This window comes from Nicotiana tomentosiformis, chromosome 4 (genome assembly GCF_000390325.3).
Source record: "Nicotiana tomentosiformis chromosome 4, ASM39032v3, whole genome shotgun sequence".
NCBI lineage: Eukaryota > Viridiplantae > Streptophyta > Magnoliopsida > Solanales > Solanaceae > Nicotiana > Nicotiana tomentosiformis.
This window is the reverse complement of record NC_090815.1, coordinates 134795770-134867858: the sequence shown is the minus strand read 5'-3', so window position 1 is coordinate 134867858 and position 72089 is coordinate 134795770. Positions and strand designations below refer to the sequence as shown.

General features: G+C 36.3%; 3 protein-coding genes across 7 annotated transcripts; 2 read left to right on the top strand and 1 right to left on the bottom strand.

Moving 5' to 3' along the window:
* Nucleotides 1-21035: 21035 nt before the first annotated feature.
* Nucleotides 21036-25770, top strand: LOC104091855 (enoyl-CoA hydratase 2, peroxisomal-like). 3 transcript variants are annotated; one of them, XM_070200292.1, is made up of 11 exons: nucleotides 21036-21188; nucleotides 21271-21293; nucleotides 21607-21712; nucleotides 22159-22229; nucleotides 22400-22472; nucleotides 23050-23089; nucleotides 23463-23535; nucleotides 23613-23763; nucleotides 23983-24053; nucleotides 25168-25341; nucleotides 25440-25770. In XM_070200292.1, the coding sequence occupies exons 1-11, from the start codon at nucleotides 21126-21128 to the stop codon at nucleotides 25441-25443; spliced, it is 849 nt and encodes a 282-aa protein (XP_070056393.1). In that variant the 5' UTR covers nucleotides 21036-21125; the 3' UTR covers nucleotides 25444-25770. The 3 variants fall into 3 exon arrangements, with proteins under 3 accessions (XP_070056393.1, XP_009595591.1, XP_009595590.1); XM_009597295.4 differs by having other exon boundaries at nucleotides 21037-21188; nucleotides 25427-25770; XM_009597296.4 differs by lacking the exons at nucleotides 22159-22229; nucleotides 22400-22472 and having other exon boundaries at nucleotides 25427-25770.
* A 6631-nt stretch (nucleotides 25771-32401) lies between these two features.
* On the top strand, nucleotides 32402-44034 carry LOC104091856 (uncharacterized). Of its 2 annotated transcripts, none has more exons than XM_009597299.4 (15): nucleotides 32402-32644; nucleotides 37581-37972; nucleotides 38201-38321; nucleotides 38571-38685; nucleotides 39494-39648; nucleotides 39820-39891; nucleotides 40688-40756; nucleotides 40854-40934; nucleotides 41015-41134; nucleotides 41250-41324; nucleotides 41454-41534; nucleotides 41882-41955; nucleotides 42040-42100; nucleotides 43100-43155; nucleotides 43732-44034. In XM_009597299.4, exons 1-15 carry the CDS (start codon nucleotides 32507-32509, stop codon nucleotides 43814-43816), a joined length of 1695 nt encoding a protein of 564 aa, XP_009595594.1. In that variant the 5' UTR covers nucleotides 32402-32506; the 3' UTR covers nucleotides 43817-44034. The 2 variants fall into 2 exon arrangements, with proteins under 2 accessions (XP_009595594.1, XP_009595593.1); XM_009597298.4 differs by having other exon boundaries at nucleotides 32403-32644; nucleotides 39485-39648.
* A 7765-nt stretch (nucleotides 44035-51799) lies between these two features.
* On the bottom strand, nucleotides 51800-58603 carry LOC104091857 (uncharacterized). Of its 2 annotated transcripts, XM_009597300.4 has the most exons (12): nucleotides 58231-58599; nucleotides 57540-57759; nucleotides 57019-57219; nucleotides 56842-56912; nucleotides 56352-56514; nucleotides 54786-55379; nucleotides 53801-54181; nucleotides 53260-53335; nucleotides 53107-53170; nucleotides 52626-52761; nucleotides 52263-52376; nucleotides 51800-52176 (listed from the first exon to the last, which is right to left on the bottom strand). In XM_009597300.4, exons 1-12 carry the CDS (start codon nucleotides 58341-58343, stop codon nucleotides 52111-52113), a joined length of 2199 nt encoding a protein of 732 aa, XP_009595595.1. In that variant the 5' UTR covers nucleotides 58344-58599; the 3' UTR covers nucleotides 51800-52110. The 2 variants fall into 2 exon arrangements, 1 of the variants encoding a protein (XP_009595595.1); XR_685293.4 differs by lacking the exons at nucleotides 51800-52176; nucleotides 52263-52376 and adding an exon at nucleotides 52909-52999 and having other exon boundaries at nucleotides 52627-52761; nucleotides 58231-58603.
* Nucleotides 58604-72089: the final 13486 nt, after the last annotated feature.

The window sequence follows — 72089 nt, the reverse complement described above, 5'->3', positions numbered from 1 at the left end:
TTTCAATAAGTCTATTGCGGCGTGCAATCCGATCCCCCAATATGGACTTTTAATAAGTCTATTGCGGCGTGCAATCCGATCCCCCAATATGAACTTTTTTAAAGTCTATTGTGGCGTGCAATCCGATCCCCCAATATGAACTTTTTTAAAGTCTATTGTGGCGTGCAATCCAATCCCCCAATATGGATTTTTTAATAAGTCTATAGCGGCGTGCAATCCGATCCCCCAATATGAACTTTTTAATAAGTCTATTGCGGAGTGCAATCCAATATTTTTAATAAGTCTATTGCGGCGTGCAATCCAATATATATATATATATATATACTTTCATTTCCGTTGCGGCGTGCAATCCGTTCCCCCAATATAACTTTAAACAACTTATAAATGTAATAAAAATTACTCCAATAAATACCACGTCCAATGAGAAAATATTAAGCATCAAGGTACACAATAAATATAATTTATTTATGAACAAACAATGGCAATTAACAATTAATTGTGAAAATCGTGGAGAAAATAGGTAATTTAATATTTAGTATGCTAAATGTCAAATAACAATTAAGACACATAAATCAACTATTATGTAACAATTATTGCACGAATTCAAGAATTAATATTTGACAAAGAATAGGAGAGAAACAATTATTATAATAATTAATTCGTGTATTAAAACAAATTTAGGATTTTCAAATAATTATGCAAACAATTAATTTGACGACGTATAGACACTCGTCACCTCGCCTATACATCAGTCACATGCATTTCACATAATAAATCATTTAAGGGTTCTATTTCCTCAAGTCAAGGTTAACCACGACACTTACCTCGCTTTGCAAATTCCAATCAATTACTCGACCACAGCTTTTCTTTTAAATTTTTCTTCAAAAGCTTCAAATCTATTCACAAACAATTCGATATACTCAATATGAATCATAGGAATTAATTCCATATGAATTTATAAATTTTTCGGATAAAAATCCAAAATTCATTTAAATATTTGACAGTGGGACCCACGTCTCAAATCCCAGAAAAACTCGCGAAATCCGAACACTCGTTCCGCTACGAGTTCAACCATACAAACATTATCCAATTCCGATATCAAATGGACCTTCAAATCTTAAATTTTCGTTTTTGGAAGATTTTATAAAAATCTGATTTTTCTTCCATAAATTCACGGATTCATGATGTAAATGAGTATGGAATCATGAAATATAATCAATATAGGATAAGAAACACTTGCCCCAATTTTTCCCGTGAAAATCGCCCAAGAACTCGCCTTACCCGAGCTCAAAATGACCAAAATGAATAAAAATCTCGGACTCTTCGATTTATACACTGCCCAGGCATTTCCGCACTTGTGCTGCCTCGGTTCGCACTTGCAAGCTCGCATTTGCGAGAAAAATCTTGCATCTGCGAAATGGGGCTGCCAGGCGAGGCCTCGCATCTGCGGAGGAAAAATGCGCACCTGCGCTGCCTTCCGCTTCTGCGATCGTTGAGTCCACTTCTACGGACGCGCGGATGCGTGCAAGTTTCCGCAACTGCGGAATTTTGCCCAGCTTGCCCAGTCCTCTTCTGCGATGGAAGGCTCGCTTCTGCGAGCTTGCACCTGCGGTCCAAAATCCGCAGGTGCGATTACACCAGAAGGCCAAATATCAGATTTTTCCTTAAGTCCAATTCTTGTTCCGATTTCGATTCGAATCACACTCGGGGTACTCGGGACCCCGTTCGAATATATCAACAAGTCCCATAACATAATAAGGACTTACTCGGGGTCTAATATCACGTCAAACAACGCTGAAATTATAATTCACACCCCGATTCGAACTTTTGAGTTTTAAACTTTTCAATTTGTAAATCTCGTGCCAAAACATATTAAATGAATCCGGAATGACTTCAAATTTGGCACACATGTCCTAAATGACATAACAGAGCTATTCCAATTTTCATAATCGGATTCCGGCTTCGATATCAAAAAGTCAATCCCGTGGTCAAACTTGAAAATCTTTAGCCTTTAAATTACTAGTTTCCGTTAAATGGTCAAAACTTGAGCTAGGGATCTCCAAATTAAATTTCGGGCATACGCCCATGTCCCAAATCACGATACGGACCTATTGGAACTGTCAAAATATTATCCGGATCCGTTTGCTCAAAATATTGACCAAAGTCAACTCAGTTGAGTTTTAAGGCTCTATTTCACATCTTAATCTATTTTTCACATAAAAACTTTCCGAAAAATTTAACGAACTGTGCACGTAAGTCGAGGAGTGATATATAGTACTTTTTGAGGTCATACAACACAGAATTAATTTTTAGATTTAAAGATGACATTTTGGGTCATAACATTCTCCACTCCTAAAACAAATGTTCGTCCTCGAACGAAGTTAGAAAAAAGTACCCGAGTTGGTGAATAAGTGTGGATATTTACTCCGCATGTCCGAATCGGACTCACATGTAGATGCCTCTACCGGCTGACCTCTCCATTGCACTCGAACTGAGGGATAACTCTTAGACCTCAACTGCCGGACCTGCCGGGCTAGAATAGCCACCGGCTCCTCCTCATAGGTCAAATCTTTGTCCAATTGGACTGAGCTGAAATCTAACACATGGGACGGATCGCCATGATATTTTCGGAGCATAGACACATGGAACACTGGATGAACCACTGATAAACTAGGTGGTAATGCAAGCCTGTAGGCTACTTCACCCACCCTTTCAGGAATTTCAAAGGGTCTGATATACCTAGGGCACAACTTGCCCTACTTTCCGAACCTCATTACACCTTTCATAGGTAAAACCCGAAGCAATATTCTTTCTCCAAGCATGAATGCAATATCACGAACTTTACGATTGGCATAACTCTTTTGCCTAGACTGAGCTGTGCGAAGTCGATCCTGAATAATCTTGACCTTATCCAAGGCATCCTGTACCAAATCGGTACCCAACAACCGAGCCTCTCCCGGTTCAAACCAGCCAACTGGCGAACGACATCGCCTTCCATATAATGCCTCGTATGGAGCCATCTGAATGTTTGAATGGTAGCTATTATTATAAGCAAACACCGCAAATGGCAAGAACTGATCCCAAGAACCTTCAAAGTCTATAACACGAGCGCGAAGCGTATCTTCCAATATCTGAATGGTGCGCTCTGACTGTCCGTCTATCTGTGGATGAAATATTATACTCAACTCAACCCGCGTGCCTAACTCACAATGTACAGCCCCCCAGAAGTGTGAGGTAAACTGTGTACCTCGATCTGAAATAATAGACACGGGCACACCGTGAAGGCGGACAATCTCACGAATGTAAATTTCATCTAATCTTTCTGAAGAATAGGTAACTGCCACTGGAATGAAATGTGATGACTTGGTCAACCTGTCCACAATGACCCAAACTGCGTCAAATTTTCTCTGAGTCCGTGGGAGTCCAACAACAAAATCCATAGTGATACGCTCCCATTTCCACTCAGGAATTTCTAACGTTTGAACCAAACCACCAGGTCTCTAATACTCGTACTTAACTTGTTGACAATTCAGACACCTAGCTACATATGCAACTATATCCTTTTTCATTCTCCTCCACCAATAATGTTGTCGCAATTCTTGATACATTTTGGCGGTACCTGGATGAATAAAATACCTGGAACTGCGTGTCACTTCAAGAATTAATTCACAAAGTCCGTCAACATTAGGCACACAAATACGACCATGCATTCGCAGAACTCCATCTTTCCCTACAACAACTTGTTTGGCATCACTGTGCCGTACCGTGTCCTTAAGGACAAGTAAATGAGGATCATCATACTGCCGCTCTCTGATGCGCTCATATAAAGAAGACCGATCGACTGTGCAAGCTAGAACCCGACTGGGTTCTGAAATATCTAACCTCACGAACTGATTAGCCAAGGTCTGAACACCTGCAGCTAACGGCCTCTCACCAACCAGAATATACGCAAGACTACCCATACTCATAGCCTTTCTACTCAAAGCATCGGCCACCGCATTGGCCTTTCTGGGATGATACAAAATGGTGATATCATAGTCTTTCAACAATTCCAACCATCTTCTATGCCTCAAATTAAGATCTTTTTGTTTGAACAGATACTGAAGGCTATGATGATCAGTAAATACCTCACACGAGACACCGTAGAGGTAATGCCTCCAAATCTTTAGCTCGTGAACAATGACTGCCAATTCTAAGCCATGAACAGGATAATTCTTCCCGTGAACTTTCAACTGCCGCGACGCATATGCAATCACCCTACCATCTTGCATTAATACTGCACCAAGCCCAATGTGAGATGCATCATAATATACTGTATACGATCCTGGACCTGTGGGTAATACCAACACTGGTGACGTAGTCAAAGCGGTCTTGAGCTTCTGAAAGCTCAACTCGCACTCGTCTGACCATCTGAATGGGACACCTTTTTGGGTCAGTCTGGTCAATGGGCTTGCTATAGATGAAAACCCTTCCCCGAATCAACGATAATAACCTTTCAAACCCATGTAACCCCGGCATGGCTAGGGTCACTGTCTTGGCATGACAATCCAATATAGCATGATAAGGTGACAACCAATCCATACCCAAGATGACATCAAAATCTACCATATCAAGAAGTAGAAGATCCACACTAGTCTCAAGTTTATCAATAGTAACCACACACGAATGATAGACATGATCTACTATAACAGAGTCTCCCACCAGTGTAGATACACATACAGAAGCACTCAGAGAATTACAAGGCACAACCAAATATTAAGCAAAATAGGAGGACACATAGGAATAAGTAGATCCTGGATCAAATAGGACTGAAGCATCTCTATGGCAAACTGGAATAATACATGTGATCACAACATCAGATGACTCGGCCTCAGGCCTAACTGAAAAGCATAAAATCAAGGCCGGGCCCCACCACTCTGAACTGCGTCTCTAGGACGGCCTCTAACTGGTTGGCCTCTACCTCTAACGGTCTGACCTCCACCTCTAAAGGCCTGACTTCAACATCTAATGGCCTGACCTCCACCTCTAGTTGCCTGACCCCTACCTCTAGCTGGCTGAGCAGGCGGTGAAGCAACCGGTGCGGGTATGATGGCATGAGAATCCTGCCAAGATCTATTACTCGCCAACCTAGAGCAATACCTCCTGATGTGACCAATGTTCCCACACTCATAACACACATCCTGATGACGTGGATGCTGGAGCTGAAGCTGACCCGAATGGGCCAGATAACCGCTGTAGTGACTCTAGAGTGGTGGTGCACTGATAGGAGCTGAATGTGCACTAAGTGTTGGTTGCCCAGAGTAAGTCATAATAGGACCGTGACTCCCTTAAGCACATGGATATGCATGAAGTGTTAAATGAAACGGTCTGGGAGGATGACCCCTACCAAAATTACCCCTGCCTCCAAGCGAGGCACCACTAAAACCACCAAACTGACGAGGCCTCTTATCAGACCTCTTCCCTCTCTCCTGTGCAACAACCATCTCGATCCTCCTCACGACATTAGCAGTTGCCTAAAAAGAAATCTCGCTTCCGGTCTCCTTGACCATCTGAAGCCTGATAGGGTGAGTGAGTCCCTCAATAAACCTCCCCTCTCTCTCTCCCTCAGTAGGTAGTAAAAGGAGAATATGACAGGCCAAATCGACAAAACGGGACTCATACTGAGTAACAGTCATACTACCCTGCTGTAGATGCTCAAATTGCTTGCAGTAATCCTCTCTTAGTGTGATAGGAAGAAACTTCTCCACAAATAACTTAGAGAACTGCTCTCAGGTAAGTGCAGGCGATCCAACTGGTCTGGCTAATGTATAATCTCTCCACCACCTCTTGGCGAAACCCGTCATCTGAAATACAACAAAATCAACCCCATTGGTCTCTACTATACCCATGTTCCGTAGCACCTCATGGCAATGGTCAAGATAATCCTGTGGGTCCTTAGGAGGTGTACTACTGAAGTGAACTGGAAAGAGCTTAGTAAACTTATCCAGTCTCAATAAGGCCTCAAAAGACATGGCGGTCCTATCACCGGTCTGTGCCGCAACAACTGGCTGAACTACCCCAACTGGTGGGGCTACTGGAGCCTGATTCTGGGGAGCCATCTGCTCCGAAGCGGGAGTAGTGGGAGTTTGTGCTCCTCCCCCATCCTGTGAGATGGCTGGTGCCACTGGAAATGTACCATTCTGGGCCACACCCTCCATAAGACTCACCAAACGGACTAGAGCGTCCTGAAGTACTGGAGTAGCTATGAATCCTTCCAGAACCTGAACTGGTCCAACTGGTACATTCTGAACTGGAACCTCCTCGTCAAGCTCTATCTGAGGCTCCACTGCTGGGGCTGCTGCTCGGGCTCTAGGATGAGCTCTTCCCCTGCCTCTGCCTCGGCCTCTAACACGACCTCGGCCTCGACCTCTACCCCTGACCATAGTTGCCACCGGGGGTTCTGGTCCTTGTCCATCGGTAGATGTATTACGTGCTCTCACCATCTGCGAGAGAATAAGAGTAGAATGGTTCAATCATCGATGATAGAAGTGCTATTGTTCCTAAACTTCATAGCCTCTGAAATATAAGTACAGACGTCTCTGTACCGATCCTTCAGACTCTACTAAGCTTTCTCGTGACTCGTGAGACCTATGTAACCTAGTGCTCTGATACCAACTGTCACGACCCAAAATTCCCACCTTCGGGACCGTGATAGCGCCTAACATTTCACTTGCTAGGCAAGCCAACGTTAGAATAATATTATCCATTTTAAAAATAAAAAAAAATTATTAATAACAAAGAATTAAATGTGAAAGTAAAGTCTGAAATATAGTGAAAAATCCATAAAATAATGGTGTCTAAATACCATCCCAGAATTGGTGTCACAAGTGCACGAGCTTCTAGAATAATACAAATAAAGGTCTGAATAAAATAAAGCTGTTTGAAAATAAATACACAGCTAAAATAAGATAGACGGGGATTTCAGAACTGCAGACGTTATGCAGTTATACCTCAAGTCTCCTCTGTATAGCTGAAATCCGAGCAAGTCTATGATACGTCGTTGGGACCAACTCCAAAATATGCACAAGAAGTGCAGAGTGTAGTATCAGTATAACCAACCCTGTGTACTGGTAAGTGCTGAGCCTAACCTCGACGAAGTAGTGACGAGGCTAAAGCAGGTCACTTACAATAACATGTACGCAATAATAGTAATAACAACAATAATAGAAATTAATCAGGTAACTCATTTTAATAGTTTGAAACCAACTCAGCCGTCATAACCAATTATTAATTCAACCAATTTCCATTGCAGCGTGCAAACCGCTCCCACAATATATTCATTTTCAATCCTCCAATATATTTATTTTAATCAAGTATATATATAGACTTTTCAATAAGTCTGTTGCGGCGTGCAATCCGATCCCCCAATATGGACTTTTAATAAGTCTGTTGCGGCGTGCAATCCGATCCCCCAATATAGACTTTTTAATAAGTCTATTGCGGCGTGCAATCCGATCCCCCATTATATATATATATATATATATATATATATATATATATATATATATATATATATATATATATATATATATATATATATATACTTTTATTTCTGTTGCGGCGTGCAACCCGTTCTCCCAATATAACTTTAAATAACTCATAAATATAATAAAAAATACTCCAATAAATACCACGTCCAATGAGAAACTATTAAGCATCAAGGTACACAATAAATATAATTTATTTATGAACAAACAATGGCAACTAACAATTAATTGTAAAAAGCGTGGAGAAAATATGCAGTTTAATATTTAGTATGCTAAATGTCAAATAACAATTAAGACACATAAATCAACTATCATGTAACAATTATTGCAGGAATACAAGAATTAATATTTGATAAAGAATAGGAGAGAAACAATTATTATAACAATTAATTCATGTATTAAAACAAATTTAGGATTTTCAAATAATTATGCAAATAATTAATTTGACGATGTATAGACACTCGTCACCTCGCTTATACGTCATTCACATGCATTTCACATAACAAATAATTTAAGGGTTCTATTCCCTCAAGTCAAGGTTAACCACGACATTTAACTCGTTTTGCAAATTCCAATCAATTACTCGACCACAGCTTTTCCTTTTAAATTTTTCTCCAAAAGCTTCAAATCTATTCACAAACAATTCGATATACTCAATACGAATCATATGAATTAATTCCATATGAATTTACAAATTTTTCGGATAACAATCTAAAATTCATTTAAATATTCGACAGTGTGGACCACGTCTCAAATCCCAGAAAAACTCATGAAATTCGAACACTCGTTCCGCTACGAGTTCAAACCATACAAAACTTATCCAATTCCGATGTCAAATGGACCTTCAAATCTTAAATTTTCGTTTTTGGAAGATTTTATAAAAATCTATTTTTTCTTCCATAAATTCACGAATTCATGATGTAAATGAGTATGGAATCATGAAATATAATCAATATAGGATAAGGAACACTTACCCCAATTTTTCCCGGGAAAATCGCCAAAGAATTCGCCTTACCCGAGCTCAAAATGACCAAAATAAGTAAAAATCTCGGACTCTTTGATTTATACACTGCCCAGGCATTTCCGCACCTGCGGTGCCTGGGTTTGCACTTGCAAGCTCACATTTGCGAGAGAAATCTCGCATCTGCAAAATGGGGCTGCCAGGCGAGGCCTCGCATCTCCGGAGGAAAAATGCGCACCTGCGCTGCCTTCCGCTTCTGCGATCGTTGAGACCGCTTCTGCGGACGCGCGGGTGCGTGCATGTTTCCGCACCTGCGGACGTTTGCCCAGCTTGCCCAGGCCGCTTCTGCGATGGAAGGCTTGCTTATGCGAGCTCGCATCTGCGGTCCAAAATCCGCATGTGCGATTACACCAGAAGGCCAAATATTAGATTTTTCCTTAAGTCCAATTCTTGTTCCGATTTAGATTCGAATCACACTCGGGGTACTCGGGACCCCGTCCGAATATACCAACAAGTCCCGTAATATAATACGGACTTACTCGGGGTCTAATATCATGTCAAACAATGCTGAAATTATAATTCACACCCGATTCGAACTTTTGAGTTTTAAACTTTTTAATTTTCAAATCTCGTGCCAAAACATATTAAATGAATCTGGAATAACTTCAAATTTGGCACATAAGTCCTAAATGACATAACAAAGTTATTCCAATTTTCAGAATCGGATTCCGGCTCCAATATCAAAAAGTCAATCCCGTGGTCAAACTTGGAAATCTTTAGCCTTTAAATTACTAGTTTTCGTTAAATGGTCATAACTTGAGTTAGGGACCTCCAAATCACGATACGAACCTACCGGAACTGTCAAAATACTGATCCGGATTCGGTTGCTCAAAATATTGACCAAAGTCAACTCAGTTGAGTTTTAAGGTTCTATTTCATATCTTAATCCATTTTTCACATAAAAACTTTTCGAAAAATTTTACGGACTGTGCACGCAAGTCGAGAAGTGATAAATAGTGATTTTCAAGGTCATAGAGCACCGAATTAATTTTTAAATTTAAAGATGACATTTTGGGTCATCACAATATAATACCTCGCAGAAAGAAAACATAAATTTACAACTTTAAGAAAAATCACAACAATAATCAAAGGCAAATGCAGCAATAAAGAAATATCAACAAGGGCACTCCCGAGGTACCACCTCGTAGTCCCAAATTATAAATAAATTCACAATATCTCATTTTCTTATATCACCGCGGGAGCCTTCACATTTAATTTTAAAGAAAATATTTGTTTTCCCGAAATAGCATCCCTCGTTTTAGCTACCCTTATCACACCGCATGACTTCTAGTAGTTCCCTTACTAGTCACGCGCATCAAGCCACCCTTATCTCACCGTATGCGTTTCAACACCCAGACCTTATACCACCGCATGCGTATCAATATCACAATATATCACAATTTGCACCTCAAGTGCCCAAATATTTCCACTTGTCAAAATAAATCAACAATAATATTTTCCACAATAAAGAGCTCACGGCTCACGCCAAAAATAAATCAACAACAATATTTTCCATAATAAGGAGCTCACGGCTCAATCATAATGAGTACGGAAATCTCACAAATATCCAACAAAAATAATATTTCACAAATTTAACACCTTGTCTAAATATCAAATTTTGAAATGTAAAATACTTCATTTTTAATAATATTTAAATTAAGAAATCTATCCTTCAAATAATGCACAGAACAAAAGGAACAGAGTTTCAACTAAACAAGTAAAACACTTAGTAGGAACAGGTCAGGCAAATTTAAAATACGAAAATATATTAATGATGATGAATATAACAAAATAAAATAATTTAAAGACATAATCTTTCACATTTAACCCATGTACACACTCATCACCTCGTGTACATGACTCTCAACACATTACAATTATCACATCAATACAAATCCTAGGGGAAATTTCCCCCATACAAGGTTAGACAAGTCACTTACCTCAAACCACGCTCAATCAGTCAAGTAGTATGTCTTTTTCTCAATTTTCTGACTCCGATCGGCTCGAATCTAATCATAATTAATTCGATTCAATCAATACAAATTATAGGAATAAATTTCATAAGAAAATATAAATTTTCTAACAAAATCCGAAATTTAACTCAAAAATTGCATGTGGGTCCCACGTCTCGAAACCCGACAAAAGTTACAAAATTCGAATGCCCATTCAACCACGAATCCAACCATACTATTTTTACTAAAATCTGACATCAAGTCGACCCTCAAATCTTCAAATTAAACCTAAAGGATTTTCTAAATCTTCCTACTTAATTCACCAATTAAATGTTAAAAACAACCATGGATTCGGGTAATTTGACCAATATTGAGTTAAGAACACGTACCCCGTTGTTTTCCTTGAAAATCTCCCAAAAACCACCTTTTTCCGAGCTCCAAATCGGTAAAAATGAAATGTGGGACAAAGTCTCATTTTCAGAACTTAAACATTCTACCTAGTGATTTCTTCTATGCAATCGCGGACCAACTCACGCGATCGCGAAGCACAAATTTCCATTGCCCAAAAATAACTCTACGCGATCGCAAAAAATTCCACGCAATCACGAAGCACAGTCTCCGCAAGCCTACGCGATCGCGAACCTTCTCACGCGATCGCGAAGCATTAAGCGTGTGACCCAGCTCCTCCCTCCGTTCCTCTTTGCGAACGCGGCCTAGCCCACGCGTTCGCGATGCATTGTTCTCAAGCTACGCGATCGTGGTTCCCTACACGCGATCGCATAGAGTAAAATCTCCACTGCCCACTTAATCCTACGCGATCGCGGACCTTCTCACGCGATCGCGTAGAAGAAAACCAAACCTGAGCACCAGAAAATTTCAGCAAAATACCAAGTCCAAAAATTGATCCGTTAACCATCCGAAATTCACCCGAGGCCCCGAGTACCTCAACCAAATACACCAACAAGTGCTAAAACATCATACGAACTTAATCGAAGCCTCAAATCATATCAAACAACGCTAAAATCATGAATCATACTCCAATTCAAGCTTAATGAAACTTAGAAATTCCAACTTCTACATTCGATGCCGAAACCTATTAAATTAAGTCCGATTGACCTCAAATTTTGCACACAAGTCATAAATGACATAAAATACCTATTCAAATTTCCAGAATCGGATTTCAACCCCGATATCAAAAAGTCAACTCCACGGTCAAACTTCCAAACTTAAATTTCTATCTATGCCATTTCAAGCCTAATTTAACTACGGGCCTCCAAAAAAAATTTCGGACATGCTCCTAAGTCCAAAATCATCATACGAAGCTATTGGAATTATCAAAATTCTATTTTGGGGTCGTTTACACATAGGTCGACATCCAGCCAACTTTTTCAACTTAAGTTTTAAACTTTGGAACTAAGTGTTCCAATTCATTCCAAAAATCTCACCGGACCTGAACCAATTACCCCGGTAAGTCACGTAATAGTTATAAAGTACAAAATAAGCAGTAAATGGTAAAACAAGGCTACAACTTTTAAAACGATTGGCCGGGTCGTTAGAGGAACTCAAAGGAGTCTAAGAATATGAGCAATTATAAGAGATAAAATGCTACCCTGGTAGTAGAATAAAGGTGTAATGGTGATAGATAAGAGGATGACATTTAGGCTTTTGAATGAGTAATAATTTTAAGAAAGGGGATTTCATGAATTGCATGGGATTAGAATACCCATATAAGATGAATCACGCCAGGATGCTATGAAATACGGTTATTGAAGTATAGTATCACCCCTAGGTGGATCAGGAAAATCACTTCAAATATTCCCTGATGAGACGTGAGCTCTAGTGACAATGTATTACGTAAGATGTCTCAAGTTATCAGTGGTAGATATAGATCAACATTAAGGTGAATCAACAATAGATGAATAAAAATTCCAAAGTATAAGAGGAGGTTATGATGCCATTCTTTAGATGAACAGTAATAAGGAAGCATTAAAGGACTTAGATTTATACATATAGGATAAGTAGTGAGAGAGTAACCTCGAGTTGGGTAGCAGACCTTGGCAATAATAAACCGAAGTAAGTGTTATAGTACGGTATGACCTACCTAGATGCACTAAATCTATAAGGACATATAATCAAGGCTATGAAACAAAATATAGCAATAGTGGTACATTCAACAAAGTACCAAGCGAAGAACTTCAGTATATTTATAGATGCCCAGAGGGACAGCTTGTCGTAGTCCTATATATATTCACAAAGTGAGGCCTAGAGATTGGCTAAAAGCTGGAGGAAAATGAGAGACGAGTCGCATAGGGGCACATACAAGGACAAAGTCATACATATTGCACGATATAAGGTAGCAATAATTACGACATTGGAAGAATTCTGACCATGAGTCGTGGCGTGAGAAAGAGGCCTAAAGGGGGAAATTCCCTGGCCTTTGGATTTATTCATAGAACAATTGCCTAAATGGCAAAGGACAATATTAAAGTATTCATAAGAACCATAGGTTATGAGAATGATAAGCGTATCAGTCAACATTCAAGGACGAATGTTCCAAAGGGGGGAATGATGTTACACCCCAGGTTTTTGTACGTGAAAGTACGTCGTAAGTCAATTTATGTAAGCTTGAAAATGAGATCCTCTTTGAAAGTATATAGAATGATTTAATGATGTTACATCCCATTTTCGCAAGCCTTTAAGAGTTATCATTCGGGGACAAATATTTCTAAGGGACATGTTGTTACACCTCGTACTTTAGACGTCACTGTATTTATAGGATTATCTAATGTAAGCTCAAAAAGGACGAAATCCTTCTATAAGAATAAGAAAGGTTTACCAAAATTTTAAGTAAGTTAAGATGAATCTAAGACTTGCTAATCATGATTTAAATAAGTTTAAAGTCATTATATGACTATATATGATGTTTGGATATGAAATATAAAGTTTGGGAAAAATCGGATTTATGTTGCGAAAATACCGACTAAGGATTTGCCTTGTAATAAAGTTTTTTGAGAAATACATTTCGTAAGCTTTATAATGTCTTTCTGGGACATATTATATACCAAATTAAAGATCTTTGAGTCTAGTTTCTAATGCATTTAACTGTTCATTATTATGATATCGGAGTAGAGAGATATTCACATTTTTGCGAAACTGCACAAGCAGCACCCATGGGCCCACAAAGTCGGGGAAAAATTTCAGCTTGTATTAAAATCAATTCTCCTGTCGTTTTAACTCATTTTTCTGGTCCAAAATAGTTTCTAAATGCTCTCCAATGGTTCTTGCATAATTCTAGGGTGAGAACCTAAGATGAAAACATGAATCCAACGCTCGAAATCCCGTGGTGCTTGTTAGATCGTAGTTCTTCGTCTTGTGGCTGTTATGGAGGGTTCTTCAAAGGTAAGTAACCTCAGACTTCGTGTCGTTCTTGTTGATTAAGGTAATAATCAATCCTTCCTTTATATATATTTGATTTGCAAGGCAAACTACAAGTGGTTACACACCAACTTGAACACCAAAAAATTGATTCAAGAAGAGAATACAACACCTATAGGGTTGCGGTGTTATTGAGGATAGTTGTGGGTTGTGCTTGGCTGAAATTTCATGTTGTTTCTACTTTTTAAGATGAGTATAAAATCCTACTATATGTACTTGAAGTTGTTTGTGTGTTGGTTGCATTATTTGAGCAAAATACTACAAGAGGAGACTTGAAATAATTTGAGATGTTATGGGTTTTAATGGACTGTTTTGGAAAGGTTGTTTCCATGAACTATAAATGGCTGAAAAATAGGTAAAATAACTTGATTATGATATGGTTTCTGTTGTTATGCATGTCTATATGTTTATCAAGTGAATTGGTGAAAGGAGCATACGAAACTTGAGATTGGAAGTGAAGATTAGCTTAAGTCACTTCTATGGTATTGTATTGCCATTGATGGCTGTTATAAGCTAAATATAACTTGGATTTCGACTTGAAGCTACTGTAAGAGGTATGCATATTATGTTCTTGCATGTGCTTAAGGTTATCTTGATATTGATTAAGTTAAATGGATGGACTAGACATGAACTAGTGAATAAAGTTGCTAATTGAGGATAACTGGAGTTGTAGATTATTTTCTTTGTAATAAATATATGGTATAAGGCTGGAATCATTGATGAATGACTTCATTATCATGTTATTGATACTAGTAATTTAAAGTAAGAAATCTATAAGGGGTGATATGGGGTATACGGTTCCGAGAGATCTTATTGACTTATTTCATTATGCACTACATTCATTTATACATGTATATTGACCCATGACCATATGGCGTTATATACGCATATAGTATATGTATATGGGGTATGGGGGAAAGGTTATGGCGTTATATATGTACCACTACCTAATCAGCTGGTATACATTGATGATTTCGCCCACAGTGGCTGAGGTGATATGATGGGATGCCCTCAGAGGCTTGATGATATTATGTACGCATATACTTATACATGGTATGGCATTTATACGCACATGCATGCCATTATAAATTTTTCATGATTCACAGAGCTATTCATAATTATAGGTTAAGTTCTTTACTCCATGTTTCTTTCATTTCTTTTATATACTACTGTCATGCCTTACATACTCGGTACTTTATATTTGTACTGACGTCCCTTTTGCCTACGGATGCTGCGTTTCATGCCCGTAGGTACCGATAGACAGGTTGAGGGTCCTCCTAGTAGGCTATCAGCTCAGCGGAAGGTGTTGGTGCACTCCACTTGCTCCGGAGTTGCATATCTGGTCAGTATGATTTGGACATGTATTGATTGGTATGTCGGGGCCATATCTCGAACTTTATGACATTTTATGTACTCGTAGAGGCTTGTAGATAAATGTCATATATATGGATACTTGTATGGCATTATCGGCCTACGTTTTGAGTATACAAATGACCATGTCGGCCTTATAGGCACGTATGTCGCATGCATAAGCTTCTATATCATGTTGGGTCATCCCTTATCAAGTATTCTCTTATGTTTAATTCTAGTTATCTCATGACGGACTTTCTGGCCTATTTACCCATGGTGGTGTGATAAGAAGGATACGTTACATTGGTGCTCGGTTGAGTAAGGCATCGGGTGTCCGTCGAGGCCCTACAATTTGGGTTGTGACACAACCACTGTACCTAGAGGTGATAAGTTTGCTGCAACAGCTAGACCTGCAGTTCTTATGGATTATTCTGAGAGACAAAAGGGCTATTTATTGCTAGAATTGGATAGAAAATAACTTTTGTAAGTAGGGATGTGATTTTCAAGGAATAAGAATTTTCTTTTGCTGCAAATTTAGACATAGATAAATCTTGGTTCCTTGACATGCCTGATAATGTACAAGATCAGGAAGTTCAAGAAGTGTAGATACCTAACACAACAACTCACACACCTAATACAATTGATGACCTTGAGCCTGAAGAATCAGTTACTGAAGGTGCTGAGCATGAACATGTCACAACATCACAGGAAAAGAAAACAAAGGAGATTACCTTACAAGTAGCAGAAACACCAGCACGACCAACACATGTCAGAAGGTCTGCTAGGGAGTCCAAAGAGCCTATTTGGATTAAAGATTACATAGCACCAAGCAAAGCTTCCAACAAATATCCTTTGGTAAACTATCTCTCCTATAATAATATTACTTCAACTTACTGCAGTTACTTGCCCAAATTTTCCAGCTTGGTGGAACCACAGACTTTCAAGCAAGCAGTCAAAGATACTAGATGGATTCAAGCTATGTAACAAAAAATCCAAGCTCTAGAGGACAATCATACCTGGGAAGCCGTTGATCTACCTGCAGGAAACAACATTGTGGGCACAAAGTGGGTATATAAGATCAAGTATCATGCCAATGGAGAAGTTGAAAGATTCAAGGCTAGGTTGGTTGCCAAGGGGTACAGTCAACAAAAGGGACTTAATTATCATGATACTTTCTCTCATGTGGCCAAGATGGTCACAGTAAGGTCTGTGATAGCACTAGCAGTATCTAGAGGTTGATATTTATACCAAATGGATGTATACAATGCTTTCTTGCAAGGTGATCTTTGTAAGGAAGTGTACATGGAACTACTTGAAGGTTTTAGAAGACTGGGGGATCAGAAGGTTTGCAGGTTAGTTAAATCCCCATATGGGCTTAAGCAAGCCTCTAGGCAATGGAACATTAAGTTGACAGAGGCATTGCTTGAAGCAGGGTTTACTCAGAGTAGTTATGACTATTCTTTGTTCACCTTGAAGAAGAAGGGTGGCATAGTGGTTATCTTGGTCTATGTAGATGATCTGCTCATTACATGTAGTAATGCAGATTTAATCATTGAAGCCAAGCAGGTGCTCCATCAGAAATTCATACTCAAAGATTTAGGGGAACTCAAATACTTCTTGGGAATTGAGGTTCTTTGGTCAGAAAATGGTATTATATTAAATCAAAGGAAATATGTACTTGAGATAATATCTTATATGGGCCTCAGTGGAGCCAAACCTGCAATTAGAGGTATTCATAAAAACCCTAAAAATCGAACCAAACCGACCAAAAAATCCGATACTTTTTAGGTTTGGTTTTGAATTTTAAAAACCGATCAAATTTGGTTTGGTTTTGATTTTATTTAAAAAATAACCGAACCAAATCGACTATAGAAGTAACTATTTAAATTTATTATTACACCTATATATATGTATATTCTTATATAAAGTTTCTAAAATTTTATGGTACATATTAGTCATTTGTATTTTTATTCTAGTTTTTTGCATTATAATAATCTAATTTTTTACCTTTATATTCTAGTTTGATGAGTAGTTTTCTTTTGCTAAGTACAAGAATTATGTTATGTTAAAAATAATCAATTTTTAATTGAGTATTTAAATTATTCATCACTATTTAATTCAATTATCATCAATATATCTTGGTAAATGATAGATTTCTCAAAGAGAAATTGGTTTGATAGTGTTACGTTAAAAATGTAGTCTCCAGAATATGTGTTTGGTAGTGTATGTCTCATATTTAAAGAAAAAAGTCGATAAATAACCGAAAAACTCAAAAAACCGAAAAAAACTGAATTGATAAAAAATCGACTTAATTGGTTTGGTTTGGTTCTAATATTTGAAGAACCGACTCACTTGATTTGATTTATTTTTAGGGAAAAATTGACCCAAACCTAACCATGAACACCCCTACATGCAATCACTCCTATGGAAACCAATCTAAGGTTGACCACAGTGGAGTATGACAAGGCCACTGGCATTATGGGAGATGTAGCATTGTAATATCATACTTTGTACCAGAAGCTGATTGGCAAGCTTATGTATGTTACAATTACAAGGCTATATATCAGTTATGCTATCCAAACCTTGATTCAATTCATACAACACCCTAAGAGGTCACACTAGGAAGTTGCACTTCGAGTGGTGAGATACCTAAAGAATGCTCCAGGTCAAGGTGTGTGGCTTAAAGTTGGGGCTGCGAATGATTTGAGTTGCTGGTGTGATTCACGCTGGGTTGCATACCCAAATACACACAAATCGGTCACAGGTTATGCAATCAAATTTGAAGAATCCTTGATATCTTTGAAGTCCAAGAAGCAACAGACAATGTCCAGAAGTTCTGCTGAAGTTGAGTATAGAAGCATGGCTTCAGCTGTAGCGGAAGTGACTTGGTTGCTAAGTTTGTTCAAAGAACTGGGAGTGGCCATTCAAGTCCATGTTACAATCTTGAGTGACGGAAAATTTGCTATTCAAATAACAGCTAGTCCTATCTTCCATGAGCGTATGAATCATATAGAAATTGACTGCCATTTCATTCGAGATAAGATCAAAGATGGTGTTGTCAAGACAGTCTATGTGAATACTTGAGACCAATTAGCTAATTTACTCATAAAAGGGTTGTGTCAAGCTTAACACATGTTTCTTCTACGCAAGCTTGGTGTGCTGAACATTTTGCACCCTCCAGTTTGAAGAGGAGTATTATGACTTGTATTGTTAGTTTGTTAGTTTGTATTTGTGCTGTTAGTTTGTTAGTTAATAGTTGGTTAGCAGTAGTTAGTCATGGTGATGTGACAGCGTCTCATTGGTTAAGTTAATTAGTGAGTCGGTTAGTGGAGTTATGTATATAACCACCTGCACAGTCCCTAATGGATCAAATGTATTCATTTTGTCTGAAAATGGTCTCTTTTTCTCCTCTCTAGAAGTTTCCTCTATTCAAGGACTTGTCAAGCTTGAGGTTTCAAGTGCAGATTAGCACTGTTTTAGCAACAATATTTGATTTTTTCAGATATCAAGAAAGAATTAACTATTTTTTTCCTAAGTTGCCCTTGGCATAAATGTATCTATTATATTTTTAATGAACAAACAGAGGTTAATATGGTCAATCTCACTGATTAATACTAAAATGTGAATTTTTTAATATGTGTGAAAACAACCAAAAAATCAATTAAAGTGGACCGGAGAGAGTATCAAATACTACCACCTCCTTTTAGGGGTGGGCATCGGTCGGTTTGGTTTGGTTCGGTTTTGTAGAATTTCGGTTCAGTTAATTCGATTTTCAGTTTGTGATTTTAATAACCAAAACCGAACCATAATAACTTCGGTTCGGTTCGGTTCGATTTATTCATGTTCGATTTTCGATTCAAATTCATATAATTCCCTTTATGATAATCCTTTGACAGAGTTAAGACAAAATAGAAGCAGCAGCAGTGGCAGCACTATAGGAGAAGCATTGGGTGTTCATTTGCTCCAAAACCAACTCATTATCTCTTAATCTTTCATTAAGAGAACCATTCCAATAAGCTCTTGCGGTCATCAATTGTGTTGGAACACATAGCAAATATGTTTTTGCTTTGGTACATCCTGGATAATGAAATTCGAATATTCAACAATGCAGATGAAAAACTGTTTGATTTTGTATATTTCCTATACACGGTACACATATTGCTACAAAGAATATCCAACATGTACTATTAGCTAATAAACTATATTAGTGGTGGTGAAAATAACAATCTTGTAATGTGATTTTGTTTCAAGGCTAATGTACAAGTATATTGACTATTTTGACACTTGATTTCTTTATCGCTTTCTCTGTATTCTGCTTGCACATTGTCTCATCTCGAAATTCTATCAAACACCAAATGATGTTTTTACAAGATGTTCGAATAGTTTAGTATGGTTGACCAACAAGGTAGCATAACTCCTTTTCCATAAGCATTACTTTCCCTGGTATCTGGTGCAATTAATGCACCACTGAACTAACTAGATTACGTAATTTGATAAGACGTCAGACATCGACTATATTTCATTGGTTCTTCGGTTTAACCGAAAACCGAACCATTAAAACGACCACCGAATCGAACATCGAACTTTTTAAAATAATAAACCGCAAACCGACCGAATAAATCGAAAAATCGAAACCGAATAAACCAAAATTTTTGGTTCGTCCGATTTTTTCGATTCGGTCGGTATTATGCCCACCCCTACCTCCTCCCTACCTCTTCCCTACCTCCTTTGTTTTCTCATACTAGTACCTTTCTGCCATACTCGAACAAAGTTGAGTGACTTTGTTTTAAAAAAATAGTTAAGTAACCTTGATAATAATTGTATACGGTCGAAATAGGTTTCGGCCTTAGCACGTCCGATCGAGTTCAAACGATGATTCATCAAAGTGAGATCCCGAAGGAGGAACAAACTATCCTCGAACTTGGGGAGGCCAATCCGTGTCAAGTTCGATATCATTACCGAGCTCGAATCAAAATCAAACCATGATGCAGAGTAGATCTACCATGTTGATAATCCAGAGACCAACCGACATTGACCTCGAATCAATTCGAGGGCTCGAGCCAGGATCGGGCTCGAACCAAGATCATGAGTTCGAGCCGAAATCAAAACTCAAACCAAAATCGAGGGTTCTAAGCAAGATCGAGCTCACAGACAAAAGCCGTTGCAATCTCACTAGAGAGAATCTTGGCAGAAATTATGAAAAAGCTGACTTATTATGGGTCTCCCACTGAATGTTTATTTTATTATGCTTAGAGCCAAATCCCTCCACTATAAAAGGGCTTGGTTACTATTTTTGTAGGACAAGTTTTTCACGCTTACATTGTAATAAAAGTGCTATATTCTTCTACAGTAAAGAATTGTTCATTCAGATTTCTTACATTGATTCTATTTGTTGAATCCTAAGACTCTTTGTTCCTGGCAACCTTACTTATTTCGCATTTTCTCGAATCTATATTTACATTCTATTGATCCTTATATTTTGTGTCAAGTTATACCACATATTCTCAAAACTGTGTATAAATTCAACTCTATCCATTTTTCGGGTAAACAATAATACTTATAGTTATAGATAAAATTGATTGTTTTCTATCACTAACGAAGTGAAAGTTGAATTTTTATTCATAAAATTAACCCAATTTTTAGCATAGCATTATCCGTTCTGTTCAATTCCGTCACACTTGTTATACCCTGTGCTATACCGATTGTACATTGTAATATAAAATTCCACTATTCACCTCGATGTGCGGTCCAAGGGCCGGTTAAATAATTAGACTTTCGTCTACTGCTCTCTCTTTTGTCAGAAGCTGCAAGATTCTTCTCCTTCCTTTAGTAAAAAATTCAATGGCAGGCGGTGGAAGTTCTGAATTTGATCCCGAATCTGTCATTTCTTACAAATTTCCTGAGGTAAGGTTAATCGTTTTTTACTCTCTCGCTTCTCAAATTTGTTTCAATTTCGTTATTAATATGTGCGTTTTGCTCTTTGCAGATTTTATATACTTATACTGAAAGGTAAGCGACGCATATACTGGTACAAACAAGTAGCTTATTCAGTTTTCTTATGGTTTAGCAATTAGGTTTGCGACAATTGGCGAGGATTTAGTATTATTACATTTAATTTTCTCAAAACTATATATATAGGTCCAATCGAAAGGCAGTGGTGCAATCGCACCAGCTGTGGAAGTGTTGCATCCACTAATGAGTATTTGCGTTGTATTGGAATACTGATAGTTGATTTAGGCTTTTATAATTAAGAGCGGATTGAATTTTGTTTTGTTAATTTTCTTAATCAGTTGAATGATGCTATGTGTAATGTTTGAAATAGGGATGCTGCTATATATGCGTTAGGCATCGGAGCATGTGGAAATGATGCTGTTGATAATAAAGAGCTCAAATATGTCTATAATGCAGATGGGCAGGAATTCATCCAGGTATATTGTTGTTATTGGCATGAAGTGATGAACCTGCTTACAGAAGAATTAGGAGTTATAATTCGCAGCTTGAATCTAATATTGTTGCTTGTTGCAAATGTTTTCCTGCACTAAAGCAGTACAATCCAGATGTTGTGATCAACAGCGGAGCCAGGATTTTATATAAGAGGATTCACAAATGTAAAACATGGGATTTAATATGCAATTTTCGAACTCCCTTTGCCATTTTACTAGAATTTTCTCTCATGTCAAGGGGATTCAAAAGCTTATATATTTAAAAAAATTAGTTTTTAACCTTATTCGCACGGTATAATTTGTCTGCTAAGGGGATTGAATTGAACCCCCTTACTCCAAGCTAGCTCCGCCACTGCATGTAATGATGGATTGAAATTTGTTACTGTAATTGATTTTTCATTTCGTATTCTGGCTTTCATTATCATTCGTAGGTCTTGCCAACTTTTGCTGCTTTGTTCGTAAATGGAGTTGGTTCAGAAATTTCGAAGATTCCGGGCTTGCAGTGAGTAAACACATCCATTATTTGTGGTTGTGGAGCAGGGGCGTTCCTTTTCTATGTTTTCTTAACTTACTAAAGATGCAATACTTTTGAGACCGTACAACAGGAATGTAATCTCTCTGTTATGCTAAATTAATTGTTGAAGAACGTCATTGTTTTCTTGCTTTTGCTAGATATGATCCGCGCCTTCTGCTGCACGGACAACAATACATTGAAATCTACAAGCCCCTTCCTTCTAGTGGTTGTGTAAGATTCTGAGCTAAGAACCTTCTAGTTACTTTATGGCAAGATACTTCAATTCTTAAATTTACTTGCAGAAGGTGTCTCATAGAGAGGAGGATAAATTGTAATTTTGAAGTAACTTTTTCCTCACGTACCTAGTAGTGATGCATTGTTGTATAATGCTGTTTCTTTTTATAGATGTTCCTATCAGCATAACCCAGAATTCTATTCTCTAGCCTAACCACTCATTCCCAACTTATATATGCCGATGCTTTAGTTAGACAAGCACCTTTTTGTTGAATCCATTTATATGTACATCTCCGAAGCTTATCTGTTCTTAACTTTTACCTTTAAATATTTGGAGTCTTGTCATGTCTACACATACTAGTTCCACCACATGGAGAAACATAATTGAGAGGTACAACATTCCCTAGACTATTACACTTGAAACATGAGTTAGTTGAAATCCTTTTACAGTTTATTTTTCTTACAAAATGGCACCTCAATACTTGTCATTGTCCTTATCTGTTTTTATCAACTTTTTTTGTCCCTTTTCTTTGTCAACAGAAAATAATTTATTTTCTCAATGTTATTGATGCAGATACTAAATAAAGCGAGTGTTGCAGGATTGCACGATAAAGGTACGATTTTGAATAGAAAACACAAAAAACAAATGACAAGACTTTTCCCAGCTAAAAAAACAAGAAAATGTAAAGAAAAACGAAGATATGTGAAGAACGATATAAACAACTAGACCTGAAGGCTTTTGAGCTTGAGGCAAATAGTTTTTGGCAGGTCTCTGCTGTGTGTACAAAAGCATTTCTTTAGTGGGAGGCGGTACAATTGGGTTGAGTAAATATGATTTTGAAGCTTAACATTCATTTTTCTTCTTGAAGTAGCTAATGGTGTTTTGAAGATGATTACAATAAATCAAAAATGTTGTTGTATCATTTGATTCTTGAGGCAGCAAGGAGAAAAGAGGATATTTATTGATGCATTGTTGATTTATGGCAGGTAAAGCAGCTGTTATTGAAATTGAAATTGCGAGTTATGAGAAAGAGTCAGGTGAACCCCTATGCATGAACCGGTAAGTTCTAATTTGATTGGTGGTGTGAACCTATTATTCTACAGTTAATAGTAGTAAATATGGTATCTTAATTGCAGGATGTCTATTTATTTGAGAGGTTCAGGTGGCTTCTCAAAGTCATCTCGGCCTTATTCTTACTCTAGAAATCCAAGTAATCAGACTGCTTTTCCTAAAATCCCCAAAAGTCAACCTTTTGCCGTTTTCGAGGAATGTACACAAGCATCACAGGTAGGTTACTTGGATTGATGCTTCCATGTCTATACCTAGACTGGTAATTCATATATTATATTTACTTCGTCCTCTTTGTAGAGCTTGAAAAGTTAAATATGGTTCCATTCTATGCCTAAACTGTTAATGTATAGATTTACTTCATCCTCTTTGTAGAACTTTAAAAGTTTGCAATATGCTAACATTGGAATTTTCTTCTTTTCTAATGACATGATGCAGGCTTTGCTGTATAGGTTATCTGGTGATTACAATCCCTTGCATTCAGATCCTCTGGTTGCAAGTATTGCAGGGTAATATATTTACCATGGACAGCGCCATCTTTTTACCGAATAACATGTCCTGCTATTTGCAACTTACCGATGATTGCTAAGTATGTAGTTTTCCAGGAAAAATAAAGAGTGACAATTGTTAATGGATGCATGATAATTGGGGTTGAACCAACCATCCATATATCGCAAAATCGGAAGAAAATTATCAAACTGAAGATAGTGTCTTCACAGTGCTAAGCATGTTTCAGCAAAGACATGCTAGGAAAATTTTGCTTTGGTTATATATTTTTTGAAGGAAATATGTCCGAATTTAAGTAAGTCTACTTAACTGAATATATTTCTCTATATGTCCGAATTTAAGCAAGTCTACTTAACGGAAGATAGTTCTCTAAGTTCTACGAATGTTATATCATAGCGAGTTAAGCAGTTTGGCCCTTTGAGTTTACCTGTCTGAAATGTTACCAGCCAACCACACACATTATGTTAAAGAAAAGCTATATATCCAGAGTTGCCAATTGAAATCTTTTATGGAATTTTCCCAAATGCCTAAGTCCTCCTGTGCTATAAACACTTTCTTGTAATCGCAGCGAAAAGCAAAAACAAAGGCACTTTTCCTTCCCATCTTCAGGACTTGACTTTCTTCTTGGACATCCCTGAAGGATACAATGCTTAGACATATTTGTACATACATGTTTGATTAAATTTAGAATCTAAAAACACCACGAAATCAAATCTAGACTTGGATACAATGCTAAGACATATTTGTACATTGTCTATGAATTTCGACAATCCTTTTCTTTTCACCTTTTGCACTTCGTGCTTTTGTCAAGTAAGCTCACACAGCGGGCGTGGTGGAAATACATTATGTAACATTAAGAACATAGCCTGATATAGAATGGTTCTTGAAGGTTAGTTACTTCTCATGTTATTTTGCTTTTTACTCCAACTGATTTGCCGTTGAGGCTTAGTTGATATCAACATTGATTATTTTTTTTTTTGCTTCTGCTGTCCCAAACTTATATGTGTCGAACCTCGTTATGTTTCTGGTGCTGTTGATGCAACGTCAAGTTACTGTCTTTTTATTAGGTTTATTGTAATTAAGATGTCTCATATCTTTTGGTGCAACAATGCCCAGATTTTCTCGCCCGATACTGCATGGGCTATGCACACTTGGATTTGCAATTAGGGCTATCATTGGACGTATTTGCAGAGGTGACCGCACCTTGATCAAGAGCATATCTGGCAGATTCTTGCTACATGTCTATCCAGGTGAAACCTTGATCACAGAAATGTGGCCTGAAGCCTCGAGGTATGTTAGTTTAGTCCATAGCACATAATAGGATTCAGTCCATCTAGTGGTGTTTAGCACATTATAAGGGGTTTCGACTGTGCAGAGTCATATATCAGGTGAAGGTTAAAGAACGCAACCGGGCAGTGCTTGTGGGATTTGTAGATCTTGATCGTATTAGTTCGTCTCTGTAAATTCTCATGGTGTTTCCAAGGACAGGACACCTTAATTATTTAAGTTTGTATTCCTATATCTAACTAAAATACATTCTTGTACTCAAGCAATAGATGTTGAGGATCAATAGCCTATGGCAACTAGCTAAGAATTAAGGCATGATTTTTGTAAATATGTGTGATCAGTGATGGGCAATAATGTGCCAGACACGTTCATGTAGACTAGTATAGTAGAAAAGCTGGATCGAAAATATTTAAAGGTATTTTGAGACTACAACCGTCTGTAGAGCTAGTACGACTCTTTCCGGGTTTTTTTTTTGGGTATTTTTTTTACTCCTTTTTATTATTATTTTGCATGTCCATATGTTTAAATGTCTAGCAGCTTAGTTTACTACCAGCCAATTCCTTTTTCTTTTCTTTGGCCTTTCACTCTTCTGTTCTGTTTCTCATTTCCCACTTCCCTGCTTTGGTTTTGGCTACCAGTAGTACCTTTTCTTTTTGTCCTTTTATTATTTTTTTGTACTTTTTTCTTTTTATGTACACTTTCGAACACTCTCAAGAAAAAGTTAGAATACTTATTAAAATTAGATAATTGCAATTTGAAACAAATTCAACTATGGTAAACTAATTAATCAACCAGAAAATATAATAATGAATCATGGTATCATTTTCTCACCACATATCTAATTGATTGTAGTGACTTTTTCCAAATAGTTCGCATTTTGTTTCCATTTTTTAAGTTATAGATAGAGGAAGAAATGAATGGAGTTAAACTTTTTTTTTACTCGAAGGCCCCTTTGTCTTTACGAGTAAAAAGCCTAATAAAGCAAATTGTTAACAAAAAAGTCCAAAATTGATAATAGGGAATTTTGAATCCAATAAACCCAAAATTGGTCGAATCAAACAAATTTACACCCCTTCAATCGTTGCAACTAATGATAGATTTACGTTAAAGATATTATTATACTTGGGTTCTTCAAATTTTGAATTCATCTTTGATAATTGATGTAGTTATACAGTAACTCATAAATCGTTTAGTACCTCCTTGGTACTCTTCTAATGAAATTTACAATACCTAATTTAAAACAAGAGCACCCCTTCAACTAAGGAAGACATTTCTAAAGATAAAAACATACATATAGTTAAAACGATAGGAGTGAAATAATACTACATAAATCGAAAGATGTTATAAAACATAAAAGAAGAAAAAGAGTATTGAAGAGAAAAGTAGAGAGAAAATTCTTATTGATTTGGATGGATTACAATGGAATAGATCTCCTCTATTTACAGGAAAAAAGTAACTTAGTCATTAAGTAACAAGCCCTAAAATCTCTCTAAAATATAGACATTCATCTTAAATACAATTTCACTCTTTAAAACCTTAACTAAAATAAAACTCAGTGGGAAAAAAATTATAGTGAAGGAAAAAGAATACACATATCTAACAATATGCATTTTGGTTGTCTTGTTAAAAAACTTGCAAGAAAAACTCAGTGGGACAAAACCTTGTAAGGGAAAAAAAGTACAACGCATATTAACTCCCCATGTTGAAAGCATCAATTCACATCTTTGAGCCTTCGCACTCCAATCTTGTGCACCATCTTCAAAAGATCGTTGGTAGAGATTTAATAAATAAATCAACCATATTAACTTGAATGAATATATTGCACCTTGAAATCATCATTCTTGATAGCTATGTAATGTCTTCATATAATATCGTGGAATGGCCTTTTCAATATCTCCATAGAGATTCTCGCTATCATATTATCATACTTATAGTTATAGCAAGATACATATGTGCACAAATTGCACTTGAGATGTGGTACATCATGACCAAGAATTGTATATGCTTTAAGTGATTTAAGTCCTTCAAAGATTGTCATGTAAGTTAAGTCATATAAACCATATAAATAGACTTAAGATGCATATCAAGTTTTCATGTCATGCTAGACATATAAGATAGATAAAAGTGATTGCACACTCTGCTGACTTTATACTTTCAAGTATTTGAACAGCAGGTCCAAAATTATATATATTTCATGTAAAACCAATTCTACTTGAATTGTTTCTCCACACTTAAGATCCTCATATATATATATTTAGTGTTATCGTAGATGTAGTCGACGAACATTTTATAACGGTTCCAACTTCCTTTTTTTTTTCTTCATAAAGACATAACATAGAGATCTCTTAATTCATATTTTTCAGGTACCTGAACCTCTCCTGAGATTTTATGAAGTGTTGTCTTCTAGATCACTTGCCTCCTTATTATGATCATTTGCTCATCTTCTTTATCAAAAATTTTATTTGAAACCGATTTGTCTATACGTTTTAAGTATGCCATAGACTTTGTCCTTTTAGGACTTATTCTAATATGAGCATTTGTAGTGAGAATATAGTTACTTTTTTGGGGTCACAAATGCGTCTGGCATGCTTTGCAATATATTGCAGATGAATTATCTTTTTATGAACTTCAAGTTCATATTATCTTATTCGAGGATCCAAATGTAGAAATGATAATTCATTCCACGTAACTTTTTCCCAACTGTTTATCTTTTCTCCCCCTCATGTTAGAAAAACTAACTTGCTTCCTCAACTTTGAAAATTCAATTTTGTGCGTTATGGTGTTAATCAAAATATACACTGCACATCAATAATAATAATAATAAGATGGAATTATTTGGTTCCTGACCCTGAATCACTTGTGAGAGGAGAATGTAATATACTTTCGTACATAACGTATATCAAACTGATATAGATAACTTTGTTCTCATAAGCAATAGTTTAGCTATTAAGTGGGGCACTCAATAAATTATTTTGCTAAACCAACTGTGATGTAAACCAACTTATCAAGATGAACTGTCTTGAATAGAATTCTGAAATTATGCTCTAAATTAAATAATTGAGAAAGTTACCTCGCAAATACCAGGTTGCGGGTTAATAGTAATCACACATGTAACTATCTAATAGATGCATCTTATGTGGTATACATGGCAGGTGAATGAGCCCATATTGACCTTTGATATTCTTAGCATTCATGGGATCCAATCACAATTTTAATTGGTTTATTAATTAATGAGAACAAACAACATAAGAGATTCGTATACAACTTTCTAGTTCTTTAATATTTATCCATGTGAATTCTCTTTTATTTTTGCATATCATACTTAAATTAACATGGCTAAACTAATTATGCCAACCGAATAAATTATCAATATTGATAAACTTCATGTTTACACCATGACGTGTGCAATTATCAATAAACTCCAAATTTATTATGATATGGATTTTTATATCAATAAACTTCTACTTTATTGTGACATTCTTTTATTTGTGTAGTACAGACTCGAGAATAAAGCAGGTAACTTTTCACATACATACTACTCCGCTACAAGTTGTAGTAATAGAAGATATTAAATCTTTCCTTTATTTATAGCCTCAATATAACCAACCACTTTCGTGAATACTTTAGAAAATAAATAAGTTTCTTTGAGACTTACTACGACACAATACCTTATTAATAATCAATTTTATTTCTCCATAATAGTATAATTGGCTCTTCTAGAGCTTTCATTTAATTTTGTACTACCACATATTCATCAACATCCATGTGGTGAATATCTCTTTCAAGGACAAAGTTATACCATTATGGTCATGGTCAAATCATTATAGGAAGATATGTTGCTTCCATTACTTTTACCCTTTAATAATCACATTGCCATAATATTTTGGCACAATCACAATAGGTAAGTGATCAATGATCGTTCATGCCATAATAATAAAATTATTTTCTTATTTCATCTCAAACCTCCTTCTAGAGGTGAATGTGTTATATTCACTACCACTAGTACGTTCATATTCTTCCAAGAATGATGATGTATTCATAAATCACATGTTATCACATTCACATTATGAATGGACCATAATCATATGCATGTGCTTTACAAAATCTCATGTCAAATCGATGACAAACATTACTTTCACAGAATGAAGGATTATTTTGAGAATCCTTATTATTCTCATTACCACAATGATGACGATTATAATTTCGTCTATTGACACATCTACATCTATTGATACCTTCACCGTAATAATTTTATCTTCTTTTAGACTTATCACATACCGCTACCATATTCTCTTAAGGGAATGAGAATGAAGCAAATTCAATGGGACGAGTTTTCACTTTTTGTGCCCACCATCATACATGAATTTGATCATGGCAAGGCATAGAAATTTTACCACTTCAGGTAGTTATAATTTCTTACAAACTCTATTAGAGTTATAATCAAAATTTATTGTCTTTGCTTATATTTAAAATCAAATTATAGAATGCCAATAATTTAAAAGAGAAAAATAAGGTAAAATACTTACCTTAAATCCATAATTGATTCCTAGGGGAAGTTCACGGAACAATTGACAATCATTATGCTCAATATTATGTATAAGTTGAGCACCATGCACGTATCTCAAAGCCTCTACTCATTTGGTTGGAGTCTCGTGCTGATATAACATGTTATAAAACAATAAAAGAAGAAGAAGAGTATTGCAGAAAAAAGTAAAGAGAGAATTCTTATTGATTTGGATGAATTACAAAGGAATGAAACTCCTCTATTTATAGGAAAAAAATGACTTAGCCACCAAGTAACAAACCCTAAAATCTCTCTAAAATATAAACATTCATCTTAAATACAGTTTTATTTATAACAAAAAAGATAAACTTTTTGAAATATAAACTAATTGTTAGATTCCCTTATAAGGAAAGATTTTTCTATAATGATAAAAATATTTAAAAACTAGCTTATATTATATGTTCAGAGTTATACTCGAATATCTATATCTATCTATATTTATCTATCTATATCTATATACTATATTAAAAGCACGAAGACACTTAGCAAAATATCGTTTGTTTTTTTTTCCCTTTAAAAATAAGTTTTACATTGAATAAAATTGTCATTTTACTTATCTTACTAATATTTAGAACTTTTACATCAACTAAAATTCTATTTATTATATCTTTCCTTATTTAAACTCTTAAAAAAATAAATTTAAAAATCAATAAAGAGTTTACCTTATATACACGATTCACTTTAATTATGATACAACTAGATGCTGAAAATTACCTTAGATTAACGTTTTTAAATTTCCTTTCTACTAGGAAATCACTTAACTTGAACATTCTATGTTTTTATATTTTGTTTAAATTTTTATTTTGTGAAAATAAATCATAACAACATTGCATATATATAGTCAGCAACTAAGTTTTTGAGCTTCGAAGAGTTGTTCTTACCAAAAGTATCTGGTCTACTTTTATATTCATTAAGCTAAATTTTACACTAAACCAATAGTTATTCAATTATTTTTTAATTTAATGTCAGTCTAGACTCAAAGATTTTATTTGTTCCAAACTATCTCTATTCCCTTGTAGATGTCCACATAACTTTTCCAACTGATATTACACACCTTGAAATTTTTTCAATCTAGACTTAAACACACAGGTATAGACTCAATACTCACACGCATATTCTTGAGCATATTTTAATACAGGAATCATATTCTATTTTCATTCATTCAAAAAAATATTTCAAATTATATATGTATGCTTTAATTAATTTTTTGAAGTACTATTTTTACTCATATTAAGGAATTCATCTTTTAGCATTAATTAACAATAAAATTGACCATATTAACCTTAATTTGCTTATTGAAAGTATAATAGATACTTCAAGACTCTTTACTCCAAGAGAAACTTTGGAAAAAAGAAAATAATGCTTTCTTGATATATGAAAAATCAAATATTATGAACCACATGCTAAAAAATTAATTAAAGTGGACCGGAGGAAGTATTATAAAAGAGCAAAACACCAATATATATAAAATTTTGCTTATTAACTCTATCTTTATTTGAAGTATATAGAAAGCACTAATACTTAAAAACTTTAAAATCAATTAAAATTTTATCTTATATAAATTATATATTATTTGAACTATAAATCATAACTCTTTATTAAATTAATATGATTTTTAAATCTTTATATCGTTAAAATGGGATACATGCGGAATCGCACGTAAAAGCACGAATGCCCTAAGTGAAATATTGTTCACCTTTTTACCCTTTAAAAATAAATTCAACATTGGACAAAAGTGCCATTTAGTATTTTTTGACTTTCACATTAATAACTAAAAATTCGACTATTAAATATTTTCTTATATTGGAACTAGGTAAAAGCTCATAATATTTATGAATTTAATTTTTTCCCCTTATTTGGATAGTTGTTTTTGCAAAGTCCTAAAATATAAGTCCATCCTTTTCTTGTCACAAAAATCACTATCGTTTTTAATTTAGAAAAGAACCCCCCTTCCATGCACATTCAAGGAGCCATCAAGGTTGTTTTTCGTACTTTTTCTCCTATTTTTTTTGTGAATTATAATACTTTGAACTTATAATCTATTGCTTTAGTCTCTCTATATATATATTTCATTGCATGATGTACCTAAATGAACGAAAAAAATCCCACGTAGATATATCTTTTATGTTTATTCTTTTGTTTGTAGGAAAAGTTAAACTCACGATAAAATTTCGTGCAACTACACTTTTTTTTATTCTGTTGTTTGATTTTTATCTTTCTAAAAAGTTCAAGTTTTAGTGTTTGTTTTATATAGTAATTATTGCAAATATTTGTGCAAGTTTTTTATAAAAATAATAAATTATAACGTTATTCCGTAGTATTTAATCAATTTTAGTAGTTTTTTCTATTAACATATTGATATTATTTATAATTACAAGAATATTCTAAATATATTGTTGATAAACGCAAAACTACACAGGTATAAGTTAATGACAAAGGGCAAAATTGTGAATGAATCAAAAGTTTAAGGAATATTAAAATTCAGCAATTTCTGATAATACAGGAAGTAAATTTGAAGCTTTGAAAAGAAAAAGGGAAAAACAGTGCGATTTATTTATTTATTTGGTTCAAAGTAGTGAGCCGCCACTTTCCCTGATAAACGAGATGGCCGGCGAAGTTGCTGCGGAGGTTAACGGCGTCGAGGGAAACATACAGTTGTGTGAGGAGGAGAAGCTACGTCTCCTTCGCGATGCCGTTAATGAGCTGCCGGTAAACGCCGTTAAAGATTTATGGTCCATTGGGGTATGTATGTATTTTCTCATCAAAGAGTTGAACTTTCTTGCGTATGTTGTTGCGTAATATTTTGTTATCAATTAACTTGAGTGTTAGTTTCTTTTTGAATGTTTAATTTATTTCTAAGAAATAAAAACTTGAACTTTTTTTGATAATCGCAAAATGCCTGAGTACTGTTCGGAACTAGGTGGATAAAACAAAGTTAAAAGCTTGAACCTTTTGTAGTATCCCGTAAATCGTCCTATGATTATTAATATTAGTGTAGTTCACTGAAATTATGAATTGTTTTGGAGAAGGGAAAGAAAAGGGATCTTAGTAGTTTTAGCTTTAGAGTTAATTTGAGCTAGAATTCGGTCTATCTGATGAGGCTCCCAATCAGGGGCGGATTTAGGGGCGTGGAAGGTGATTCCCGAACCTCCTTCGCTAGAGCAAAATCTGTTTTGTACCTCTATATATTATATTCTGAATCCCCTTAACAAAGCCCAAAAGCATAGCTCAATGGTCAAGGGTGTTCAAAACCTCTGGTTCAGTTCCCATTGGCCACCATTTTTTTTTTTTTTTTTTTTAACTTTTCTTTTTTGAACCCCTTAGCGGAAAGACCGCCTCCATCACTGCTCCCAATATATGTTGATATTAATTCGAACAAAGCATCAGTTAGATTTTACCTTCTAACATTAAATATAGGAGAGAGGTATTGGCATAGCAAAGCGGGAATCTTTTTGAAGAAGTGTGAAATATTTCAAAGAGCTTCTTCTAGATTTAATGAGAAGCTGAATCCTGTGTAAATAAACTGGGGTGAGTGGATTGACATGTCAAAACAAAATAAGAAGCTTTTAGGTGAATCTGCATTTTCTTAGAAGAGTAGGTTGGGTATGAAATGTACTGAGGTTTTAGAAGGTGCATCTATGATTGCAGCCTTACTTCAAATCTCTATTGATCTTGTTATATGACTTAGCACCTTTCATCTTTTTTTCCTGAGATGTAACAATTTTTATATTCAGAAGCACAAAGGCTGTGCTGGCCATAATTACAATTCGAGTCGAACCAGACTAGCAGATAGTGGGGCTGTAGGCTATAGGCTTCTTCCTATATCCCCGTTCGGGAAACCTATTGATTCCATTACCGAAACAAAAAAGTCGGTCTAAGGAGAGGAATGGAAGTAGTCGTCTTGAATCCGCTCATTTCACACCAACTAAAGCGGAACTTAATCACCAAGGGCGCGCCTCTGGAATTCTGAAATCCTCTTCTAGGCTGGTGGGTGTCCACTAACAGCCATTCCTGGCTCGGCTCCGAAAAGTCTTCCGACTGAACAAAGGGAGCGGGCTGGATACTAAAAGAATTCGATATGGGGGGGGGGATGAAGGCCACATAGTCCGCAGCGTCTTTCACTGCATCGCATTTGCCGGGGCTGAATCCCCTTTCTTGAGATAAGTATGCACCCCATGTACACCAGATAGAGCCACAGTAAAATATACCGGAGATGGGGAACTCCTAACAAAAGCACCATGAGACGGGGCTTTTATCCCATGTTTATTAAAAACACAGGACTCTGCTAAGTGGGTGGCCTCATTTCGCCTTACCAACCCCAGGGTCTAGCACTCCCGTCATGAGACGTAGAAGCAAACAAAAGAAATTTTGACTCCGGAAGACCTGGAAAGACGGAACTACTTTCGACGGGTCCTTCTATTATCTCCTTCACGCTACGATGAGCTTCTTTCATTCGTCAGTATGGGGTAGGTTGGATAGTTGGATAGATCGCCTTAAGATTTGTAGCTAGATTACTCCTGGGCTAACTTAACTTGAATCTGTTCTCTTTAGTTTTTCGCTAAGCCTCATGAATCGACATCAAATATAGGATTGCTTGATTGTCTTTCTCTGAGAAAGAGTCAAAATAGAATCAACTTGAATTCGGGACTGCTATTTCTGTTCCCGCCACGAGAAAGACGCACGGAAAATCGGGCTTGGAATAGCTTCCTTTTTCAATTCCAGAAGTTACGGAGCCTATGTAGAAGAAGCTGTAGAAGAGCACCACCACGGTTCAGGTCCCGACTCACTCTTGGCCTCTTTCTGTCCTGACTCGGAAATGAACCCGATGGTCAATCTTTCCCTGGCTTGAGAGGTTTCATTTCGGGTTTGGGAGTAGTTATATTCAAGCAAGCATTCCAGCGAAACGATCCTTTGACAATGGGCTCTGCTCGAGACGAAGTACTTGTCGTCCCCAAACCAAAAGGGATGAGGGAAAAAGGCTCGAAAAAGCGTTCTTGGAAGGGGGAATATCTGAAAAAGTATTAGCGGGGAGACCATCCCTCTCGTTCTTACAGAAGACATAAGGGGAACACACGACGGACGGAAAGTGGGGAAACATCGTAGAGTAAGGAAGTTAGACCGAAATGAAACGGCATATTTATTATTTATATAAGGAAAAAGGAATTATATGGGCCTTTGCTTCGAGAACAATCGTATTAGCGCCTTCGGTATTCATTCAAGCAGTAATGGCATACCGATAAAAAAGGTCCCGCCGCCCACCCGAAAGAGACGAGGAAGACTAACCGCCGTCCTGCTCGAACCTTTGCTGACTTGACTCGAATGCCCTCTTAGCAATAGCATCCGGTTGGTTGGTCCGGAAAGTCATGGGAGAGGCAGGCTAAGTAAAATAATATACCGGTGCTATTGATTATAGAATCTTATGAATCAAGCACGACACACTTTATATATCTCCTCCGTCTATGGACCAAAATATACAACAAAAATTCCTATCTTCTTACAAAGTCCCTAGAACATCTATTAAAGCTTCTGTGTCCACTGTGTATTCTTGTTTACACCAAAAATAAAATAATAGTATGCAGTTCATTTTTATCTTCTGAATTGAGCTAGCATTGTCTTCAAAACATCTTGAATTTCTCTCTTTCCAGATAGTCCACCATATGTAGGAAGGAATCAGATCCCAACTATTCTTCTCACTTGCACTTCTTCTCACCTTATTCCAGCATGACAGCAGGTCCTTGGTGCTATTTGGCATGACCCAGGGATAAGTGTATCCCTGTTAGAGCTAGGAATATGTTCCAAATTTGAGCAGTCACTGTGCAGTGTAAGAACAGGTGACTATTAGTCTCTGCTTTTCTTCCACATAGATGACATCTTGAGCACAATTGCACACCCCTTTTCTTCAAATTGTCCTGTGTTAAACATGCCTGTTTAACTACCAACCAAACAAAACATGCCACTTTGTAAGGGATTTTGGCTTTCCATATGTGTTTCCATGGCCCTTGATCAGTCATTATGTTTGTTTGATTAATTATCTGATAAGAAGATTTAACAGAGAACCTTCCTGAACTGTGCCCCAGCCACCATGCCTTATTAACATTCAAATTCACCCCCGTAAACTGATTGAGTGTGTTGTAGAAGTCTGTGATTCTAGTAATCTCCCAATCATTTAAAAATCTTCTATAAGTGAGATCTATGTTGCTTGGACTCTCCAAAAGGGTTGCCGCACCCGTGTCGGATCCTCCAAAAATGCACTAAATTTGGAGGATCCGACACGCACCCAACAACATTTTTGAAGAGTCCGAGTAACATAGAGTGAGATTCCATCCTTGAGCTGCCAAACATTGTAGATAGTGGCCTATTGCTGCTGATTTATGGAAAAAATATCGGGATACATTGTCTTCAAAGGCTCATGCCCCAACCAGTTGTCTTCCCAAAAGAGGTGTTCTGCCCATTCCCCACTCTAAAGCTGATTTTGTTGCTGAAAATTTGCCAAAGAGCTCTAATTGCCTTCCAAACACTTACCCCATATGGAGAGGTTACTTTCTTTGTTTTCCAAGGCCCCTCTTCCCCATATTTGTCTTTAATTACCATCCTCCATAGTGAATGTTCTTCATTAGTATATCTCCACAGCCATTTGATAAGAAGGCTTTGGTTATGTTTCCTTAAGTTTTTGATTCCCAAGCCTCCCTGTTTCTTGCTGAGAGTAACAATCTTCCATTTAACTAAATGGTACCCTCTTTTTTCTTTGTTGCCTTGCCATAGAAAGTTCCTCCTTAAAGCATCCATTCTCCTCTCTATCTTTGGTGGGATAGGGAATAAGGACATCATATATATTGACAGAAAAATACTGTTTTGAGTACGTATGTTGAATTGGCATAGAGGGAGCTCTTACTACAGATTCCCTCTTCGTTATAGCGGGAGGTTTCAAACACATTATCTGTTAATAAAATCCGCGTCATCCCTCTGGTCATTTATTCACTGCATATCTTAGCTTCTTATGGTGGGTTGATATAATTGAACATTGCACTTGCTGGAATTGATGAGAGGAGCAATCTGTATTTTCACCTACATGATTATAAGAGCTTTTGAGAGCAACTTTTTCTTAGGCTTTTTTGCCCTCCTCCCCCCTATCCGCTGCAATCGATCCACACTTCCACCAACACCTGCCCTAACCTCTTGCAATCCAAGGGATCTTCAAGTACATGGATTTTGGAAGGTGCTACCATGTGGTTGGTGGAGAGGTTTGCGAGAATATTGAGGGTGGAAAATTAAGTGATTGATTTCATTAATTTGTTTGCAAAAGACAAATGACTGAATTTTTTGAAGCTTAATGCATTGGTGGACTAAAACTACATCTACTGTAATTTATGATGCTATAAGTTTAATAAAAGTATCTTGTTAAAGTAGGTATCTGGTGAATTAAGTCCACTTGTTATTTCAAAGCCATGTCAAGTGGCTTGTTGCACTATGCTATACCCGAGAACTCTCTCCCTCTAAATAAAGAAGCGAATAGTTTTAGTGATAAAGAAAGAAGTGAATAATTGTTGAAGGTAATTTGGATGTTGATTGTGGTCAGTTATCCATCTGCAATTAGTTTGTCTTGTCATTGGAGTAGAAGATGTTTTCTATTAATTCTTAAACTTGTGACTCAAAAATATCTTTTGGATGTTTCATTTAGGCATGTGCTCGATGCATTTTTCGACTATTTGGACTTCACGAACTCATGTGTTCACATCCTTCACTCTCAATATCAAAGTGGTATGATATCTTAGCAGATGTAATGAGAAAAGAAGATGTTGACACGGCTGATCATCCCCAAAAAGATGGAGAATTTAGTATTAAGCAATTGCATCAAGAACCATTAAAGGAGACAAACTTTTGCAAAATTTGCTTAGGCATTTTGCAATTTCTCTATAATGATGACAGTGGAACTTTATTGAAAAAGGATAGTGCTGATGACTTTGCTTTAGCAGTTTCTGAACCTGTAAAGCAACAACATCACCAAATTGATAGTTTTTCTCTTGAATTCTCATTACCGTCGGCTTTAACAGAAAATGATCAAGCAGTCTGGTAAGATTTTAGTGTCTCATGAATTTCTTGCTATCAATTTCATTCAAGTTAGATAGGAGGGTCGGATGTCGCTCCATATCTGTATGCTAAGAGATATGACAGCATATTAATATATTCTCTTTCTTTGATCTGAACTAATATACTTGGAGTTTGTTGGTGTTCACCATTAACTTCCATACATATATGTCTATCTAATTTGAGTAACTGGTAAAATATTTTTGTTTTCAGGTTGTATATGAAAAATAGGTACCACCATGAACTTTGGTTCCAAGAAAAGGCTGAATATCAATTCATTTGTACGAAAGACATCTTGAAATTGTTAGTGACAAATCCATTACAAAGCTTATTGGTAATGAGGTCCTCTTTTCTGATCTCTTTTGCACCCGTACAGTAATATCAATATTTTGAAACTTTTACGGGATTTGAATAATGTTGGTATTAATTGTTATTTTTCATTTATATATAATAAGATACCTTGAAATTGAGAAAATAGATAGGGGACAAACATTCTAACTGAAGCGCACTGGGCTGGGTGTTCAATAGACATATGCCTGTAAAATAAATTATATATATGTAATAGTGTTTTCATGTTCTGCAGGGTGTAAAATCTAGTCAAGGTTCTTTGCGCATTCGCTTAACATATTCACATTCTGATGCATTAACAAGAGATGACATTCAAGAACGGAATGGAGGAAATAAGAGGAGGAAAACAGGCATGCTATCTTGTCAAATTTCTCTTTTTTCCTATTTGAGAGTGTTAAGTTTCTGGAACTTATTACTCTTACCTTCCGTCTTCTCATTACTGTGTCTTAAGAGTTGAGAAACTATCCAAAAGGTGATAGTTTTCTTGTGCGCAAGTAGGGATAGATAAGCGTCTTCATTTTTCTTTTGGTTTGACAAACGATATTTAGTTTCCATGTTTTCCTCTTGTTAATGAATCTCATAGCTTAGGATCAGATGCTAGGCTGATGTAAACAGATGATACTTCTGATGTTTTGACTGTTTACTGCTTGAGACTTTCGTTAAAATATCTCATGTTGAGGTTCTTCCAACTCTTTCCCTTGCCCCTAGTTAGCACCTCCAGCAGTATCGTCCTTTCGTATTCATATTTTTATTTCATATGCTGTCTAAAGTAGACAAGTTGGAAAGATTATCTATGTTCCAAGTTTGCGATATTATAGTTAAATTGTCATTTAAGGATCTTGCTCGATTTAATATTAGGGAATGTATGACTCTAATATCGATGTTCAAACTTCAAAGGAAGTAGTTTTACAACCAAAGGGAAATAGAAATCACATGAATTGTGGCTTATATGCTCGTGCATTTGATTTTTTGATCTAACGGCTAAAGTGGAAAAAGTATTCTATCAGTATTTTAATTTTCTGATTACATGTGCTAACTAAAATTCCATTCTGTGCTCCATAATATCTGTTGGATCAAATGTTGCTTGGTTTTCATCGTGTAGTCAATTTGGGAGCAATAGAAATTATGACTGATTATTGCCTTTGACAGGCAAAGCAGGTTTCACTGGTGACCTCAAGACAACTGAGGAATCCGTTACTCCCCATGTTGAGTCTTTTGATAATCATATTGGTGATGGAGATGGACTGACGAAAGTTTGTCCCAAGGACTCCCAAGATCTCAGTTGTAGTTACTTAATGGCTCAGTTAAATAAGGTATTGTGTCTAGGTATATTCAGTAAGTTGGTTCTCGGATTTTCATTTATTTTTCGGCACTCCATATTAATGGAACTCCTGTCTAAGCAGTATAACGTTTTACTCTATTTGAAGTATATTCGATGTGCATGTTTTTCTATTATATATATATAGTGAGAATTTTCTTCACAGGTCAGTAAGCCTTGTTGTCTGACCATTCATTGCTGTAGAAGCCCTATATTTATTGGAGGAAGATATCTCAAGGTATAGTAAATTCTACCTGAAAAGCTTGTTGTAATTAAACTTCTCTGCAGAAACCCATGAATAGGCACCAATGTTTGTTTGTATTTATTGAATTCTGGGCTCCGCATCCAGTTTAGAGTTTTGACTCCCCAAACGTTATTGCCAATGCTTTTGCTGCATTCCGTTCTCCAAAAAGGAGGAAGAAGACTAGATCGAGAAGGATGCAAAATGTTGTGGAGAAGTTAAATCATTATTTGTGAAGGATAAGATAGGTGCTTGAGAAAATTTTATTGTCAGTAAAACCCACTATCCTTTGACTATTAACTACAATTATTTTGTAGGCTAAACATTGTAAACCAATAGTTTGCTCGCGTACCAACACTGTAGGGCACTGAGTAGAGTAGCTCAAGACTTTTGAAAACCCTCGCAAATTGGGTGGCTTTGATACTATATAAAAGAATGTAAGCATCCAATCCAAAACCTGAGATAAGTAGAGTGATTCAAAACATTTATTATCCCTTTGTATGCCATTATATATCTGATGTAGGAGGTTATCTCTAACAATCTGAAATTGTGGAAGGTGTTTTATTCTTCAAATCTAACTTATCAGGCTACCATTAGAGATCTAGTTTATAATTAGTCATCTAAGCTCGTTTCATATCCATTCCTGAGAAGGCTTATTTCTATACTTATGAATCTGGCTTCTTGCCCATTATCATCAAACTTTATCTTTGATCAACCCTTCTTAGTTCCATAATCCTTTTCAAAAGCTGCCTTGACAGAATATTGCCCAACTGAGAATGTACCTTTACTGCAGTATTCAAGAAATGTCAGCCAGACACCCTGGGTTATCGATGATGAAAGAATGGGAGAAGCATCTGTTGAGGTATTTCACCCTATTCTTCATAGTTGTAATTTCTATAGTGGAAGTTACTGTGAATAAATGTTTATAAATGTTAACCCTTCCTTGAATGTTCTCTTAGGAAATAGTAGGCGGGGCCATCCTTCCTATCTTCCAGGGTGACAATTATAAGTTCCATGCTGCTGGTAGGGAGGATATTGATGTAAGAAAGATGTGGTTTCTGACAGACCCAGAAGTATCGTATGATTATTGATCCTCTAGTCTCAACACTGCCTTTCTCAGGTCCGGATGCTGGGTACAGGCCGTCCTTTTCTGGTAGAGATACAAAATGCACGCAAAGTCCCTTCTGAAGTGCTCATAAAAGAGATAGAGAGGAAAATTAATAGTCTAGAAAGTCAATTGGTGAGTTTGTTAATACTTCTAACCCGTCTTTGATAACTTAAACGAGTGTGGAGCACATAGCACTTTGTCATTTGCCAATTCATATATGAGACGGTCTTTACATATTTGTACGCAGGTCAGGGTTAAAAATCTTAGAGCTGTAGGTAGTCAAGGGTGGGACCTCATGCGTGAAGGAGAGGCGGAGAAGCAGGTAAACTTCTGGTCATTTAAGCTTATAGTAGTTGTATTTACCAGCAGATCTCTGCTGAGTATATTATCTATTTCCCTTGTTTATTGCCCATCCCATTTTTTGTAAGTTATTTCTTTCCATCCAATACAGAAGCAGTACACTGCATTGGTGTGGATTTCTCGTCCCGTCAGCGATGATGATTTGCAAACAATATCGTCATTAAAGGAATTGGTGAGAGGTTCTCTATTTGCATTTAATAGAAAGAGCTTGAAAAGTTCCTAATTGTTTGTGAAATTTAAGATAAAAGTATCAGGAATATATTGTCTTATTAGAAAGAAAAAAAAAACACGTATCAGAGCACTACCTTTTATTAACTATTGGAGCCCCTGGCTTGATTGTTCATGTGTCATATGCTCTCTCCTTTTCATCAGCTTTAAACAACTACTATAAAACTTGGGTCTAGCATCAAATTTGTTTTTGAGTGTAATTTGATAATGTGTTAAATGGCTGATCCTCCACCATCTTTATCTGATAATTTGTTTCATTTTCTCTCTCCCTTTTTTTTCTCCGAGCTTCAGAAAGTTGCTCAAAAAACGCCTATAAGGGTTCTCCATCGCCGAAGTCCATTGGAGAGAGAGAAAATTATACATTGGTATGAACAATTTCTAGCAACAGACTAACAGCTATATGCTTTACTTGTTTATCAATCCCTGACAAGTGTTGTTTCTTGTGTCAGGATGAAAGTGGAGAGGATCTCTGGAAGCTCACAATATCTTCTACTGCATCTGTGTACTCAGGTTACCGTCTACAGTTGACGTTACGTTGTTTTTCTCTAACTATGTTTTCTTGGGAAAGAGAATAAGCTAATTACTACCTATCTCAAAAACAATTCTGGTTCTTATGATGCTGTCATTATTTCTTGATTTTTCTGATGATGGTACTGATATAGTGTTTCTTTTCGTCGTCTTGAGCCGAGGGTCTTTCGGAAACAGCCTCTCTACCCCCTTGGGTAGGGGTAAGTTCTGCGTACACACTACCCTCCCTAGACCCCGCTTATGAGATTTTACTTGGTTGTTGTTGTACTACCTATCTCAAATTTCTTTAGAGTTGTCAAATTGTTTTTCTTTTGATATTGGAAAGAAAATGCATAATACTGTGTCAAGATATCAAGAAAGGTGTCACAGAAAGAGAGAATTCGTCACTGCCCCAGTTTCAATTTGGAACTGTATTTCACTTCGTAAAATAGTTTAGACTGTTTAAGATAATGTAAATTGATCCACTTTTGTTGGCTTTAAATTTTAAGTTGTATAAATTTGGAGTCAGGAAGTATAAAGGTGGTCTTAGTGTTTTAGATTTTGTTGTTTTTGAAAAGTTTAGGAGAACTGAAATTATTTGATCTCTGATAAGAGTAAGCATGCTATTCAATCTGCAATAGAAGTGAATGTTAGGTATTTTCCCAAATAAGACGTAGATGCAAATACTTGTGTCTTTACAATTGACAAAAGCTCTTTTTTCCTCGTCTTGCTTTCTCGTAAAAGATGCCAGAGAGGAAGTTTCTGGGAGCCTCTTCTTTTACCATCAAATCTCTCTCTCTCTGTACATATATGTGTGTGTATATACTTGTTTATGTCTCCTTTAACCTTCAAACTTGGATTGTTCCGAGGCTTGAGGTTCCTTAACCTCTTGTGACTCTTTTTACGGTGTCATTTCTGTAATGCATGATGTGCCTAAGGGTTAAAGAGTTCTTTCAAAATTGTTGTAAAAGAGCATAATGCAGTGGCAGCTGTCTTTTACAGGCTGGGACATATATCAAGGAATTTGTTCATGGGGATTTTGGTCGCACCCAGCCCAGGTATAAAGTGGTTATTTTAACTTATCCATTTAGTTTAATGTTGTGCTTTTCCCTTTACCATTATATGGTTGCTATTAGCCGTCTTGTTTTATTCTCCTCGCTAAATGCTTCCCCAGAAGTAATGTACTGTGAGGGGCCACATTGTGACCATAGAGAGGATTATGATATACTGAATTATAATGAGGAAATTATCAGGGAAACCAAATGTGCAGATTTATGCTTGTGTTTTGCATTTGATTCATGGTTTTATAGGTGAAACTGGAGTAGGAAGAATAGTAATTAATTTTCTGTGACAAAAATATCACTTTGGTCCTCATTTAGCAAGTATTAGACACTCTTTCTGCATTGGTAGTACGATCAAAAATAACTTTTTGATATGTTCAAACTCGATAAACTTATAAATTCATGGTCTATAGCTGATATTTGAATTGTTATATGGATTTGGATGAGGAACCTGGTGCTGTTTGTGTCAACAATAAGAGATGTAATTCAGTCTCAGACATATTATATTGTGCTCTGTTGATCTACTTATCAGCTCTTCAACCATAAATTTACAAATCTTTTTGTATACTGCAGTGTTGGTTCAATTCTTGGTTGCAGAGCAGAGATACTGCAGCTCGATGTTACGGACGTGAAAATGGACTGCTTTCAGGCAGAATGATAGGACGATAATTCTGTCGGATCCAGAGACTTGTGATCACGCCCAACTATGCCTTATAAAAAGGACTAAGCGGTTGTTGCAAATATAATCCGGTTTACAAGTTCGGAGTCAAATCCCACAGAGAACTAAGGCTTAGCTACAACTGTTCAATATTGCTGAGAAACACAAGTCCAAACAATTTTCTAATTATAGAGATTATAATATTTATTTCTAACTAATTAACTAACAATTAATATAAAGCAGTAAAATTATCAACTAACAAGGATGAAATTTAAGACAAGACTAAGGAGGTCTAGAGTTATGATTTCCTCAATTGTCGGAATCCTTTTCGCTATGCCTTCTATAATTTCACCTAAGTTTTCTCTACCGATCATGAGCGCTCTGAGTGTCGTAATTCTCTCCAGAGTAACTACTACAATTTACTAGACAGATTCTTTCGAATTACGCTAGCTGGCACTAAGTACGGCTCACTCAGATCACATTAAGGTTTCGTTATTCCTAATCCCACCTTTAAACCCTCCGTATTGATCCCTCATATACATTATGAGTGATGTTGTTCAACAATTACCTAAATATGCACTTTCTTTCGAGTAATACACACTAAATAGGCACAATCGATTGAGAGCTCTTCAACCAACTACAATAATAACGTAGTTGAACAAGTAGACAAATCCAACGACTCAATTATATAAAAAATAACAAGAATTTATCCTACAAAAGGTTCCATCAAAACTCTAGATAACAAATTAGCTATTCATAATAGTATGCAAAACTATAATACTAGAATTCATAATCAATAATTGAAATAGGAAGAAGGAAGTGAAAAACTTGTAGTAGAATTCCTCGTCTTGCTCCTAGTGTGTTCTTGCCTCCTTAGGTTAAAATTCCAGGTCTAATCTCCAATCTCCGTCCCCTCTCGCTCTCCCTTCAAAAAATGATGTTTAATGACTATTTATATGTGTAGGGAAAAGATCTAGACGAAATAATCAGTCTAAAACTAAAAAGGAGACGAAATAGGCTTGAAATTCGGACCATGCGTCATCTCGCGACAGACCGCGCCTAGCCTGCTCTGCCGTGTGCCTCCAGCTCGCCTTACACCGTGCGTCGCCAATGTTTTAGTGAGCAAATATCCTCGCGTAGCCCTTCCTCAATTCAATTCTGCTGCCTAACTCTTCAAATTAACGTTCTCTTCTTTTTCAAAAATCCTTTGCATTATTTCATTTTGTCTTCTTTTGTTTTGTCTTCAAACATTGCAAAATTATACATAATAATATTTTCCGTCATCAAATAATCACGAACCATTCTTAGTATATAAAATACACATAAAATCTTTACTTTACTCCCATGTTCGTCTTCAACGTACCTACACATAAAATAAACTCAATTAAGTATAAATATAATATAATTTAGCATTAAAGCACCAAAATGTAAGGTAAGTAATGTACTAAAAATATATAATTATAGTCAAACATCACTATCCACACTTAAACGTTGCTCGTCCTCGAGTCAACTAACAATTCACACTATCTTTGAGCACTTTGTTTTTACACAATTGAGGCACACTACACCAATGACCATGGTTAATTGCAACAATTCAACTTTAGCATATGCAAATCACATACACTTCCCTTTTCTTATGCCAAACTTCAAAAATATTCAAACAAAGAAAACATGCTCATAACAATCCTAGCCTCAAAAACCGATTCAAAAGTCACAATGCACTCATGGCTTGAACACCCAATATCATAGAGAGAAGTCTGATAATGTCATATATCCCTTGCGAAATCATGTGCTCTCACAACAAGAACAAATGAGTAAGTTGAATTCACACATTCGAATCAAATGCTCAAATATATTTTAAGGACTCAGATAAATCAAAGAAATTCCTCACTCTCACAAAGAAGTCACATGCATGCACAAAGTACCATAGGCTTGCCTGTTATGTAAACCTCTACTAATGTAAGCTTGCTCAATCTAAAATCAGTTAGGACTTTTTCATGGTTGTAACGTGGGTTAAGGGAAGGGTAAGATATATTTTGGATTAGTGGTTCATCCTTCCAAGCACTTTAACACATTAGATAATAACTTTAAGCGCAAATTCTTCAATCCACTTCAATTTCACAAACAAGATCACACCTCAAAAATATTCTCCCTTTCTTTAAGCACTACTTTACTTTATATCCCACTAGCAAGAATAAGACAATAATTTATTCATCTATATTTTTCCTTCTTTTCTTCTTTTTTTTTTCTACTCTTGTTTTTCCCTTTTCAGTTTCCGCTAGTGGTGTATTACTTTAAAAAAATAAGTGCACCCTTCTTTTTTTCATTGGTTTCACTCGAAAGTCACCCCACACTTAGTCCTTACTTCTTCTAGTGCTCATTTCACAATTAAAGTGCTTTAAGAGGTAAAAGAATCAAAATAATAAAAATTTAGAACAAATGGGTATATGCTTGTAATGTGGTTGCCAAATAAAAATCTATAGGTTCAAAAGGGTTGACTAGGAATAATTTTTATTCGTGGTAAGAATTAAATTCAAAAGAATTAAATAAAGCCTAAAATCATGTTTCAAATCGAGCAAAACCTAAAATTTCGCTTCAACTCACATGCCGGGCAAGTTCTAGACTCTACTGCAATGACACGGACTATACAATTTCTCACCAAACATGGCACATGACTCACTAAGGACGGTTCCATTCTGATTCTTAAATAATTGCAAGTATTCACGGAGCTACGAGATGTTAAGCATTAAGCACAAAGTGAACATAAGTCAAGAAAATGAGATATATGCGTCAATAGACCTACTATCTGACTCAATAAGGCATCATAAGTAATTTCAAACTATAGGGAAGGTAATACACATGCTAGAGCCTAAATATGCTACTATCAAACAAGTCAAAAAATGCCTAGGAATTTTATATTCCTTCTTTTATTTCCTAAATCCTATTCTACTCTAAAAATAAAAACTATGACCCGGTTCAAACTACATCCCATGGAAAAGAATCGAGGCACAAAGAAAAATCACGGGGGATTATTACATTGCCTACAACGATTTTTTTTCTTTAGACTTAAATCCCTCAAGAAAGCTGTCTAGGAGATCCATCGTCGGGAAAAGTCCAATCTTTTCTATTTTTCGAAAAAATTTAAAAAAATTAATGAATTAAACTAACACAACTAAAATAGCATAGAAAGTCACCCAGACAATCTCCTCACCCCACACTTAAAATTGTGCATTGTCCCCAATGCAGACCCATAAATATAAGAGGGTAAAAGGAACTCCCTGGTAGGCCAAAGGCCGAAGCACTAGCAGCTCATGGGGTACTCAGACTTCTCCCAGGCCTGGTCCTTCGTGCGGGTACCTCACACTTAGTTCCAACCATCTGGGTTGCTGTTGCTTTTTTTCCAATGGCCTTGCTTCCCATGCTCCTAGAGAAATAAAAACAACACTACAAGAATAATACAATAATAAAAAATAAAAAATAAAAAGAAGTAATGCTGGGTTGCCTCCCCACAAGCGTTTGATTTAACATCGCGGCACGACATGGATCACTTTATGCCTCCACTTCGAACTTATGAATTGGACCCCAAGTTTTGATTCAAGCTTATGATTATGCTCCTGGGGTGGTGGAACGAGTCTAACTGTCCCAAGGAAATAATGTAGTATTCTGCACTTCTTGGCCTTTACATGAGGTGTGTAATCCTGACTTTGAGGCAAGAAAAATTCCAAAATGTAGGCACCTTGTTCCTCATTCCTTGACTCCTCAATCGGCTCGGATGACTCTATCTTCATATCATCATCCAATTTTAATGTAGAAAAATGTTTGGAGTGAGGACCAATGCGCTCAAACACATGAACTTCAGGACTTTCAATATCCTCAACATCAATGATACTAGAGTCAAAAAAATTTATATCCTCAATGTCCTTGGCTGACTCTAGTCTCACTTCTTCAACATAGACATCCTCAAATTGTAGTTGGCTACGTTGTTGATGTTCTACTCTGACCTCCTCAATTAGCACCTTAAATTAACGTTCTTCTTGGCTACTATCCTCAAAATTGGCTTGCTGAGCATTAAAAGCTTCAACCACTTGACTCACTTGAGCCTCCAAGTTGCGAATAGTTGCCTCTTGCCTTTCTATTTGCAGTTGTTTCTCATTATTTTGTTCCAAAGGCACTTTAACATATCCTTGATCTCCTTCAGGTCCGCATCCCCAGGTTCTTTGTTCCTATTAACTTCACAAGAAAAAGTAGAACCATCATAGTAAGGGGTTGGAGGAGGACAAGAAATATAAGCACAACCATGAAAGTGAGCATTTTGACCACCACACACATAACACACATTCCGCAAATAAGATTGAGTTGGTGCACATAACTCGCTATCAGGAACATTTTAAAAATTTTGCCACGGGTGATTTCCTTCACAATATGTATACGGATCAAAAGTAAAATTATCAACACCTAAACATCCATAATTCCAAGATGTCATGTTTCTCAAATCAATAAGTAAAATAAAATAAAATAAAATAAAATTTCAAACTTGAAACCTAGCAATATGTACAGCTACAACTACACACCGTTAGTTTCTCGACAACGACGCCAAAATTTGATCACGCCCAACTATGCCTTATAAAAACGACTAAGCAGTCGTTGCAAATATAATTCGGTTTACAAGTCCGGAATCGAATCCCATAGAGAACTAAGGCTTAGCTACAACTGTTCAATATTGCTGAGAAACACAAGTCCAAATAATTTTCTAATTATAGAGATTATAATATTTATTTCTAACTAATTAACTAACAACTATTATAAAACAGTAAAATTATCAACTACCAAGGATGAAATTTGAGACAAGACTAAGGAGGTCTAGAGTTATGATTTCTCTAATTATCGGAATCCTTCCCGCTATGCCTTTTATAATTTTGCCTAAGTTTTCTTCCGAATTACGCTAGCTGGCACTAAGTACGGCTCACTCGGATCGCACCAAGGTTTCGTTATTCCTAATCCCACCTTTAAACCATCCGTATTGATCTCTCATATACATTAGGAGTGATGTTGTTCAACAACTACCTAAATATGCACTTTCTTCCGAGTAATACACACTAAATAGGCACAATCGATTGAGAGCTCTTCAACCAACCACAATAATAACGTAGTTGAACAAGTAGAGAAATTCAACGGCTCAATTATATAAAAACATAATAAGAATTTATCCTACAAAAGATTCTATCAAAACTCTAGATAACAAATTAGCTATTCATAATAGTATGCAAAACTACAATACTAGAATTCATAACCAATAATTGAAATAGGAAAAAGGAAGTGAAAAACTCGTAGGAGAATTCTCCGCCTTGATCCTAATGTGTTATTGCCTCCTTAGGTCAAAATTCCAGGTCTAATCTCGGTCCCCTCTCGGTCTCCTCTCAAAATATGGTATTTAATGACTATTTATATGTATAGGGAAAATGCTTAGACGAAATAACCAGTTCAAAACCATAAAGTAGACGAAATAAGCTTGAAACCCGGATCATGCGTCACCTCGCGACAGACCGCGCCTAGCCTGCTCTAACGCGCGCCTCCAGCTCGCCTTACACCGTGCGTCGCCAACTTTTTAGTGAGCAAATATCCCCGCGTAGCCTGATTGCTTCCTCAATTCAATTCTGCTGCCTAACTCTTCAAATTAACGTTTTCTCTTCTTTTTCAAAAATTCTTTGCATTATTTCATTTTGTCTTCTTTTGTTTTGTCTTCAAACATTGCACAATTATACATAATAATATTTTCCGTCATCAAATAATCACGAACCACTCTTGTAGTATGTAAAATACACATAAAATCTCTACTTTGATCCTAAGTTCTTCTTCAACGTACCTACACATAAAATAAACTCAATAAAGCACCACAATGTAAGGTAAGTAATACACTAAAAATATATAATTATAGCCAAACATCAACTTGCATTCGAACATGGTTTCACAACCTCCTTTTGTGCAACATGTTCATGTTGTATGCGTCATAGGATGAAATTTTGTACTATTTAATTAGTTATAGGAATAACCTAATTCTGCAAATCAGTTGATCTTAAATTCAGTCTTCCCAATTTTTAGGGGCAGAAGCAAAACCGGGATGTTAATGGATCCAAAAAATATTGGGGGATTTGTAGTCGTACCCTATATTTGTGCTACCTTTTAACCTGTACCCTATTTTTTAAAATTATTGATTTGGTAGTCATCTCACAAAAAATCCGTAAAAATATGACAATTACACCCCTGACAAAAGATATAAAACGATCTCCTCCTCTCCTCCCAGCAACTTTATAAAAAAATCAGAAACTTGTCGAGGTTCATCTTCAGAATCACACTTGCATGAAGTTGTTTCACCTTGAAGCTAAAACTTCATGCTAATGTAGCATGAAGTTGTTTCAGGTTGAAGCTAAAACTTCATGCTAATGCATGCTGAAATTATTTATCTTGCAATCTACAGTTTTGTCATGAATTTTATCCGAAACTTCTGTCTAAACATGCTGAAGTTATTTAGTTCATTTGCTAAAACTTCAGACTAAACATGTTGAAGTTATTTAGCTCCTGTTTGGGCATAGAATTTGAGAGTTTTTTTTCAAATTTATTTTTAAATATCTGTTTGTTTATAGATTTTAATCATTTTTTCAGATTTTGAAAACAAAATCTTCAAATATCAAAAATAGCTTTAGAGTAGTTTTTCAGATATTTGAAGTCAACTTACAAAACCTCAAATTTTTTTCAAGTAAAATGCATGTTCAAACACAATTTCAACTTTTAAAAACTATTTTTATCTCATCTTCAAAAACTCATTTTTTATAGTTTCAACCAAACTTATATCCAAACGCTAGCTTAGTTCATTTGTTAAAACTTCAGACTAAACATACTTAAGTTATTTAGTTCATTTGCTAAAATTTCAGACTAAACATGCTTAAGTTATTTAGTTCATTTGCTAAAATTTCAGACTAAACATGTTTAAGTTATTTAGTTCATTTGCTAAAACTTCACACTAAACATGCTTAAGTTATTTAGTTCATTTACTAAAACTTCAGACTAAACATGCTTAAATTTTTTAGTTCATTTGCTAAAATTTCAGATTAAACATGCTTAAGTTTTTGTCTTGTAGTATGTAATTTTCTAATAAATTTTTGCTAATGCATGCTGAAGTTATTTAGTTCATTTGCTAAAATTTCATACTAAACATGCTGAAATTTTTTAGTTTATTTGCTAAAATTTCAGACTAAACATGCATAAATTTTTTAGTTCATTTGCTAAAATTTCAGACTAAACATGCTTAAGTTTTTGTCTTGTAGTATGTGATTTTCTAATGGGTTTTTGCTAATGCATGCTAAAGTTATTTAGTTCATTTGCTAAAACTTCAGACAAAACATGCTGAAATTATTTAGTTCATTTGCTAAAACTTCGGACTAAACATGCAGAAGTTTTTTAGTTCATTTGCTAAAACTTCAGACTAAACATGCAGAAGTTTTTTAGTTCATTTGCTAAAACTTCAGACTAAACATGCTTAAGTTTTTGTCTTGCAGTATGTAATTTTCTAAAGAGTTTTTGCTAATGCATGCTGGAGTTATTTAGTTCATTTGCTAAAATTTCATACCAAAATAAGCTGAAGTTTTGTAACGCAGTCTACAGTTTATCCTGAGTTTTATCCGAAACTTCAGTCTAAACAAGCTGAAGTTTTTTAGTTTATTTGCTTAAACTTTAGCCTAAATATGCTTAAGTTTTTGTCGTGCAGCTTGTCGATAGCCTTTTATTAAAGAAGGGCAAAATCGTCTTTTTAAAACGCTTTTAACAAAAAAAATGGGTACGGATGCAAACGAAAAAACAAAACGGGTATAAATAGGGCGCCCCATGCAATTTTTACAAAAATATTACTGCACCGGTACTCATTATTTTTATACTACTATTTAACAATTCTTCGTCCAAAAAAGAAAAAAGAAAAAAAGGGGCGAAGGATTGTATCCAAATATACCAATTTCCCTTTCATAGGAATATTATCTGTATTGAGATCACTGTTGCATGCTATACATCAGTATTCTGGCTATCCAAAATGATACTAAAACGGTGGAAGCTTTTATTATTTCTGAGACTCTGCTTTTGTAAACAGATTCCTTTATTTGGAAATGAAGCACCAACTGTGAGGACAACCAAACGACCAGCTCATTCTTCCATTGATTTCCTAACGATGTTTTATACCATTATTACCTCAACTTTTTTGGGACTGAGGCGAAATTATTGTTGTTGTTGTTAGTTTATACCAACTTTATCTATTCAAACCAAGATGCACCTATTTCCTTAGCCATGAATGCATATCTGTCTGCAGCTTCATCAATCTGCAATGCAGGTAAATATAAAGTTCAATAATATTCTGCCTTTGAATTAAAGATGCATATGAAATTATTATTGGTAAAAAGCTTACAAGTTTTTGTGTTGGACGTCCACATCCATGACCTGCCTTTCGTTCAATCCTACCAATTATGGGGTTCGTCTGCGGACTTCTCTCTACGCTTGTGCACAGGACATATTGCATTGTCTGAAAAACAAAACGCAATAGATTTAAGTTATATATACCGACAATATAAGTGTAGATATTTGACACGATCAATGTATTTAATATGTCATAAAATGTTGCTAACTATTTAACTTAGCTTATCAATATATGCTTCTAAATGGAGTTATCTACAATTAAGTTTTAAATGACCTGATCGTATTAAAGAGTTTTAAACTATTATATATAAATGAAAATTCCATCGGAAATGATCTGGCTAACTTAGTAACTTACAGCCAATAGTTTCAACGAGTGCAATGGAACCACTCGATCATCGTGATCTGCAGTCAATAACATAATCGAAGGATACTGATATGCTTTAATAGCAAATTGTTCCCATGGCCTCCTTACATTATGCAGTGGTGAATACCTAAAGAGAAAATTTGTATATAAGATCATCAGTAAATTCATTGTCCCAAGTTACACTAAAAGAAGGCAGCCCGATGCACTAAGCTCCCGCTATGTGCGGGGTCCAGAGAAGGGCCGGACCACAAGTGTCTATTGTACGCAGCCTTACCCTGCATTTCTGCAAGAGACTGTTTCTACGGCTCGACCCCATGACCTCCGGGTCACATGACAACAACTTTACCAGTTACGCCAAAGCTCCCCTTTAATGCATAAATAAACAGAGCAATTAGTTGTGGTAATCATTTAAGTGATGATAATGTAAAAGAATGGAAGTTAAACTCTTTTTAATAAGAGTTCAAGAACTCACTTGATTAGCCATTGAAACTCTTCCTCCTTATCCGAACAGCCAAAATCAGAAATCCATGCATGGCCTAATGAGAAAAGGAAAAATAAATTGAAAAATACAGAATTAACCAACAACCAAAATAGCAAAATATAACTGTATAAACAACACACTCACCTATAGTGAACTTGTGAAATCTTAACATATCCATAACACCAACATGAGCAAGAGCACATCCAAATAGATCAGGTCTCTGCAATTATAAAGCTACCACAATTAACAACGATATATGAATACTCAGAGGCGGATCCAGTATTTTTATGTTTCAAAATTCTACAATACTCTATTTGATTTACTGGGTTCGAAATCTATCAATTGTACTATCTTTTCCCAGGTTTTTCTGTACTAATTTAGTGGATTTTTAACACATAAACAAGATCTGAGCTAAAGTTACTGGATTTGGATGCGTCCGTTCTACTACCCTATATACGCCCATGTGAATGTACACTAGAATGCAGCAAAGGTAAAAGTAGGCATATCTTTGAACGTAACTTTTATACGCGGACAGAGTAAACGTTTTTTATTCTATCATGTCATTTAAAAGGTAATTACAAATAACACGAGCAATAATGCAAGTAAACTTATCTAAGGGTTGAGGTAGAATTTGCACTGATAGTGTAAAATTTTCATATACTGTCAGTAGATATAAGTTAAGTACCTGATTGACGCAGGCTCCAACAAGAAGACCGCCATTGCTTCCACCTTCAATACATAATTTATGTGGCTGTGTATAACCAGCAGTAACAAGATACTCAGCAGCAGAAATAAAATCATCAAAGCAATTTTGCTTTTTGGAAAGAGCACCAGCTTTATACCACTCTTCTCCATATTCCCCACCACCACGAATATTTGCTATGCAAAAAACTACACCTAAATGCTTTGAAAGTACAACTCGAGCAGCAGAAAAAGATGGTGTAAGACTGACATTGAATCCACCATATCCAAATAATAAACAAGGGTTGGATCCATCCAAAGAAATATTCTTTCTAGAAACTATGAATATTGGTATTTTAACACCATCTTTACTCGGCACGAAAACCTGCAAATAGTCACAAGATTAATTGGTCAAAAGAAGTATAGATGATCCACACTAATCAAAATCATGAGGGAAAATACAAGTTTCAGGGTGTCTTTGGTAAAAAAAGGCAGCCCAGGGCACAAAGCATTCCATATTCACGTAGGGCCCGGGGAAGGACTGCACCCCAAGTAAGGGCGGAGCCAGCATACATGTTAGGGATTCGACCGAACCTAGTAACTTTGGTCCAAACCTTATATTTGTCTTAAGAAATCCATTGAATATGTACGGCCGAACCCAATAACTTTGGTCCAAACAATATTTGTCTTAAGAACTACAATATCGAACCCACTAACTTTAAATGCTGACTTCGCCTCAGACCCCAAGGGACTATGATGTAGACAGTGTACCCTAATGCAAATATTAGTTTCTGTTTCAGGGTGTCTTTGGTATGACGAAAAATAAATAGTTCCTTTTATGGTGCTTGGTTATTAGAAAATATTTTCTAGAGAAAACGATTTCCACCAAACGGAGGAAAATGACTTTCCTCACACCCTGAGGGAATGCACATGCAAATGCAACATATTTAAAGTGCAAGTTCAAGCATAGTGAAAAAAACTTCATTTACCTGATTAACTTGGAACTCTGTTCGATTAAATCCAGGGACAACAATTTCTCGAAATACTTTCAGATCAGGAACTTCACCCTTGAGGTTACAGTCATATATTAATCCAGGAATCAGGAAATTCATAAATCCAATAAAAACAGAATTATCTTTGCGACGAGCTGAAATTCCTGATACTCTGCCAATATCAATAGGTAAATGATGAAGCAGAACTCCTGTTTCTAAATCTCTTAACTGCAACACATTTTTCACATCTCTTAAATAACTCACAACAAGTTGATTTCCATTAACAGCAACAGCTGATTGAAGCACATCCTTTTCCTCCTCGTCGATAATATCAAACCAAAAATCAGACTTTTCTAAATCAACTCTGACTAATTTGTATTTGGGAGCATTTTTATTAGTCAGAAAAGTGAAAATGGAGTCGTTATGTGCAACATAATCGTAAGATGCATCAAAATTGTCGACAAGCTTATTAAAGGGAAGCGCCCCGCTTCTGCCTTTGTAATCTCCAATTCCATTAGGTAGTGTAGATAAGTCACAGTAATGTAATTTGTTGACTGTGTCACAGTTCCGAAAAGTATATAGGAGAACATACTGCAAAAGAAAACAGAAAATCTAATTTAGGTAAAAAGGAATATTAACCAAATCATAATCAAAGTTCTTCTTATTGTTATTGTTTTGACCTTTTCTTCAGTGTTCAGGTTCCTTTATTGTAGGGTTGTTCCTTCCTTTATGGTTAGTTTTTAGGTTTGAATAAATTCTCCATAGTTAAAGGAGTAGTCTCAGAAAGTTTGTTTCACTTGACTTGTATTTAAATGATGCTGCTGATTCAATGAAAATTATCTGATTCATTCACCATATATATATTTGTGGCTCTTTTTATGGCAGCAAAGAACCTATTTCAAGTCCCGGAACAACAATTCGAACCCGATATCATCAAAGTCAACTCCGGTCAAACTTCATAACTTCCGATTAAACTCAATGAAAGTCACAACTTCCATAGGGAAAGCACAATTGTCCATGCTCATGTGTGGCAACGATCTCTAAGGTCATCTAAATGGATCTATTATGCTCCTTCTCGCACCTATATCCAGGAATAACTCCGCAGTCAATTGACTGCAGAGTTATTTCCGAACGGAGTGTTGCGAGACGGAGCATGAATATATATGCCCATTCAGATGACCAGAGATCATGAGCATGGAGAATTGTGCCTTTCCAGGTGGTGAAGATGTGACTTCTATGTGTTTAATTGGAAGCTGTGAAGCAGGGTTAAACTAGACTACCCTATTTTGTTGGTCACACACCACATAATTAGAAGCGAATTCAAGATTTAAACTATATGTGTTCAACATGTAAGGTTTTTAGCATTGAACCCATTATATCTTAAAAGTTATGAGTTCATATCTTCTATTTATTGCAATTTTAATGAATTTTTATTCATAAATTCATACTCCTCGTCGAAAGTACTGGGTTAAGATGATCTGGTATTATCAAGCTACATTTGCCCTTGCACATAATCATGCAACAATTAGGATTAGGGTAGATTTAGAATTAGCAAGTAATTACCTTTCCATCTTCGGTAACTGAAGCCATATGTCTATGCTTTGGATTTTCTGTATCTTTCCAACACAAAATATCATCAGATTGATTAGTACCCAAGCTATGGTAATACACTTGGTGGTGCAAATTTACATTTGTCTCTCTCCCCACGTCCAAATTTTCCCCGTTCCTAAGAAGCAAGAATCTTCAAACTTTAGAATTAATCATATAAAAACATCTTATAGCAAAATTGACGACATAGATTCTTAAGATAGCATGCACTTGAAACATAAAACATTATCCTTGTTATATTTTTACTGACCTCAACTGGTTTGAGATTGAGACGTAGAAATAATTGTCACAAAATTATTACTTATAATAAGTAACTTAGAAATAACGCAGCTGACGTTCTGTATATACAGTAGATTGTACTTAATACTTATAGTGTAAAATTCCCATTATATTATCGATGAATACAAGTTAAATCCTAAAGAATAATACAACTTTAAAAACTCACTTGGGAGCTGGATAACGGCTGTAGAAAAATCCTTTACTATCTCGAGTCCAGCTGACGTTTGAGAACTTAACCTGTGAGGACAAAATTACAATCATAGTGACTAAATACAACTCTAAGTACCTAGCAAATAATATCTCAAAATAGTGAAATAATTAATTTATGTTTTCATGAATTTACCCAAGAAATTGTATCAGGTTCGTCGCACTTATCCTGCACCCTCATAACTTTAATTGTCACCCAATCACTACCACTTGAGCTGATACCATATGCCAAATAATTAGCATCCTCACTAATTGCACATATACTTAATGCAACTGTGCCATCCTCACTAAGTGTGTTTGGATCAAGCAATACCTCTGGCTTTCCATCCAAATTATCCTAAAAACACCAATAATAAAACTGGTTTAATTTTTTTTAATCTAACAATATAAAGTAATTTTACATTATTACTTGTATATTTGAATGAGTTGTAGCGGGAATCTGTTTTAATTTTCAAGTTACTAATTAATCTCACTTATTATGAAAGTTGCATGTAGTTATCTTTAGACGACTCAATAGTATAAAAATATTTTTATACTGTTAGTGTATAGAAATTAATTTCATAATAAAACACAATCACATTAATAAGATTAGTGAAAATAAAAAAAATGGACTTCCACAAGCCAAATAAAGAAGGAAAAAAATTCGTGTTTACGAACCTGAACGTAAAGGACTTTTTGAGGTTGAAGGCCAGTGTTGTGGAAGTAAAAGTACTTATCACCTGCCCTAAAAGGAACTTCATACTTAGGAAAATCGAACAATTTCGTGAGTTTTTCCCTTAGCTTTTCTCTTGTCTCGCAAATTTTGAGCACTGAATCAGTCAAAGTCACCTGCTTTTCAACAAACTCTTTTGTCTCCTCTGAGTCTGGATCCTCCAGCCTAATATAAAGTTCAAAATACAAAACAAATTAAATCAAAACTCCGCCAAAAATATGAATCCATAATTCCTTCAATTAACGTTCTATAATATTGCTATGAAACCACTACAATCAAATATTTTGATAAGCATTAATAAATTGATAATCTGGTAATAAAGATATAATTAATACTGTAAAAAATGGTCTGTACATACTATCCGTGTATATAACTTAAATTTAGATGAGAATTAAATAGAATGTCATTTAGAGCATGCATATTGAGATAACATAAGCTCTTTTCTACAAACTCACACTCATATATTTGACCAGCCATGAAATTTAAGAACATACCCTTAGAACTTGTAGCTGAAAGAGCACGTTACTAATGATAAAATCGAAAATTTAAAGTTAAAAAGAGTTTCAAAATATAAAAAGCTATCGTTCCTTTTGAAAACAAATTAAAATAAAAGAATATCATACAAAATGGACGTACCATCTATAAGGATCAGGAACGTCGACACCATGATAATTATCAAAGACAGATTCATCACGGCGAGCTAATGGGTACGTCCAGCTGGGCTCGTCGAGGGCCGGAAGCGATCCCATTCTTGACAGAAGAAGAAGAAGAACAACAACAACACTAACCAAAAGATGTTGCTTAACGTGAATCAAAAGGCTGTTGTTTTGGTGTGTTTGACGTAGAAATAAGGTTGCTTATTTGACCAGTAAATATAAGATATAATAAAAGACAAGCGTCACGTATTAATGGAACCAGAGATGCATTTTTTTGGAGTAGAGAGGAGAAAAAGGAAATGGCGTGAATTGGTGAACAAAATGAGAACACCGTAGGGAAGATTTCGTAGTTTGAAACTTTGAATGGTTTGTTTTGGGGCTTAGATATGTAAAATACGCGGGAAAAGTAATAAAGAAGTGCGAAAAGTGTTGTCATTTTGTAAATTATGTCGCCATATACTTTGGGACACTCATGTTCACCAGAATCTTTCAATATCGTACGGAAATCTATATATCATGGAAAAAACAACGGATTTTTATATAAATAACCCGTCAAATTCATTATTTATTTTTTCTAACAAGTATATATAAATTATACATTACTTATACATGATTATATACATATAATAAATGGATTATACACATATTATATATTCACCGATTATTTTTAATTAACCGATTGAATAAACAATTATGTAAGCCAATTCTTAAAAAACAAATGTCGGTTGAATTCTTTGAATGGTGCCATCTTATTTGTCTTGGTCAATTCTAATGAATCGTGCAGATAAGGTTGTGGTCAAATGATGGAAAATAATATTTCATTCTTAACAAGAGTTTTGGATTTGAATACTGAGTTTGGAGTTACGTTTGTTTGGAGTACTTTATACCTATTGTTTAACCAAGAATTAGGATTTTTCAGTCAAAGCCTATATTTAAAAGAAATCGAGTTACTGATAACCAAATGATACTTTACTTCCTCAATAATCTATTTGAAAAGAGAGAAATAAAAATAACAATATAAATTAGCAAAAAGAAATAAGGAATGATAGTTGATCCCTCAAATTAAGTAGAAGGCTTTGGTAAAGCAAGAAATTGTAAGTATATTTCAGTAATGCTTAGAACCTGTCCTTACAAGCGAAAATCTCTATCCTTATATAGGAATGTCTAATCATAACATTTTTCCCTATTTATGACGGATTCATTATGATCATTAATGGTATTGATTGCTCGTTATGGTTGATAACTATAACTGATGCATTCGTAGCTATAAATACCTTATAACGATTCTGATTCCCTTTCCTGATTTATTACTGGTACATGAATCTTTCCTCCTTTTTGGCCTTGATTCATTCCGTTCGCGCCTCTTCTTTGACAGTTGTTTAGGCTCGGTCATCTGTTCTTTACTATCTCATGAGTGTTTGATCCATTCTTCCTTGCATTCTTACTTTCACTAATTGAGTATGCCAGTTGCCACTTCACCATTGTTCCACGTGTCATGCTTTGCCAACTCAATAAGGTTCCACGTGTGACATCTTTTTCCACCCCACTTTTTGAATATTCTTTAATTGAATAGTCAGGAAGTGATAAGTATTTATGGCGGGAATTCTTTGTTGCCGCTTTTCGAGTATCATTGTGTTTCGTGACGTATGTCACGTTTATTTAATGCATGTGCCACGTGGCTTCTAACGATTAGTTCTGCAGTTTTTCAGTGCTTTTTAGGGTTTTACTGCGGCTGCGTCAGTCATGAGGTGACAGTTTCATTATGACGCTTCATAATGACCTACCTTTAATGATGATCGTGTTTTCTTATAAATACTTCATTCTTCTTTGATTTCTTGAAATCTTTTTTCTACAGTATTCTCTATATTACTCTTTCTTCGTATTTTCGCATCCACTCTTTGTTAATTCTCCGTATAATCATGTCTTCTTCTATATCAGACCCTCGTAAGGTTGTGATTGTTGATGAACTCGTTCTTTCTACTGTCCCTACTAGAAGTAAGAGGGGTGGTAGACTTCGCAGTTTAGGCTCTTTGTCTAATCGCGGTTCCTCTTCCCATGGCAATGTTGCTAAACCTTCCTCTTCTAAACCTAGGGTTCCTTTAACCCCTAGATCTTCTTCTAAGAATAGAAACTTGAGTGAATCAGTGCACGAACCAACAGTTGCAGAGATTGTTCCTCAAGAATTTTCTTTTACAACTGATCGCGAATCCATGAGAAATCAAGTTTCATCTTTAGCCTCCCTTAATCCTGCTGACCTTTATCCAACCTTAATTACTACTAGTCTTATTTCCCTGGTTCAAAGAGAATGTAATTGGAAACCAGATTTTCTAGTCTTAGTTCCCTATTCCAATCAGAGAATTACTTCATACCAAGCTGGTTATTCCTTTGTTTACACTTACCCCTTTACTTTAGGGTTCAAACCACCTATCGACCCAGTAATCATTGAATTTTGCCGTTATTTCAACGTGTGCCTTGGACAAATTAGCCCCATTATTTGGAGGGCTGTTGCATGCCTTCGTTATTTATCACATCTAGCTCTTATGCCTTTTACTTTCTGACACTTGCTTCATCTTTACTCTCCTAAACTGTTTCATGAAGGAGTTTTTTCTCTCGTGGCTAGAAGTAAGAGAGTACTGGTTAGCCCTAAGGATGACATGAACCGTGGCTGGTATGCCCATTTTGTTGTTGTTCCCACTAGTGCTCTAGTGGGTGAAGAAAATATGCCTTTTCTAGAAAAATAGAATTTTGCATGTAAGTTTTCCCCTTTTCTCTTTTTCTTCTTTTTTTAAAAGAAAAACAACCCTCATGTAACCACGTGCCTACTTTTTCAGCAACTATGGAAGTTTTTGAAGAAATTTCCAACTTCCGTGCTTGGGTAGATAAACTGCTAACTGCTGCCCCTATAGAGAGAAGATCTTGGAAATAAATTTTACAAGGATTTGGCTGGAAAGTGAAGATGCACGGTACTTCTTTCGCTTACTATCTTTCCTCTTCTCTTCCTTATTGGTTCAAGAGTTTCTTATTTTGCCCTTTTTCTTTGTTAGGATTTCCTATTCGCGGCATTAATCTCGCGTCTGTTCCATCCACAAGGCTTTCCGTGACTCTTGCTCAAGAAAGAATTTTGAGTTCTTCTTCTTCAAAAAGGAAGATCGAAGGAGCTCGTGGCTCTGATGGTGAAGAAGACACTGAAGAGGGCTCTTTGGTGAGAAGGTTACGTGTCAGGAGACGCATGGTTTCAGATGATGAAAATATTCCTTCTCACGACCCTTTACCAAGTTCAATCCCTTTCAGTCTTACGGATGAGCCAGTGAGCGCTCCTTTAGTGATTTCTGATAAGGAAGCTAATGATCATCCCCAAGATTCTGTTGAAAAATTGTTTGCTCGTGGCTTCGAAGGTGATGAAGCTTTTGGACCTATTTTTAAAGAATTTCCCCTTGCCTCCCTTCTAATCTCAGTCACCGTTAATCCACGCGTGTCCTTAACTGATGCTATTTCTGATACTTCCCCCGTGGTTGCTTCTACTTCATCTGCCATTCCCGTGACTACTTCTCATGTAGAAGTTGAACCTTCTAGTAGCAAGGGGTCAATGAAGAGAGTTGTTGTTGAGGTTCCTGAAGGTGGGAACTTGTTGAGAAAATCTGGTCAAGCCGATGTGTGGTTGAAACCTCTGCTAGGTCCCGCGGAGAAGTTGAAGTTAGAAAGTCATAGCTCGTTGACCTTGATGAATGACATTGTTCATTCTTCCTTGAAGGTACGAGTTCAATTATATTTCCTTTCTCTTCTTCTGTTTACTCATAACTCGTTCTCCTTTTTTGCAGATCAACTTGATTGGTACGGAGCTTATGAAAAGAGTTGTTCATGCGGACCAACAAGTTATTGACTACCGCACCGAGGCTGATAATTGGAAAGGGCAATTTGAAGGTCTTCAATTGGAAAAAGAAGTTTTAGCAGAGAAGAAGAATGCTTTGGAACAACAAATGAGAATGATTGCCGCTGAATTAGCGATTAAGAAAGCTTCTTCTAGTCAAGTTGGTAAAGAAAAGGATATTCTTTATTCCTACTTTGCTGAACAACTTTCTAAGGCAACTGAATGTCACGACCCAAAATCCAATTAGTCGTGATAGCACCTAACCTCACCCGCTAGGTAAGCCAAATATTAATAATCCGATTCAATTAATATTTAACTGACTCTAATACACTTCCCAAGGACTGGTAGTACAAATCATGAGCTTCTAAGATTAGAATTTACAAGCTGGTATGAAATAAATACATCATCTGTTCGAAATGTACATAAATAGATTTTTATAAATCTAAGGCTACCATGAACAAGAGGCAGTTATGACCGGAACACAGGTACATCTTCAATTCCAACTCCCGTCGATCACAACAACATCAGCATCCAATATCTGCACGCAAGGTGCAAAAGTGTAGTATGAATACAGCCGACCCCATGTACTCAATAAGTAAAAAATCTAACCTTAGGTTGAAAGTAATGACGAGTTGGAACAAAGGTCAGGGTCCAACACCAATAGCCAACAACAGTTCATAACAACAGAATAGAAGTAATAAAAGAAGTAGTTCAGAGATAAAATGCTAAGCTCGATCACAGTTCCAGAAAAATATGTATGCTTTTCAAGTATATCAGTGAAAACCCAATTTTTTTACCGAAATCACCAAAATATAAGTATGTTTTGTAAAACTGTGATTTTTTAAAAACTTTTCAACAACAGATAGGATGTTTCATTTTCAAATAGCATGAGGAAAATATATCTCTATGCCTACATGTCAATGAGTATGTGAAGTCATGAATGACGTAATATCATTCAACATGAGGAAAAATGCATCTCTATGCCTCTATGTCAAGTGTGCATGTCAATACGATACAACTCAATAATAAAACCATAAGCATATTCTTAGAGTATTAATTCACTCACTCCTCCCGGTCACTCAATCCTCACGGTCACTCAGTCCTCACAGTCACTCAATCCTCCCAATCACTCGGCACTCACACTCATTAGGTACCTGCACTCACTGGGTTGTGTGCAGACTCCGGAGGAGCTCCTTCAGCCCAAGCACTATAATCTGCACGGACAACTCACGTGTTATAATATCAACATCTGGATCCGCACGGATAACTCACATGCTGCACGGACAACTCAGGTGCTATAGTATCAATATCTGGATCCGCACGGACAATCCACGTGCTGCAAGGACAACTCATGTGCTATAGTATCAATATCTGAATCCGCACGGACAAATCACGTGCTATAATAAGCCAATCTGGCCTGCTGCGGCGTGCAGCCTGATCCCATAATTATCCTCACAATCAGGCCCTCGGCCTCACTCAATCATCAATCTCTCCAGTCTCTCGGGCTCACAATGTCATGAAAGCTAGCCCAAAATGATGATATGATATATCAATAAATAACAGCAGAGACTGAGATATGATATGCAATGAATGAATATGACTGAGTGAAATTACAGTTTAAACATATAATTCGAAAGTAGAAATGACCTCAGTGGGTCCCAATAATATCAACATTTGCCTAAGTATGATTTCTAACATGAGTCACAGCTCAGTTTCTCTAACACATAAAAATACATGGAAGAATACAAGTTAATTGACTAAACAGCTCTACGGAATCAATTGAGTCTTAATTTCTATGGTGCATGCCCACACGCCCGTCATCTAGCATGTGCGTCACCTCCAAACAATTCGCATAACACGTATAATCAGGGATCATACCCTCAGCTCCAAGATTAGAGATGTTATTTACCTCGAACAAGCAGAATCCAATGTCGTGCAAGCTAAACAACGCTCCAGAAATTTCATTCTACGCGTATCAACTTCTGAACGGCTCGAATCTAGTCACAATCATTTCAATTCAGTCAATACAAATTATAGGAATTAATTCCATATTAAAATACTAATTTTTTCAAAAATCTAAAATTACACTCAAAAATCGCTCGTAGGGCCCACGTCTTGGAACCTCACAAAATTTACAAAATATGAATGCCCATTAAACCACGAGTCCAACCATACCAATTTTATCAAATTCGGACATCAACTCGACCTTCAAATCCTCAAATTAAACTAAGACGGTTTTCTAAATTTTCCAACTTAATTCACCAATTAAATGTTAAAAACAACCATGAATTAGGGTAATTTGACCGATATTGAGTTAAGAACACTTATCCCGATATTTTTCTTAAACTTTTCCCGAAAATCGCCTCTTCCCGAGCTCCAATTCGTCAAAATTGGAAAATGAACAATCCCTCGATATTAAATTTTGTTTTACCCAGTTATTCTGCCTCGTTTTGTGTGCCAAAAAATCCCTAAACTCTCTTTTGATGCCTCCAATAGATATTTTGTGAAATTTCAGTCACGTTAGGCTTTTGAATCACCCAATTTGGCTTGAAAATGAGGGAGATATGATGTTTTGAAGATTTAAATGAAGTCTGAAAATTTAACGGATAAAAAAATGATATTTTCGTAATTATTTTACACCAGAAAATCAGCAACGAAAGAATTTTTGTTTTAGTACCCAAAACTCATTCGGAATCTCCCGGACACAAATCATATATGCGTTTCAATCATTAAACACGCTACGAACCTGCTCGCGCACTCAAAACACCGAAAAGAGGTGTCATCTTCACCCGATATTGACCATGTTCAAACTCCAAATCTTTAACTTAACTAGTTTCTCAACCAGTGATCTAAAACACACTCGAGCCCCTCGGGACCCCATTCAATCATACCAACAAGTCTTAAAACATGATATGAACTTAGTCGAAACCTCAAATCACATCAAACAACGCTAAAACCACGAATCATACCCCAATTCAAGCTTAACGAAACTAAGAAATTCCAACTTCTACATTCGATGCCGAAACCTATCAAATCAAGTCCGATTGACCTCAAATTTTGCATACAAGTCATAAATGACATAACGGACTTATGAAAATTTTCAGAACTGGATTCCGACCCCGATATCAAAAAGTCAACTCCTCGGTCAAACTTCCAAACTTAAATTTTTATTTTAGCCATTTCAAGCCTAATTTAACTACAGACTTCCAAATAATTTTCTGAATACGCTTCTAAGTCCAAAATCGCCATACGGAGCTATTGGAATCATCAAAACTCAGTTCCGAGGTCAAATCTATAAAAGTCAAACTTGGTCAACTCTTCCAACTAAAAGCTTCCTAGTTGAGAATCGTTCTTCCAAATCAATTCCGAATAACCTGAAAACCAAAGCGACGATTCACACAAGTTATAATATATCATACGGAGCTACTCATGCCCTTAAACTACTGAGCGAAGTGCAAATGCTCAAAACGACCGGTCGGGTCATTACATCATCCTCCACTTAAACATATGTTCGTCCTCGAATGTGCCTAGAGGTGTTCTTAAATTGTCAGATCATCGTGTAACCTTACCATGCACATATGCGGGGGTGATCCCATGTCACCCTATTCCATATAGGCCCGACAACACATCATACTGAAGATCATTACTTCAACCTTAGCCCGTAAACCCTAGAATCCAATTTCCAACATCCGAAATTTCCTACAAGACCCGAATCTCGCATCTACACATTGTCTAAGTCTGAACAAGTTGCACAAAGCCACAACCAAAACCCGAGACATAATAATATGATATACCACATAACTCAAATACTCATAGCAATAACTTCCGACCGCAATAGCTGCTCGATAACCAACTCGATATCTAAACCTCATATCAACTAAAATCTTGTTCTTAACCTTTGTACACTACCGATGATGAAAGAAACACGCAGAAACTCTTAACCACTCATCAGATCAATAAGTCATGAAGCTCTCTTTCATCCCACGGGAACCAAAGCCAAGTCCTAAGCCGACTTCCGATGTTATTTTTCCAAACATACCATAATCAAATCCGATAGTATCCATTCTAGGTCCAATGACCTTATCTCATCAAACACAACTATTCTATTGACATGCCACACCAATACAACCTAAAGTCACAACCGTGCAATCTGTGCACCAACAAGCAACAATTCAAATGTACTCAATCGAGGAAAATGACTCAAATGAGAGAACCATCCCGCAAGCTCAACAAGTACTACCACAACACAATGCTATGAACCCATCACACATATTAGGACCAAGACACATGAATATAACACAAAGGATCATATCCCAACATAGCCCCTCTGTAATGCGTGACCATCCAAACACTGGTCCATATGAAATACCTCAAGCCACAATGCTCAAAATCAACAACTACACGCAATTTGACATCAAGTACACGAAATGCATGACCATAACCATGGAGAAGACAACCATAACTAAGGCGCAATCAACCATTCCATACCTGAATCACCATCTCGCTCGAATTCTGCTATAAGACCCAAACAGAACCGCATTATGTGTGCATATAACCAACGAATCACAACCCCTCGTAGCATGGAAGAGTAAAACATAGAACATATCAGATACGAATAAAATTAATTCTAACTGAATGGCACATCCCTCAATAATAGCAGTTTGGAGTCAACAAATCCGGCCCGGTTTAGAATACACATTCTCATTGGCCCTACCAATGGACCCCAAATCAACTCTGGTCACCCACAAATAGATAAATAACCCTCCGAAAATCAACAATGACTGAATCATAACACATACTATCATCTGGCTAGCTTTGGCCACAACTTCATAGTCCACAACCACGAAACAATCTGTTCCTAAGAACTCCCAGTCTCCAAATCCATAGAATACACGAATCACTATATCTGATCCCAACTCCACTGCCCGAATGTCTAACACATCTCTCATACACGATCATCCCACGATGAATACTTCTATAATTCTTCTGTGCCACATAGAAAAATTTGAATATCAGCAGTCGATCAACCAGGAGAGCATCGCAATACCAATGAAGCATATATAAGTCAAAACACAATGCGCCTTCTGAAATGCACACCCTTCTCAGGCAATACCAAGTAGTAATATCATTCATCTAGACATCTGAAACAATCCATGTTGTCTAGGAATTCATAACCTTCCCTTCAAAACTAAACCGTGACCTTGCACATGCAAATCTCAATCCTACACAACACTCCGCATCTATCACCCCATCATATGAAAAGGTATGAGAATCTCATAATCAACTCTGATCACTAGCAAACTACATACTCAATTAGCTAGGAACCTTCCATTTGATCTCATCCAGGAGAAAATCCCAATACGCAACATGTTCCTCACGCCAGTAGGAAATATCTACCTCGAACCGTGATAAAAATCATCGAGAACTCTTCAGAACCCATTTTCACATAATCAGGCCATTAGAACTGAATCTCTCTAACTCAACTAAGTCACGCAAGTCGCCAAACCCAAAATTATTGCCACAAAACATCTGTAAAGTCTCACCACATCATAGGTACCCAAAGAACCGATCATACCATTACCATACTGGTCCAGCCTACTATCCAGTCGTCCTACTTTCTTCGAGTTTCTTCTGAATTACCCTCAAGTTGACACTTCTCCTTGTCAGAACACTATGATCCTTACCCAAAGCTTACTACAAGATCTCCTAACATAAAACGACACCACCCTAAGGCCCATAAGCCACTGTATTCTTCTTAAACACCCCATAAGTACCACAACCAAAACGCCCATTCTGAAAGTATCTTATGTGAATTTAAAATTGTTCTTTTACCTTTCTTATACTGGAATGTAGAATCCATAGTCATACAGAATTACCGTAAGTCCAGGCACCATTAAATGCAAATATCAGATTTTATCCATACACAAGTCTTGAGAAATTCTCAATTGCTATGTATAAACCTCGAATCCATTGGAACTTTCTCGAGAATCACCCACTTTGTTCAAATCCAAATTGCACCACCCAAACAGGCCAAAAGACACATGCCCCATTATCACAACAATACCCAAAGAAGTAATCGTGCCTTAACTCCATCAATCAAATTCATACTTCGTGCGCACTACATTTTTCAAAATAACAACTTAATCATTCCATAATTTTCATATTTTCAAAGTGCAGTGTAACCCATATTCAGAAATTTTCCTTACTCGAGTTATCCTCGATCTCAACCTCTGCAAGTCATGACTAACTCACAAGTATGTCTCAGACCAAAACTAAAATTTAACATATAATGATGAAATTGAATTGTCAATAGCAGGCTCCCCCACTTGGCTCAAAGCCATGGATTAAAACACTCAATAACTCACAATACTCATACTCTATTACTGCCATAATACTGCAGTCAGTTCAATGAAAATTCTTCTCAAGCTCAGGAAATACCAACCATAAAATACCTCAATCATCCACTAAGATCGCATTTATTCTCTTAACACTTAAGTCAACTTTCTCACCCAGATTCAAATTCAAATCTCAACACATACACTCCGCTGGTAGAAAAGATACTCTCCACTCAATATTATAAGGATCACACATTCGTAAATTACCCCGCAGGTGATAACCCGCCTGCTTGGCCTCAAACTGACATCTTTCTATACCCTTTTACAGCCATTACTACTGTGTAATCACTTAACCTTCTTGAGTCCAAACTCATTGAAAAGACATGAGAATTTAATTTGTCCCACAATTTAACAACATGAAAGATCCTTCAATACACTCATAACTCGAGACTATACGTCAAATCAAGACAGAAATCAAGTACCCAATAACAAACTCTTGAGTCACAAGTAAACTTTATTCGTCACATTCAACCCATCTGAACACATCCCACAGTCACATCATACTTATCATATAGCCATTCAATCGCTCATCGCGCCACAAATTCCACTCGTGGGGACATTATCGGACATATGGGTCCAAATGTACAAGTTCTCCCAACCAAAACTGCCGAGTCTAAGCTGCGGTCTAAACCTGGCCTCAAGTCCTCCAGACTGCCTATCACCAAAACACAGAATACACATCTCGCACGCCATCCCTGAAATCACAAGTCGACGATGTACAACTGATACCGAGCGCTCACATGCGCATACGAATATGTGGAAGGAATTCAAGGAGTTATTCTATAAGCTAAATCAATTTCACACGATAAGGAAAGAAAAATGGGAAATTATCCTAAATGACTTGTAGCCTCTCGAAGATAAGTATGGATGTCATCATACCGATCCGCAAGACTCTACCAGACACTTGCTCATGACTTGTCGAACCTATGAACCTAGGGCTCTGATACTAACTTGTCACGACCCAAAATCCAATTATCCGTGATGGCACCTAACCTCACCCACTAGGTAAGCCAAATATTAATAATCCGATTCAATTAATATTTAACTGACTCAAATACACTCTCCAAGGAATGGTAGTACAAATCATGAGCTTCTAAGATTAGAATTTATAAGCTGGTATGAAATAAATACATCATCTGTTCGAAATGTACATAAACAGATTTTTATAATCTAAGGCTACCATGAACAAGAGGAAACTATGACTGGAATACAGGTATATCTTTAATTCTAACTCCCGTCGATCACAGCAACATCAATATCCAATATCTGCACGCAAAGTGCAGAAGTGTAGTATGAGTACAACCAACCCCATATACTCAATAAGTAATAAACCTAACCTTAGGTTGAAAGTAGTGACGAGCTAGAATAAAGGATAGGGTCCAACACCAATAGTCAACAACAGTTCATAACAACAGAATAGAAGTAATAAAAGAAGTAGCTCAGAGATAAAATGCTCAGCTTGATCACAGTTCCAGAAAAATAGGCCTGCTTTTCAAGTATATCAGTGAAAACCCAAATCTTTTACCGAAATCACCAATGAGTACGTTTTGTAAAACTGTGATTTTTTCCAAAAATATTTCAACAACAAATAGGATGTTTCATATTCAAATGGCATGAGAAAAATACATCTCTATGCCTACATGTCAATGAGTATGTGAAGTCATGAATGGCGCAATATCGTACAATATGAGGAAAAACGTATCTCTATGCCTGTATATCAAGTGTGCATGTCAATGCGATGCAACTCAGTAATAAAACCATATGCATACTCTCAGAGTATCAATTCACTCACTCCTCCCGGTTACTCAGTCCTCACAGTCACTCAATCCTCTCAATCGCTCTGCACTCGACACTTGCACTCAATAGGTACCTGCACTCACTGGGTGTGTGTGCACTCTTCGGAAGGGGTCCTTCAGCCCAAGCGCTATAATTTGCATGGACAACTCACGTGCTATAGTATCAATATCTAGATCCGCACGGACAACTCACGTGCTATAGTATCAATATCCGGATCCGCACGGACAACTCATGTGCTGCACGGACAACTCACGTACTATAGTATCAATATCTGGATCCGCACGGACAACTCACGTGCTATAATAAGCCAAACTGGCCTACTGCGGCGTGCAGCCCGATCCCATAAGTATTCTCACAATTAGGCTCTCGGCCTCACTCAATCATCAATCTCTCCAGTTTCTCGGGCTCACAATGTCAAGAAAACTAGCCCAAAATGATGATATGATATATCAATAAATAACAGCAGGGACTGAGATATGATATGTAATGAATGAATATGACTGAGTGAAATTACAGTTTAAACATATAATTCGACAGTAGAAATGACCTCAGTGGGTCCCAATAATATCAACATTTGCCTAAGCATGATTTCTAACATGAGTCACAACTCCGTTTCTCTAACACATAAAAATATAGGGAAGAATACAAGTTAATTGACTAAACAGCTCTACAGAATCAATTGAGTCTTAATTTCTATGGTGCACGCCCACACGCCCGTCACCTAGCATGTGCGTCACCTCCAAAAAATTCACATAATACATATAATCAGGGTTCATACCCTCAGCTCCAAGATTAGAGATGTTACTTACCTCGAACAAGCCGAATCCAATGTCGAGCAAGCTAAACAACGCTCCAGAAATTTCATTATGCGCGTATTAACTTCCGAACGGCTCGAATCTAGTCACAATTAATTCGATTCAGTCAACACAAATTATAGGAATTAATTTCATATCAAAATACTAATTTTTTTCAAAAATCCAAAATTACACTCAAAAATCGCTCGTGGGGCCCACGTCTCGTAACCCGATAAAATTTATTAAATATGAATGCCCATTAAACCACGAGTCCAACCATACCAATTTTATCAAATTCGGACATCAACTCGACCTTCAAATCCTCAAATTAAACTAAGACGGTTTTCTAGATTTTCCAACTTAATTCACCAATTAAATGTTAAAAACAACCATGAATTAGGGTAATTTGACCAATATTGAGTTAAGAACACTTACCCCAATAGTTTTCTTAAAAATTTACCGAAAATCGCCTCTTCCCGAGCTCCAATTCGTCAAAAATGGAAAACGAACAATCCCTCGATATTAAATTTTGTTTTGCCCAGTTATTCTGCCTCGTTTCGTGTGCCAAAAAATCCCTAAACTCTCTTTTGATGCCTCCAATAGATTCTTTGTGAAATTTCAGTCAAGTTAGGATTTGAATCACCCAATTTGGCCTGAAAATGAGGGAAATATGATGTTTTAAAAATTTAAATGAAGTTTGAAAATTTAAGGGATAAAAAAAATAACATTTTCGTAATTATTTTACACCAGAAAATCAGCAACGAAAGAATTTTCTTTTTAGCACCCAAAACTCATTCGGAATCTCCCGGACACAAACCATATGTGCGTTTCAATCATTAAACATGCTACGAACCTGCTCGCGCACTCAAAACACCGAAAAGAGGTGTCATCTTCACCCGATATTGACCATGTTCAAACTCCAAATCTTTAACTTAACTAGTTTCTCAACCAGTGATCTAAAACACACCCGAGCCCCTCACTCCTC

Bases quoted from the DNA above. Each gene is read 5' to 3' on its own strand.
- LOC104091855 (XM_009597295.4), top strand. From the start codon at position 21,126: ATGGCAGGCGGTGGAAGTTCTGAATTTGATCCCGAATCTGTCATTTCT. The intron at 21,294-21,606 runs GTAAGCGACGCA...TGTTTGAAATAG, and splicing joins TTATATACTTATACTGAAAG to GGATGCTGCTATATATGCGT. The intron at 23,090-23,462 runs GTACGATTTTGA...GATTTATGGCAG, and splicing joins TGCAGGATTGCACGATAAAG to GTAAAGCAGCTGTTATTGAA.
- LOC104091857 (XM_009597300.4), bottom strand. From the start codon at position 58,343: ATGGGATCGCTTCCGGCCCTCGACGAGCCCAGCTGGACGTACCCATTA. The intron at 55,380-56,351 runs GTAATTACTTGC...TTTCTTTTGCAG, and splicing joins CAGTTACCGAAGATGGAAAG to TATGTTCTCCTATATACTTT. The intron at 52,177-52,262 runs GTAAGCTTTTTA...CCTGCATTGCAG, and splicing joins GACGTCCAACACAAAAACTT to ATTGATGAAGCTGCAGACAG.
- LOC104091856 (XM_009597298.4), top strand. From the start codon at position 32,507: ATGGCCGGCGAAGTTGCTGCGGAGGTTAACGGCGTCGAGGGAAACATA. The intron at 32,645-37,580 runs GTATGTATGTAT...TGTTTCATTTAG, and splicing joins AAGATTTATGGTCCATTGGG to GCATGTGCTCGATGCATTTT. The intron at 39,892-40,687 runs GTATAGTAAATT...CCTTTACTGCAG, and splicing joins TTGGAGGAAGATATCTCAAG to TATTCAAGAAATGTCAGCCA.